The sequence below is a fragment of the Lissotriton helveticus genome, chromosome 4_1 (assembly GCF_964261635.1).
Source record: "Lissotriton helveticus chromosome 4_1, aLisHel1.1, whole genome shotgun sequence".
NCBI lineage: Eukaryota > Metazoa > Chordata > Amphibia > Caudata > Salamandridae > Lissotriton > Lissotriton helveticus.
In genome coordinates, this window is record NC_136063.1 from 1,491,391,155 (window position 1) to 1,491,463,243 (window position 72,089).

A 72,089-nucleotide genomic window follows, 5' to 3' on the forward strand; every position below is an offset into this window, starting at 1 on the left:
CAGAAACGTGTTACTTCAGCAAAACCTATGAGGAAGTGGCAGGATGTTCTCATGGAGAAAAATGTCAGATGTCTGGGAAAAAAAGATGCAAATGCATGAACACACGGCTGAATTCATTCACTTCCAAAAACCGCGCTTCTGGTTGGCAATATTGAAAACAATGCTACGCTTTATTACGAGATGCAGGACATGTAGAAACTGTACTACCACAAATAAAACAGCTTCTAGGCCTACTAGAATCATTAAATGTAGCATGCATATTGAAGCTAATGGGCACTTCAGATTAACAAAAAACTAAATCCACATTTTATTTTTAAATATATCAGTGCACGTTGTGATATACATATGCAGGGGGACTATAATGTTAAAACAATGGGAATACATGATTATTTTTCAACACTAGTTTTCAGAAAAGTCTGCACCTTCCCTGGGGACCAAATAACACATCTGTCCACATCACCAAGTTGGGTCAATTTTCAAGGCAAATACCAGATTGTCTCCACATTTAGGTTTTGAGGCATTTCCTGCTGCGGACGATAGGCCCAGTCACACAAATGAGGTACTATTTTTTATCTTGAGAAGTGTGTAAATCCTGCCTGGTAGAATTTTGTGGACGCTTGCAGATTCCGAAAGTTTACCTTGCATTAATGTGGGGGAAATGTGTGATTTTCACCAGAGTATGATATTTGCAGAGTATTCAGATGAGACAATGTAGTGGTATTAATGCACATCACCTCACCCTGAACTCCCCAGGGTGTCTAGTTTTCAGAAATATCTGGGTTTGGTGGGTTTCCTTGGGTGCAACTGAGCCCGTCCATGAATACCACAGCAACCCACATTGCCGGAACGGGCCAAATTTGAATGTGAAATCTTGTCTTCACTCGCATTCTCGGGCCTTTTTCTGTCACGGGCGACAGGCCAAGCCACATAATTGGAGTACTGTATTTATTGGGTGAAGTTTAGGAACACAGAATAGTAGATTTGCTAATATATACTAAATTGATTTCCATTTTTGGTTTTCAAATATGTCAGTGTGCAAAAAAGAACACATTTTACACTTTTGTAGTAGCTTATACTTGTGTAGTAAGTCCAGCACTACCCATAGAAAACCACTGGTAGAACACTCTCCCATATCAAAGAATGAAGGTAGGGACTTACTACAAAAGGGGAAGTTACTACACAAGTGTAGGTTATTACAAAACAACAGTTTGTTGATACCCAACAGTAGTAAACTTACTCAAAAGTGCTGTTTGTGAATAGCACTTTGTAGTAAGTTTTGTAGTGCTAATGCAGTAGTACAAAATATACTACAAAGTACCGATTGTAAATCAGGCCCACAGTGTTTTTTCAAAATGATACCTCCAATACATGTGCATCCTGCTCCCTAGATCACATTTACCAACAGGATACAATAATTAAAAAGGCATTACAAAGTGTCATTCTGATGTTTTTTTAGAGTTTCTTATTGTATCCAAAAACTACAAAACATCCTTTTTGAGCAGGGCTAAAATAATTAATATCCATTCTCTGGTCCGCTTTTTTTAATTATAGATTTATAGGTTTAACTTAACGAATGTCACTTGCAGCACTCATTCATCCCAAACCTTTTGGCGCTACCTGAACTAACAGAGATAGTGGGGTAGCAAAATGAATTTAGAGCTTTGTGACTTTGTGATTGGTTGAGCGACAAAGGTATGTAAGAATCATGATTCAGAAACTAAAATTAACTCTTTAACCATATCATTGTGGTAGCTGCAGTTTGCATTATTGATGATGATCATTGAGGCGCTGATAGAAAGCATTTCCAATGCTGGTGTGTTGGTTAAAACACATTGACGGTAATAAGCAATTCCTGTTCTAGTAACAATAAGGGCCCCATTAGGATGACGGGCGGACATTGACACCCTATCGTAGAACGGGACCGCCCGCCATAAGGGCGGGGGTCCCGTGGGGGGAATTAGGATGTGCCCGCCACAGTGGACAGGACACAATACTCATTGCAGGCTAGGAGTAGACCTGACTCTCCAATGAGCACCACCATTCACAAACCAAACATAAAACACTTGATATTCACACAATTTACAGTATACAAAACCTACCCCTTGATGGAACTCCTCTGCAAGAATAACCCTCATCCTTTAAACTACCCCTAACTCCCCAGATCAATGTGGTGCGGGCACGGAATTCCACAGTGAAAAACATCTAGTAGATAACTCACAACTGCAGACCATTGTCTGCATGAATCACAAGAAGCTATATGACTGGCGATCAGAATGTTAATCAAAAACTCCATAGCATAACATAACATAACACAACCTAGCATAACATACTCTGGACGGCGGTACAAAAGAGGTGAATCTCAATCTTACTCTGCACACAAAAAAGCAAAGAGGAAACTCTTACAGGGATCTCTTCTGCAAAGAAGTCTTTGAGTTCAAACTTTCTATGATCTTCTTAGCAGTTTTGTAGGCATCAGCCTCAGGACTACCATATGGAGTCTACCTTATCCCATTTAGGTCCCATTTAAGTGTGCTTTGAGATTATTCATTTCTCCCACCAGAGTTATAGGTGGTTGCCTAGTATCTATACACCTCTTCCAGCTGCCTCCGCATGAGAGGTAGGTGCTCCCTCAGTCTGTCCTGAAAAAATGGGAGTAAATATGTGCTTGCAATATGTGCTTGCTTCCATGATGTTCCTCCGCTAAGTCTTAGCTTCCGAATGTTAGTCTGCAGCGCTCTCTGCTTTTTTTGGACTTTGTAAGTGAGAATGTACACCTTGTAAATTGACTGGTCCTGGTGGTGTAACTGTTGGAAAATCTTCCCAGTTTACCTAAGACTGTGCACTCCCTATACCTCACTTCTTTCAGACACAGACAGATATTTGTTGACTCTAATTACATTTTGCATAGTTGCCCAGAAGTGACTAGACCGCTAATCACCCTTCAGCAAGAATAGGAAGGAAATAATTTTCTCTTCTGGGCCATTGGCCCCAAATGTGAGCAAAGAGTTGTAGTGACGACTGTGCTTCAAACCCTGTGCGACTAGTGATCTGTGGCATTTTTCTGTGCTAGAAGCAGTTAGAGCAAGTGAACCATGGGTTCCCCTGCATCCACTCACTTTTCTATAAGGAGCCCCTAATCCACTTCTGTTTACCATCATATAAAACAATAATATAGAAATGTTTTCCTGATTCTAATTTTGCACCCACTTTCCCACAATAGAAATCTGTGACCACACAAACCTCCAACACAATGTCGATGTCGATTTATAACTCTGCTGCATTATCTCGTCATAAAGTGCTAGACCAGGGATCACCAACCAGTAGCTCATGAGCTACTGGTAGCTCTCCAGCTATCTATCAATGGCTCTCCTGTGTGCATCACAGCCTTCAAATGTGAACCTTTTGCTTGGTTAAATTACCATAAATATAACAAAACAGTTTACTCCAAGACGAAAATGTGTGTAATTTCAAAACTCATAAGCTGATGTTTGAAGAAAAATGCCAACATTTTCAAAATATATTTAAAGCTGATTTTTGAGTGATTAATCATGTGGGGATACTTATTACTAATACAATTACTTTTGTGTCAGGGGCACAGCAACTGTGTCTGTCATGTATTACCTACATATAGGTATTCCAAATTGACAAAGCCATTTTTACATCACTACTGGCAACCCTCCTGATGTACTAAGGTGATCACTGCTGGATATGGTGTCCACTAGTGTAATCTCATGAGATGTGGTCACTAGTCCAACACTAATTACATAAGTAGCTTGCAGGGCTTTTATTGAACATAAGTAGCTTGTATTACACAAAATGTTGGAGACCCCTTTGCTAGATACTGCAGTGGACTTGTCTTATGGACGCTGTCAGTATTATACGCATTGTAATACTTCATGCTTTTTAAAATTAATTCATATAAAAATAATAGTTCCATATGTCTACAATTTGAATCAGTCCAATTGAATTCGTGAGAGACAACAAGAACTTCATCAGAAGCCGAAACTTTGGATGTTTTGAGGGCTATCTCTGTGCATCTGACATAATTGATGTCGTTCAATGCCATTTTTTATTAGATTGCTCGCGGATTCTCATCTCTAGACTTCTGGCAAATTTGACTACATCCTGACTATTCACTGAAGAATTGATCAAAACCAATTGTTTGTGAATTTTGCCTTCTGGCCCTAAAGGAAGAAATGTCATATTTTACAATGTAAAAATTAAAGCAGACACTCAAGATAGCATATAGAAATCTTACAGGACCTTACTGCAAAAATAGCCAGCAAACTGTCAAAATAAGAATGGCAGTTGCTTAATAAGTAGACCTCAGCTTTGTCTCAGATCAGTTGATGTATATAATGCTAACCTTTATACATTTTAGTGCTACATAAATACACTTTTTCTCAAGTGAATGAAAGTGGTAACATGTGACAACCAAAAACCTACAGGGAGGTGTTAGTCTCTTCACATGGGAAGGGGATGCATGGTGACTCTACTACTTTCTGAAATCCTCACTTCACTGCGCCAACTTCAGAACAACGCCACATTTACTAGAACAGTTTAGTTAAAATGTGCAGTGTACAACACAGGGTAACTGAATGTAAACGTGTCCAAAATGCATGTGGGGGTTTGATAATGCTAAGGCTTTAGTGGCTTTAAGCATGCACTAAAACAAAAATGCAATTGAGTAATAAAATACATTAGGGCACATAACCGGATTTTATTAAGGAATGTATGTCAATAAATTCACATTCTCATTATGTGTCCACAGCCTCTCCAAACCTTACATGAGCAACCCCTCATGGCAGTCACCTTTATAACTCTGTTGAACTGTACTAGTATGTTAATTCCTTGGTTGTTGGATTAATACACTGGTGATTACTCTTGGTTTGTACTACTCCATCAGGTTTCTGCTCATATGTGGCATCACAGAAGGGGAAAACATTAGGTAAATCAGCTTTGGTCATGACCCAAAACTAGAAAAGTAATTGTTAGCTGCTGGGCCACACACCTCTTTATGGAAATAAAAGCAACCCAAATAGGTTTTTGCCTTGTTGCGCCTCATCAGTGAAGTGCAGTAAAAATTATAAAGAACTGCAAGCTCAGGACCCACAGCTGGGCATTTAGGGTAACTCATGTAAACACCGAAACGTAATGGATGGAAATATTTAAATTCATTTGCACCACTGGTTGGGTGCACTCTTTCATTTTTTTATCTTTTCTATGGAAAAGTGCATGTAAATCAGCCTTAACCCTCCCGCTAAAGGAGCAGTTTATCATGGATGGACAGGTCACGTCATCTCTGAATAGGTACACAAACCAAGCCCTCCCATGTTTCAGCCTTGATGAACCTCATCCGTGTGATGCAGTGTGTGTCCTGGTGGCAATTTGTTCTCACATCCATGTGTGCCAATCCCACTTACTGCCACTCCCTTAAAAAGCCAGAACATAATAAATGACAGTGCTTGGATTAATATGAACTGCTAGTGATGACTATGGGTGCATCCCATTCCATTGTTGTTGCTCTTCGGTATCTCTGTGTCATAAAAGAACAAAGATGAGAATTAATTTGTCATTGGAACAGTCTACATTCCTACACTGCCCAGTCGTTTTCTCTCGAAGAACGAGTGGAATACGCCCTTTATCCTATTCAATTATTAAAGTAGTTTTCGTTTGTATTTTACCATACTCCTTAGCTGATTTTTGTTCAGTTATTGTCGTCATTTATTTAAGTCTTTCTAGGGTGAATTGTACTGGTATTGTGTCTCTGCTTCTTCAGCATTGGCCACTTCACTGGGGTATTCCTTCTAGGTTCTGCCCCTTTATGTTTAGTTGTCTCAGTACACAATATGATGGGGCCCTTTATCATATGGCTACTGCATCCATATTCAATCGCTTACTGCACCACTGGAATGCTAAAAACAAATGAATCTGCACCAACAGATGCAGAGATTATATCAATCGTATTGTTTTTGGTCACGCCTTTGCTCTGAGAAATACTTCACTAATAATATTCACATGACTCTGTAGGTATGCTTCTTTGTATTGAGCCTAAAACTGTTAATCCCAAAAGGGGATCTCTTCTGGACCTGCTGCTCTCTTATTCTCTCTCACACTGGGTTAGTTTGTCCTCACGCGTCGATCAGTGCGTGAGCAAACGTCCCCAAATGCACTCCTGTGAATGTTTTAATCAAAAAACACCTCGTACACAATTTTTTCACTTTGTCAATAAAGTTCTTGTTATTTTGAATATGATTCGGTTTTTTTCCTCATATTTTTTCTTTCGTTTATTATTTCCACTTTTTGGTTTTCGATGTTATATTCACATCTTATTATTTCAAATACACAATGTCATGTGGCCCAATGCATTTCGGGCTGTCTGCCCTTCGTCAGGGGCTTCAAATGGCTGTTTAGAAGAATATACACACATTGTCAAAATAACATTTTTCAATTTCATGTCTGTACTATACATTACCTTTATATACTATTTACTACAATAACATCCTAAACCTTACATCCCAGTGGGTTTGTGTGCAATAATCACTGTCCTGTGATAAATGTAAAACAGTGGATACTCTATCATCTACATCTCGAAACTGGTGATGGTGACCCGACATGCGGTCCCCTGTATTTCCTGATAAAGTGTAAACATGGGCGTACCTGAAAAAAGTGGAATCAACGGAGTAGAACGAATGTATATGTAGTGGACTTATGGTTCACCTTTCTTTCAAACACAGTTCTTCTGTCTAAAGTGTAAGTGAACAAGGTATCGATTTAGGGAGTGATAGTCGGAAGAAACGGTAAAGATACAACAAGTCACGGTACAAAATGGACTTTATAAAAATGATAAAACGCTTACATCAAAAGCGGAACGTTTTATGTTTTCAGTGTATCCGTTATTTGACAGTCGATGCAATCTGTGTACAAGAGAACACTATTATCAGCTTTGAGTTTCGTCTTGTGAGAGATATGCGAAAACGGCGCGCATAGAATATAGACTCACCGGTGGTTTTGTTCCGATTCAGCTTCCTACAGTCATTACTTCCGGGAATGCGTTTCAATACGTGCCTTTGCGGTGAACTACAAGAAGTCGCGTATGTTTATCACGTGTGCTCGTCATGTGGTACCGACCCTCCAATGGGGGACGTTTGAGATAATGCGATTGAAAAACTACAATCGAAATTGAAAAAATACTGGGAGGATGTCGATACTAAAAAGATATTTAGCATCTAAAAAACGTAAAAATATGTAAAGTGCCCGAATGGTACTGCGGGGGGTAGTCGGAGACGTAGATACGAATTAATGGATGAATAAAGATGGGGTGCCCCACTAAGGGAAAATTATGTTTTGTGTTGGTGTAGTGCATGTCAGTGAGGTATAGCAATCGCTTTGCTTTGACCTTGGTCAATAATAAAAAGTGATCTGAATGGTCTAAATACATACAAGGAGCTATTATTCCTATTCATTCAAAGTATATATTATACATTGGTTGTAGAAGTTTTTATCACAAATGTGGTTACATATCTGGGTAGTGATGTTGGTATTATCCTGAAAGGGAAGAGAGAAATCATTTTTACGGGAAACAATTTACAGAAAACAATGAAAGTCAACTCGGTCATTTAATCCTCTTGGATGAACGGTGCAGAGCAGATTGATCCAAAATACTTCTCGTCGAAGTAGGTGTTGTGTGTAATCTCTTCCAGGGAGGATTTTCGGTTGTTCTAACACCAAAAATCGGAGTTGACTGGGTGTATGATTATTCATATTGAAGTGCACTGCCAGTGGTGATTTTGCACTTTTAGTCCTGATATTGCTCTTGTGTTCTGTTAATCGAGTTTTTCTTTTTCTTTCTGTTTTGCCCACATAGGCCAGGCCACATGGGCATTTTATCATGTAAATCAGATTGCGACTATCACATGTTGCTGAAACTCTTAATTTGATGCTAGTCCCCTTACTGGGATGTTGAAATTCTTTTCCCTTTATTATTGCGTTGCAATTTCCGCAATTGTGACATGGCAGAGTACCCTTATGTTCAGTTGTTGTTTTTTCATCTTTTTGGTTCAGTAGCTCCTTGATATTTCTTGTGCGTTGGAATGCAAATCTGGGTGGCAAGGCATATATGCCATTAAAGTCATCTTCCGTAGATAGTAGTGACCAGTGTTTTAAGAATATTCTTTTGATCTGGTGACTCTCTGTGGAGTATTTTGAAATGTAAACCATTCTAGATTCTTCTGCAGGTTTCGTTTTCTGTTGTAATAGCGTTTTTCGATCAAGCTTAAGTGTTTTTAAAACTGCCTCTTCCAGGATGCCCTTTGGATACCCTCGCTCCTCAAATTTGGTTAGTGTTTGTTGCATACTTTCTTTGAAGAATGTATCCGTCGAGGAAATTCTTTTGAGTCTTAGAAATTGTGAGTATGGGAGATTTTTTTTAGGGAATGTTGATGAAAACTTTGAAAGTGTAAGAAGTTGTTTCTATCGGTGCTTTTTGTGTAAACTCTGGTTTCCAGCTTTCCAGTTTTGTTTAGTATCATGACATCCCAAAAATGAATTTGTTCTCTCTGTATGTTATGTGTAAAACCGATGCGATTATTGACTTGATTCAATTTTGATATGACTTCTGTCAAATCTTCTTCTGTGCCTTTCCACAGGATGAAAATATCCTCTATGTATCTTTTATATAGGAGAAGGTTATTGGACCATTCTGGGTTGTTCAGGATGTTCTCCAGCTCAAATTGATACATAAATAAATTAGCATATGCGGGTGCCGCACAATTTCCCATCGATGTTCCCGACAATTGGATAACAAATTCCTTGTTCCAGGTGAAATAACTGTGGTAGAGTGAGAAATGTAGGAGATTCATGATAAATATTTTCAAATTTTCTTCCATGTTTGTTTGCATAAGGTGAGCCGCCACTGCTTCCATTCCTAAGTTGTGCGGAATTGACGTATATAAAGCATTCACGTCGATGGTACACATTATCATATCTTTAGAATACAGTGTAGCGTGGTCTTCCAGAATTGTCAAGACATGTGTAGTATCTTTGATGTAAGTACTCATTGCTTGTACGATTGGCTGTAGATGTTTGTCTATATATCTTCCCACTGGCTCATGGATCGAATTCACTGTGGACACTATTGGTCTACATGGAGGAAGTGTAGGATGTTTGTGTACTTTAGGTACCATATAAATATATGGTATAGCTGGATTCTCTTTGACAAGGTATTCTTTTTCTTTTGTCCCAATTGTTCCTAATGCTGATGCCTGATCAATGATGGAATTCAATATTTTTAGAAATTCTCTTGTGGGATCTTGATCGATCTTAGAGTATGTTTGAATGTCGTGAACGTGTTCCTTTACTCTGTTTGTGCAGAATTCCGTATCTAAGATGATTAATGCTCCTCCTTTATCTGCTTGTCGAATGGTGATTTCTGGGTTATTGGCCAGATTCTTTAAAACTTGTTGTTCTTTCTTTGTAAGATTTGTTGTTTTCGATTTTGGTTGTCTGTATATGCTTTCAATTTCCTTGTGTACTACCTTTTCAAAGGCGTCTAATACTTTGTGGACAGAAAGAAAAATAAAAACTCGATTAACAGAACACAAGAGCAATATCAGGACTAAAAGTGCAAAATCACCATTGGCAGTGCACTTCAATACGAATATTCATACACCCAGTCAACTCCGATTTTTGGTGTTAGAACAACCGAAAATCCTCCCTGGAAGAGATAACACACAACACCTACTTCGACGAGAAGTATTTTGGATCAATCTGCTCTGCACCGTTCATCCAAGAGGATTAAATGACCGAGTTGACTTTAATTGTTTTCTGTAAATTGTTTCCCGTAAAATTGATTTCTCTCTTCCCTTTCAGGATAATAAATAATAATAATAATAAAGGGGCTTGTAAAGCGCACTGGTGACGCCATCCCGGCGTGTCCCCGCGCTGTGGAGAGAGAGACAGAGCAGACCGAACCGATACTACTGAGTGAACAGGTGGGTTTTTAGAAGCTTCCTGAAAACCGTTTCGGTCGTGGCCATCCTAATGTCGATGGGAAGGATATTCCACTGGTTGGCTGCCAGCACACGGAAGGAACGACCACCCATTCTGGCCTTCTTAATGCGTGGTACTTTCAGAAGGCCCATGCCCAAGGAGCGAAGTGCTCTGGTGGGCTGATAAGGGATGGCTAAGTCCTTCAAATAATCCGGGGCTTTTGAGACGGTAATCCTGTAGCAGAATAGCAGTGCCTTGAACAGGATCCTTTTTTTTATAGGAAGCCAATGAAGGGCAGACAGAGCGGGTTTTGACGCCGTTCTTTTGGGGAGTCTGAGAACTAGCCGTGCTGCAGTGTTTTGTAGCACCTGGAGCCGCCTAATGTTTTTCTCAGTAGTCCCCAGAAGCAGTACATTCGCATAGTCCATGCGGGAGGTAACTAATGCTTGGGTCATGGTGCGTCTGGCCTCCAGGGGCAGGAGGTCCAAGGTGCGGTTAAGGGTCTTCATTATTCCAAAGCATTTCCCTGCTACTTTGTTGACGTGGCTCTCAAAGGACAGTTTTGGATCCACCCAAACTCCCAGATTTTTAGCCTCCCTGCCAGGGATCGGCGTAGGGCCAAGGCAAGGGGGCCACCAATCCTGAGTCCAGCTGGCATCCTTTCCCCCTATCACAATCACCTCAGTTTTAGAGCCATTAAGCTTCAGGCAGTGTTGGTCCATCCAGCCTGCAAGCGCCTGCATGCAGGTTTTAAAATTGGCCGCAGCTAAAGTGGGCGACTGTGATAGGGAAATTAGCAGTTGGGTATCATCGGCGTAGGATACTAATTCTACGCCGTATGATTGGACCACCTCTGCCAAAGGAGCCATATACAGGTTGAACAGGGTGGGGCTCAGGGCAGAGCCCTGGGGCACCCCCTGTTCTAAGGCTATGCTGTCAGAGAGAAACGAGCCTCTCTGGACCTGAAAACTGCGGTCAGAGAGGAAGGCCTTAAGCCAGCCCCAAGCCGCCTTGGTGACCCCCGCACTGCTCAGACACTGTAGCAAGATGGAGTGAGCCACAGTGTCGAATGCAGCGCTGAGGTCCAGCATAATGAGAGCCATAGTGTGCCCTTCGTCTGCACCAATCCGCAGAGTTTCGGTCGCACGCAGGAGAGCCGTCTCGGTCGAGTAGTTCTTTCGAAAGCCAGATTGGGAGCTATGAAGTGCCTGGTTAGCCTCAAGATGGTCCATGAGCTGTATGTTAGCTAGCTTTTCGGTCACTTTAGCAAGGAAAGGCAAGAGGGAGATGGGTCTTAAGTTCTCTAGTGTGTCCTGGCTAATGTTTGGTTTCTTTTTTATAGGCAACACTATGGCCTTTTTCCAATCTCCCGGGAGGGAAGCCGAGGAAAACGAGAGTTGGATGATGTGCCTAAAGTAGGGCTCGAGTACTTCCAAACTGGCTATCAGAACTTTAGGGGGGGCAGGGTCACGAGGGGAGCCCGATTTGACACCACGGCACACGTTTACCAGTACCTCCGGCGGAGGAACCAGGAAGCTGTGCAGACAGAGCTTCGTGGGGCTAGCCTCACTATTTGCCACGAGGTCATGAGTGGTGGTAAGGTTGCCAGAGAAGCTAGTATAGATATCCGAGATCTTACCCGAGAAGTATCTCGCAATCCGATTGCAGGTGTCTACAGAGTCACTGGGAGACGTGTTATCAGACGAAAGTACAGAGATCTCTTTGAAGATTTTAAAAAGCTCTTTCGAGGAGTTTTCTGCCTCATTGATGCGATTTTTATAGTGGGCGGCTTTGGAGAAGCGAACTTTTCTGTAGTACTCCCTCTGCATTTTTTTGTATTTTGTTTTCATCAATGGGCAAAAGTTGACACGCCATACACGCTCCAGCTTTTTACAGGCAGATTTAAGTGTTTGGAGTTCAGGAGTGTACCACGAAGAGGTTTTCCTCATATTTTTGGGATTAATGCCATTACGAATGGGGGCGGTTTTATCAAGGGCGCCTAAGATGCGGGATTGTAGGTGGCTGTATGCAGTATCGCAGTCCGTGCCTCCTAACGGACCACCTGTTGTAAGATGTTCATTAAAGGCGGCCTGAGAGAAGGATTTCCACTTCCGCCGCGGATACCGCTGCTCAGATTCTTTCTTAGAGTCAGCCTCAGAGAACAGAAAGGCAAATGGAATGACAAAATGATCGGACCAAGGGACTGGGATCGGTGTAGAGGATAGTACTCTAGAGTGGTTACCGAAGATAGGGTCCAGGAGGTGCCCTTGTCTGTGAGTGGGGCCCTGATTTATGAGATCGAGCTGTAGAGAGTGGAGTGCGGCCCTAATGTCGCTCGCCTCCCTGTCTAAGGGATCATCAAAGTGGACGTTCATATCGCCCAGCACAAGGAAGCTCTTTTTCCTGATCGCATGGTGCGCAGTGACCTCCAGCAAACTGGCGATAAAATCATACATCCTACCCGGAGGTCTGTACACAAGGATGCCAGAGAGGGAGGTTTGCGGTCCCATGTTTATCGTGAATGCCCCAGCTTCACAGTGATCAATATTCAGAGGCATTAGGGTGCATTGCATAGCAGCCCGCGTAGCAATAGCAATACCCCCCCCCCCTGCCTTCCTTCCTATCCAGTCTAGTCAGGGAGTAGCCAGGGGGCAGGGCCTCTATGATGTCAGGATCAGAGAGTTCGCCCAACCACGTCTCGGTAAGAAACAGTATATCAAGGTCCTCGTCCTCGAGTAGATGGTAGATTTGAAGACTGTGCTTACAGAGAGAGCGGCAGTTGATCAGTCCTGCCTTGGATAATACCAACATCACTACCCAGACAAGTAACCACATTTGTGATAAAAACTTCTACAACCAATGTATAATATATACTTTGAATGAATAGGAATAATAGCTCCTTGTATGTATTTAGACCATTCAGATCACTTTTTATTATTGACCAAGGTCAAAGCAAAGCGATTGCTATACCTCACTGACATGGACTACACCAACACAAAACATAATTTTCTCTTAGTGGGGCACCCCATCTTTATTCATCCATTAATTTGTATCTACATCTCCGACTACTCCCCGCAGTACCATTCGGGCACTTTACATATTTTTACGTTTTTTAGATGCTAAATATCTTTTTAGTATCAACATCCTCCCAGTATTTTTTCAATTTCGATTGTAGTTTTTCAATCGCATTATCTCAACCGTCCCCCATTGGAGGGTCGGTACCATATGACGAGCACACGTGATAAACATACGCGACTTCTTGTAGTTCACCGCAAAGGCACGTATTGAAACGCATTCCCGGAAGTAATGACTGTAGGAAGCTGAATCGGAACAAAAGCACCGGTGAGTCTATATTCTATGCGCGCTGTTTTCGCATGTCTCTCACAAGACAAAACTCAAAACTGACCTTGTGTCCATTCGGTACCCCCTGCCTGAGACCCCTTCCGTTCCATCTGTCAGACAGGTCCCTAGGCGGCACTGGAATAAACTCAGGCTGGATGACCTGCATCGTATCCTAGTGGAAGAGCCATTGGGCTCTCTGGATAACGTGGAAACGGGCTACGATCAGTTCTGCAGGTGGATTTCCAGGGCACTGGACTCTCTGATCCCCATCACTTCGAGCAAACTGAGCTCTAGAGAGTCGAGTCCCTGGTATGATAGTGCCTTACGTGCTTTGAAGGGTACTTGTAGACGGGCGGAAAGAGCATGGCGGAGGTCTTATGAGGCCGATAAGAAAGCCGCATATGTTGCCTCCGTCAAGCTCTACCATCGAGCCATCTGTAGAGCTCGCGCGGCGTTCTATGCCTTGGAATTCCGCAACAGTTCGAACCCATCCAAAACTATCTTTAAAGTTGTTAAAGACCTTCTGGCGAAAAGGACTTCTTCTCTGGCAGCCAGTTCCATTTCCCATTGTTAGGCTCTGGCATCCTTTTTCCTGGAGAAGGTCCAGGTTATCTACCAGGCCTTCCCTAGTATTGGGCCAGCCCCGGGAGCCCTAGACTGCGCTCAAGGTGACACCATCCTGCACTCCTTCCCCCCGTTACTACCTGAGGGGTTTAATAAATTGGCCCAGCAAATTAAGTCCGGTTCTCCTTCGGATCCTGTAAGACCAGCTCTTTTTAGAGATCAGTCTTTTCTGGGACGCTCTTCGGTGTGTTCCCTAATTAACCTCTCGCTGACCTCGGGTATGGTTCCCAACTAAATGGAAGCAGGCGGTGGTTTCTCCAATTCTGAAGAAGCCTTCTTTGGATCCTTCAAAACCCGAGAACTACCGCCCTATTTCATTACTCCCTTGGCCGGCGAAAGTCGTGGAGGCCCATGTAAATCTGGCCCTGTCGGACCACCTTACGCGGGCCAATTTCCTGGACCCCATGCAGAACGGCTTCCGTGCTGGTCACAGCACGGAGACGGCCCTTCTCGCCATGGTGGAGCATTTCCGTGTGGTGCTGGATGCTGGTCAGACGGCGGCGCTTGTACTATTAGATCTCAGCGCCGCCTTTGACACCGTCTCCCACAGCATTCTGCTGCACCGTTTGGAGGAGATTGGCATCGGGGGGCCTGCTCTGCAGTGGTTTCGCTCCTTCCTTGACAATCGTTCTTTCTGGGTAGCCATCCCCCCTTACCAGTCCAAATTCCATCCTCTGGCCATGGGAGTTCCGCAGGGATCCTCACTGAGTCCCACGTTATTCAATCTTTACGTGAGACCGCTGGCTGAGGTCGTAAAGCAGTGGGGCTTGACTATGGTTTCATATGCCGACGACACTCAGCTGGCGGTTACTCTCAGTGGGGATGCGGAGCTGGATGCCCCCAGGTTTCAGAATGGACTGAAGGCGGTGGCCAGCTGGATGACGGCGAATTGTCTCCAGCTTAACGCAAGAAAGACAGAAATCATGATTGTCGGTAAGAGAGCGGAGCTCTGGGGGGACAGGTGGTGGCCTTCGGAATTGGGACCATCACCGACTCCGGTCTCGGAATTAAGAAACCTGGGAGTTTGGCTGGACTCTAGCCTTAACTTTGTCGGCCTCAATAAGAAAACCGCGGCCTGCTGCTTTGGTGTTCTTCGGGGCTTAAGACCTGTCCTTAAATTCTTTGATGCCCCGACCAGGCAGCTGGTGATTCAGGCGACGGTAATCTCCCGGCTTGATTACGCCAGCTCTCTCCTGGTGGGGGCTAACCAGGCAGAAATCACCCGCCTGCAGCGTGTTCAAAATGCTGCAGCCAGAGCGATAGTTGGCTTGCCCAGGTTTTGCCCTGTGTCTAACACCCTGCGCTCCCTGCACTGGTTGCCGGTGAGGATGAGAATCCATTTTAAGGTCCTGTGTTTGGCCTTCAAAATCCAGAAGGGCACCGCCCCCCAGATCCTGACCAATTTCTTATCGCTGTATGTCCCGACACGCTCTCTTCGTTCCCTGGGCCAGGCTCTCGCCGTGGTTCCCCGGTTTAAGCTTTGCCGTGCCGGGGGCCGATCTTTTCGAGTGAGAGCTGCGGCTATCTGGAACTCTCTTCCGGTTGAGATCCGTCTGCTGGAGGATCTTTTGCAGTTTCGTAAGGCTATTAAAACCTTCCTGTTTTAATCTTGCCCCGCTGTTGTTCCTTTTTTCTGTTTCTGTGTTAGCAGTGTTGTGTTTTATCTTGTCTTGCGCCAGGACGCTCCTTCGCTGGAGCAGCTGTGCGCACAATAAATGATTGTAACATAACATAACATAAAAGTGATCGCATCGACCGTCAAATAACGGATACACTGAAAACATAAAACGTTCCGCTTTTGATGTAAGTGTTTTATCATTTTTATGAAGTCCATTTTGTACCGTGACTTGTTGTATCTTTACCGTTTCTTCCGACTATCATTCCCTAAATCGATACCTTGTTCACTTACACTTTAGACAGAAGAACTGTGATCGAAAGAAAGGTGAACCATAAGTCCACTACATATACATTCGTTCTACTCCGTTGATTCCACTTTTTTCAGGTACGCCCATGTTTACACTTTATCAGGAAATACAGGGGACCGCATGTCGGGTCACCATCACCAGTTTCGAGATGTAGATGATAGAGCATTCACTGTTTTACATTTATCACAGGACAGTGATTATTGCACACAAACCCACGGGGATGTGAGGTTTAGGATATTATTGTAGTAAATAGAATATAAAGTTAATGTATAGTACAGACATGAAATTGAAAAATGTTATTTTGACAATGTGTGTATATTCTTCTAAACAGCCATTTGAAGCCCCTGACGAAGGGCAGACAGCCCGAAATGCATTGGGCCACATGACAATGGATATTTGAAATAATAAGATGTGAATATAACATCGAAAACCAAAAATTGGAAATAATAAAAAACGAAAGAAAAAATATGAGGAAAAAAAACGAATCATATTCAAAATAAAAAGAACTTTATTGACAAAGTGAAAAAATTGTGTACGAGGTGTTTTTTGATTAAAACATTCACAGGAGTGTATTTGGGGACGTTGCTCACGCACTGATCGACGCTTACAGACTATTTATCCACCTCTACTCAGGAGGTTCACCAAATAGCACCCAAACACGAGAGTTTAACAGTTGACTATCATAACACCAAGGAGTGCGAAGGTTCTACCAAAAATCCATTGTTAGTTTGTCCTCACCCATGGCTTTTTTGATTGTCAGTCTTTGTTCCATTTCCCTACCATCTCCTAAGATTCATGTTTATTTCAGTGACCATAAGCTTATACGACTTAATGACACCACAAGCCCTGACCTTGCCAACATTCTTGCACCGGATTGAAAGGAGGACCTCTTTTTACTTGCAACAACTTTAAGTTGACCAAAAAATTAATAGCCTTTGTGATGCTGCCACTGACGTTTTGGTGTTTAATCTGATCTTCCCCATACATTGTTCCTGCATTTGCATCTTTGTTTGTCTTCAACTGGGCTCTGCTTCCACTTTTATTGAATCCACTAGCACCACTAGTTAAGGTAGCCTCTACGACTATCGCCTTGGACTTATTCTTCTTCTCTTCCTAAACTAGACTAGAGGGTTTCCTTGATTCTTGTTGGTTTCAAGTCTAAGCAAGTTGTCTGTGGCTTGATGTTATCTTAGCAGCTCCAGTCTTTATAGTTCCCTTGACTCCAGAACTTCCTTCCTGGTCTAATCATGTCATTGTATCTTTTCATCAACCATTTTCTGTTTTTATCTCTCACATGCATCGGCCCCCGAACACCATGAGATACACCTGGTCTATGGTCTGAACTTCTACCTCACTACTCTTATTTGTAGGTCTACTGGCCCTCTTAATAACAGACAAGTAGGGCTGTGTGCTGCAGTTCCATGGCTGTTTAATTCCAGTGAGTAACACTGTACCCACCTCCTCCCGGGGACCTTTTTTTTATTTTAGGCAATATTGCTCCCTCAGTAGTCTGGCAGAATCTGCACTGAATCTAAGTGCAAAAACACTTCTGACAGACAAATTACAAAGAAAAGTTCAAAGAGGGGCCTCAGAAAGATCTGAAGGAACATACATCCGCTGTCTGCAATACACATGCTCCATGTTTCGTACTTCCAATGACGAATCTACCCAATAAATTAAACCTTTTCAATCAATGATGAGCGTTCAAATCCATCCTTCTCTAATTCAAAGCTTAGTGTCTCATGACAGCTTTCTAATCTGCTTTCTTTTTCCAAAAAACGACTACATCCACTGAAATCTCTACTTCTTCTTGTTAAAACTGCCAGTTTCACCTACATTTCCCTGGGTGGATACTTTCTTCCTTCAAATTGATTACTGCAGAATCTGTAACTAAGTCCTTGCTTATGCATAAATCTGGGTCTCATCTTGGTCACTTTCCTGCTCCCAACTAAAATAATCTGAGTATAATTATTCATAGCTGCAATGTTTCCCAGGTCCATGTGTGACAATATGCTTCAGTCCAGTTTTTTATTTATTTGAATCCTAGGACATGTAGTCTTGGCTTTATAATGGAATGAACAAGACTACACGTGCCAGAATTCAAAGCAAAACCTTAACTGGAGCAGCTAGTCAAGCATAGACCCGGCACGGCTGATTGTTGCACCTTTCAGTGCTGACTTAACCTGTCACTTCGGTATCTCTCTTTCCCTTTCAATTTCAAACATGCATTGGTTGTCCAAATACCGACTTAATGATTTAGAAATATGCCTAACCCACTGATTGTTGCAGAGACCCATAGCCTGGGAAGATTAGTCAATATTTACATGTCTACATTTTGGGGCATTTATCTACATTGGATCCTTGAGTGGGATTCAACTCAGCTAGGAATACTACTGAATTGGTCCCCATGCCTACCTAAATTGGATGATCTTTTTGCAGTATCCAGACAAATTCTGTGTAGTGGCTCTTATTCCATTAAGTTTGCCTAGCACCTTTGACACAGTACATCATTCTTTTCTCGTTTACAAACTGCAAGGAATTGGGAGTCTTGATCATTCTCTGTGGCGGCTTCCATCCTTTCTGTCGCAACAGTTGCACGTTCTAGCTCTGTTTCATCCAGCATGGTATCCATTTCTTCCTGGTGATGAAATAGAAACTTGAAACTTGACTCTGATCAAACCAAGATATTGATTGTAGGTGGCCCACCATCAGTGGCAATGGTAACCTGCTGACCTTCCCAGGACTATACCAACATTGCAGAGTTTTGTGTTTCTTTTTTCTCAGCTGTTACTTTGGTTCCTCAAGATAATAAAGTAGCCTCCACTTCTTTCTGGCCTCTGAAAGGTTTACAAGAGGTTGTTTCTCGTCTTACCTTCAAATAAAAAAACTATTGTCCAGGCTATTATTTCTTTACATCTGGGTTATAGTAACATCCTGTCACTGGGCATTCCTAAATTTCTTGTGGCAAGGATTATATTTTTTTAGGAAAACACAACCAGTTTGATATGGGGTCTAATTCATCACACTCCCATTTATTTCAATCCAAACATTATTGACTCACATTGTCTTAAAGACTCTTTACATTTGCCACTCAGCTATGCCAGCCATGTGTCCCTAGTCGCACCTTTTGTGGTACTTTTCCAAGGCCCTACATTTTGCTATGTTCATATTTTAGCAGGTCCTTTTCTGTTGTCATCGCAAAACTATGAAACTCCTTGCCTACAGATCTCCTACTTACACCTAATCATATCTTTTTACATAGGCTGTTAAAACTTAGTTGTTCATCTCCTGCATCTACTTTTTATTTCGGACATTTCTCTGGATCTGTTTTTGCTCAGTGCCAGGACACTGTTGGGTATTTACGTACTGGTATCAATGTTTATTCATTAATTCGTGCATTCCCTCTAATCAGCTGTGACCCTGCTATTATAGTTGTTTAGCATGAACCCTGTGCTCTTTGCTAGCAGAAACACTAAGGGGCATATTACCAAGGGCAAGTGCCGAGAAAGCGGCGATACTGCTAGAGCCCTATTAACAAGGGCATTTTAAAGCCTGGCGCAAGCCCACTTTGCCTGTCGGCGATTAACATCGCTAATGACATGCAAAGTGGGCGTTCCCATGTTCAACCACATGTAAAATGTGGTTGGAGGTGGGAACACCCTATTACCTAGGCAGGCGTTGGGAGAGGGAGACCTGCGATAAACTCGTTTATCGCAGGTCTCCCAACGCCTGCTTTGACCAGGTGTTAGGGCATTGATAACATGAGGGAGTGGATCATAAAGCTGAATCCACCCCCCCATATTATCAAGGAACACATTAGCGCGTGAAAACAACGTTTGTTTTCATGCGCTAATGTGCCATATTGCCGACTATCGCCGGATTTCAATTCACCTACGTGATGCGCATTGATAATTGCATGCTGAAAAGGCGATGAAATCCGGCGATATGGGGATGTGCGTTGTGCGTTTACTAACGCACTTCTTGGTAATATGCCCCTAAAACTCTAGTCATGTTTCGTGCTTGTTGTGCCTCACCTGTGCATAGGCACACCATTGAGGTTAACTCAATCAGACAGCACAAAAGCTACAGATAGAAATGGTTAGCTTAATCTGACCCCCTGGTAATTGTTCTGGGTAAACTTAATCAATCAGGATTTGTAGAGCACGACTACTCCACCCGTGAGGGTCTCGAGCGCAATCAGATGATGCTGCTAGTTCTCCTATTGATTGAACATCCAACCAATAGTTTTTAACTTTAATATGTATGATAAGACAGTCCATATGGGCATTTCCCTGGTGGGATTTCAAGCTATGTGTCTCCCTTTAAGTGCTGGATGGGCTACCATTATTCCGCTTTAAAAGTGCTGTGCCATGCATTTGAAGAATGTGGCTGTAATTTGTGCCTCTTGGATCTAATACTTTGAAGTTTTTCTTTGACGTATGACCTTCACCCATACCCACTACAGAGTGTCAGACGCTTATGCTATTCTTACTTGCATGGTGCAGCATTCTTACTTTCATGCTGCAATATGGGACTGGTGTCAACATTTCTATCAGTTGTTTTGGTACCCAGTCCAACCACGGTGAGATCTAAGTATAATTTGCAGACCTGAATCCCAGTATGGTTCTTTCGCATATTCTTCCGAGTGTAATAAAAAATGAGTACAGATTTTGTATGGATGTTAACATTACAATTGTACAGCACACCTGCCCCCTTAGGAAGAACACATAAAATGCTCATACATTTTCAGTTGTTATACTCATATTCCAGCAGCTCTCAGTCTTGGCAGGTAAGAACATTGCTGTACAAGGAGAGATGTTGTTTTGCCCAGGGCCAGACCATTTGGTCATGTGGAAAGCTTCAGTCAAAACACTGATCTCCTGTTTCCACAATCCAAACTCTGACTATAACAACATATGTAAAAAGTGCAAACATACGGCGTAGGCTTTTACCTTGTTTCACGAGCAGCACAAGTCCAGAAAAGTAAATAATTAATGATTACAGGAAGCGTTTTTTTCCCTTTAAAGTGGGTGTCTTTTTTCTGCTTTTTATTTACCTTATCACTGAATTTGCCTCCTACAGAAAATATGAATGCATGGCAAGTAGACCCTAACAAACCAATTTCAAATTTTTTCCCTAACTTCAACAAATATACTGTGTTTTGCAATACACACAATTGGGATCCTACATACCTAGGTGACGTCTATTTTCTGTCTTTTTCACTCTCTGTGCATGGTAGTTTCGCTTTGTACACCGGTGCATGCAAATGACCTACTGGGAACGGTCGGGAAGCAGCAGTTTACTCAGAGTCAAGCTAATTCCAGGCAGCCATCCGGATGAGAAACCTCACCACAGGAAGCACTGTCTACTCCTTCTCTTCAAATCCCTCCTCCTCCCTTTCTACACCAAACAGAAAACATGTTCCATCTATATCATTAACCCTTGTGTAGGACGCTGGCTTGGCCTGCTGCATTTCTGACCGCTCGCTTTTACACCGGCTTTAATGGGATCAGTTAGGACTTATGTATCTTGAATTAAAGAGTGCATATGCTAGTGCTTACATTTGGGAAAAAACATAAGCACAGGGGTTAAGGGAATTCTTAGAAGCTTGCCATTCTCGCTGCCAAAACCAGGGTTTTTAATACCAGGATTCCAAAACAAAACTCTATTTTCCATCGCCCTACACTTCCTCTTGTTAAATATAATTATTGCAGGTTCTTTGTCGTCTCAGATTTCTCCGATTGTCACAGGCCTTGGAGGAGTTTGCGGAGATCCGCCACGCAAAACTGCGTGGAGTGACCATAAACTCTGCCATGCTAAGCGAAGTCTGCAAGCAGTGGAGTGAGTTGGGTCTCATAGCTCGTGCTGATTTTAAGCACCGGGTGTTTTCCAGCACAAACGGCACTTTGTGCAGCGCAAGAGGGCGCGTTTTCTCTTCTGCTCCTTGAGTAGATTTTCTACTCGAGCAACAGCTTCCTCAACACGAACGGAAGGTTTCTCAACGCAAGGGGTAGCGGCCATCCGTGACCACCGTGTTCAGAAATCTCACCAGGTTGTTATCTGGAAAAAGGTTTTCTTAGCTTGCGCTCAACAACATCCCGGCGAAATTTCTCCACGAGAGCACTCATGGATGCCCGCTTCTGCTTGCGTTGAGAAACCTTCAGTTTGTGTTGAGGAAGCTGCCGCTCCATGAGTTTTTCGGACCTTTGCGTACCTATTTTGTCACTGTTGTCCTACCTTTCTCTTTGTTTCTCCCTTTTCTTTCTCTTACTCTGGCTCAAAACGCAATGATGAGAAAAGATCTTGGTCCCCAAAAATAAGTTCTAGTACTCACCGCTTGGAACCACCTGCACACATTTGCATGTTTTCTGGGTTTGGAGAGGGTCTGCTTTCAGATGAAGTAATTGGGGCAGCAATGCCAGTCATCCTGGTAACCCCGATGGGGTTACAATCTCTATTCATTTCTCAAGTTTTGGTGATTGAGCCTGTGAAAAATGTAGACTGCTGAAAGCAGCCAGAATCTGGTTTACAGACAAAATATTGATGTAAAAAATATAGATGTAAAAAATATAGATGAAAAAATATAGAATGCAAAAATATCGACTCCCTATACTTAAACAGGTAAGTACAAAAATATCGAAAATGAAATATCAATGTTAAAAATATAGTTGTACAAAATATCGATTTTTATATATAAAATAAAATAATAAATATTAAATATATTAAATAATATATTAAATAATAAAATTACTTTTTTTTAAATAAAGTAGATTTAATATACATTTTAACAAATATAACAAATGAACGTAACTACAAAAGTTAAACACACACATAATATATATTTATATATACTTTAAAACAATTATTAAACTATTAATTCTTTTAAATTATATACAATTTACACTATATATATATATATATATATATATATATATATATATATATATATATATATATTCACTGAAAAAACCATAGGTTATAGACCATATATAGTTAGGAATTAGCATTTACAAAACCTTGAAAATTCACTGAAAAAACCATAGGTTATACACCATATATAGTTAGGAATTAGCATTTAAAAAACCTTATTTTACTCACACAAAACCATTGAAATTCCATATATAGTTAGTTGCACTAACTATATATCGCGCACCCGCAATCCACTGCTGATCATGTCACATATTACATCATTCATGACATGGTCAGTGACATCACTGATGACATCACTGATGACATCTCAAATGACATCACTGATGAGATCACTGATGACATCTCATTTGACATCAATGACCACATCACTGATGATATCATTCATGTGACAATACAATGCATCTCCTCACGTTTTAATATAACCTCTGTTTCACCCAGTGTTAAATACAGAGTATAATTTTTGAAACCATTGACACACCAATACTAGTTACTACATACGTACTCACTGATTCCTACGTCTACACACACATTCACTCATTCACCCATACAATCATTCATACATACAATCACTCATCTTTACAACACTATCATATGCACTCATACACCTATACAGACACTTACACTCTGCCACTCATCCATGGAGTTACTCACACACCTAGTCAGTCCTGTAAAGAATCAATCACACTTCCATTTTCTTGTCTATACAGTTAAACATAGAGCACCTTACATTTTCAAACATATACTAACACATACTTACTTTCTTATACAATCATTGATACAAGTACACATTGATCTGCACAGAGTCACACACCTCCCAGCCAGCCACACACACACTCAGTCTCCTATACAAATACTTGGACAATCAATCAATAACCCATATAGTTAATCATATAGCTACTGATCAACACATGCAGCAGTTTACAGAACAACAGACATAATGATGCACAAATTAAGACAGTTTAGTCACTAACCCATGCACTCAGTGAGACACATTTAATCACTCACTCATACATTCAGTCATGCACCTACTAAATCCTTCGTCCAGACACTTATACATCTACTCATTCTTCAATATGTAAAACATATTTAAACTTTACAGAAACACACAGTCACTGGATGATGTCATCAGTGATCTCATCAGTGATGTCATTTGAGATGTCATCAGTGATGTCATCAGTGATGTCACTGACCATGTCATGAATGATGTAATATGTGACATGATCAGCAGTGGATTGCGGGTGCGCGATATATAGTTAGTGCAACTAACTATATATGGAATTTCAATGGTTTTGTGTGAGTAAAATAAGGTTTTTTAAATGCTAATTCCTAACTATATATGGTGTATAACCTATGGTTTTTTCAGTGAATTTTCAAGGTTTTGTAAATGCTAATTCCTAACTATATATGGTCTATAACCTATGGTTTTTTCAGTGAATTTCAATGGTTTTTTAATAGCAAATATCATAAGCTGTCGAATGTCAAGTACGTGGTAAGTAAAAACATTTTCGTGTTTATGCACACTGATCTGCTTTGAATGCTGCCCCCCACCCCTCATTTCTATTAGGAGTACTCTCTCTTTGCAGATAGTGAAGGGTAGTTAACGCATTCCTTTGCCCCCTTTGTAATCCGTCGTGCCTGCTTCTCTCTCCATTTGATTGATTGTTCTCTTTGGTTCATTCTCTATTTACAAACAAGCACAGAGTCGCAATACTCTGTTTAGTCTTTGCAGATAGCGAAAAATCGTGTAAAAAAACAAAAGGAATCGAGCAAAATCAGTAGGCCACTAATGGGATCTCTTTTTGACCTCGCTAAAATAGAAACATTAGGAACAACCTGTTGAAAATAGCAATGCGTATGTACATAAGCGGCGTTCATTTGTGTTCACAGTACCCCTTGTTGATTGTTTCAATCGAGCATTGAATTGTTCAAAGTTAATTCTCTTAAGGATCTTCTCTACCTGCAAACGAGGAAGAATAGGAATATTCTCTCTCCCTTTGCAGATAGTGAAGGGTAGGTAACGCAAGCCTTTAACACGTCGTACCTATTTCATTCCTCATTGATTGATTGATTGTCCGAACATTGACTGTTTGGGAATTAGTTCTTTTTGGAGGTATTCCCTGTTTGCAAATAAACGTAGGAAAATCTTTGCAAGTAGTGAAAGGGTACGTAATGCGGACCTTTCTCCCCCGTTGTAATCTGTCATGCCTATCTACTCCCCACTGATTGATGCACCTTTTTCACCCGGACCATTTACTAGAGATACGTCATCTGGCCCGACCAGAGAGCACCCCTAGTGAAAAGGACATATGCAATAATAACGAAGTGATCACTGTATCCTGTTAACAGAAACTTTACCATGAAACAACCTGGAAAGAAAAAAATAGGAAAACGAAAATCAGTAGGCCACTGATGAACATGAACTTTTATTAAACAACGAACAAAGAAACGATAACATAACGTAATGATAAAACCTATTAATGTCCTAGAAACAAGAAAACGTTAAAATATGCCAGTGGTGAGAGACCAGAAAAACAGTAAGAGAAACCAAATCACCCCTCGCTGTCCCACCGCCTGCCACGCCAAAAAAATCGATAGACTAGGGAAAATGCAAGTCAGTAGAACATCCGCCCCCACTCTGGAAACTTCCAAGGTGGGGCAGGGTTCCGGCTACGCCCAGCCGGGAGCAGCCCATATAAGGCAGGTCCTGCTGCCACGCCTCGGCCAGGAGATCCTAACGTAGGGTGTAGCCGGAGGAGAGGCCGAGGCCAGCGGGACCCGGCCAGGGGATTGCCTTTACAACGCTGAACAGTTGCAGGGGGGGGAATGTCTCCTCGACCCTCCCCTATCTCTCCCAGTCCGGCCGCGGTGGCCCTTGAGAGTTGCAGGTAGTCCCGCCACATGCTCTTCCGGTCCGGCCACCAACGGTCGGGGGGCCGAGGCCGACGGGATCCGGCTGCAGCCGATAAACCAAGAAACCCGTTCATGGGGCCAGAGCCAGGGGCGTCCGGCCGACATCCACCGGAAGCCCGGCCCGAAGACGGACGGGACACTTCTTTCTTTTATAATGGCTGCGACAACACTGGGGGGGGATGTCTTGCACATGCCTCCGACCCCCCCCCCCTCGTCCTCATCGCCTGGTCCGGCCATAACAAATCTCAAGCGAGACGCCGTGGGGTGCACTGGGAGGGAGAGACGGTGCGAACAGGCCTCTCCCGCCTCCCCAGGTGGAGGCTTCCCAGCTGCACCCTCAGCGCTCCAGGCGCCCGGAAAAGGGTTCTTCCACTGTGGCCATGCTGCAACGTCTCGCCCGGCAGGGTGGAGCCCGTCCGCTCATGTGACCCCGCGATCGCCGGTAGCTGCCGAACTCTCAAAATGGCGGTCGACCTGGCAAGAGCGGGCCCAGCATAAAGAAATGGCCCGGTCACTGGTTGACTCCACCACCGTAGTCCTCCACGACCTTGAAGATTCTAGAGGAGCCGCGGGAGTCTCCGACCCCCGATGGGGAATGACTGCCATGATCGCCCGTGGAGTGACGAAACTGTATCCGCGGGACGTCGGCGCTCCCATGCTGGCGCCAGCCTCACTTTGAATTACTAGAATCCTGCAGACCTCACTTCCGGTGAAAGCACAGTGTGACCCGGTAGGAAAAATTATTGGACCCCCTCCCCTTTTTGACTGATAGTTCAAATCACCGATCCTTTCCTTTGCCCTTTTAACGGAACTTTGGACTGCCTCCCCCTCTTTTAAATTTTCTAGAGAAAACAAAACATTAACCACTACATTAGCATAGCAGTTGACACCAGAACTGTTTTCAAATTGAAAACCAACAACATCTTCAACAGAATCCTTTTTGTTTCTGCTGTGACCCTGCTACAGCACAGGCATTGTCCCCAGCAGTAATTCTGCAATGCCGGTAAGAATAGCTGTGGTGCCTACTGGACTCACTCACCCCCGCGGCGCCCCACGCCATTTTTTGCTGGGCGGCAACTTACTAGACATCACTTTCGTGCCATCTAGATTTCAGCGCGTTCTGCTGCCTTGGAACTATTCGCACAACAGACCGCTACTGACAAGAATATTTCATTATTGGTGCTGTCAATTTCAATAAATCTATTGGATAATTCAAAAGAAATTGCCACGGTCTCTTCGTTGTTTAAATGTTTTTACTGTTTTTGTTTTCTTGTATATATGTATATGTTATTAAAGTTTTATATTCCTACTACTTTGTTGGAGTGCTATATATTTTTAATGTGACACATAATTGTAAAAACTTTGATGTACAAAGAGTCATTCCTGGAATCTTCCGCTTCAGGCTCGGTCCCCTCCCCAATCACAATACAGGATGGTTTTCAGATAGTAGGAACACGTGTGGTGTGACGGATCTCATCGGGTGTGGGCCTTGATCTACTATAACTCCTTTGAAGAGGGGTGATTCTTTACAGCTGGGGCCATAAACTACATCTGCAGGGCTAGCTGATAGCCTGGACAATCGGACACAGAGAAAGAGGAGTGTCAGAGGGTGCGGTAGTGAATAGGGCGAAAGGGAGGTGTCGGGCGGGCACAGAGTGTGATTCTCAGGGAAGAGCAGCGCAGATGGGGGGAGGTTTATTGCCCATGCATAAGACAGAGAGCGGTGGTGACCAGTGCCTAGGGAAGATGCTTGCGTGGGTGAGGAGCCATGCTACGAATCGACAGCGTGCAGAGAGTGGGTCTGGTCAAGACATCTAAAATGGCTGCCGTGCACGACAAAAGTGTGGCATTTCAAAAAAGGCAAGATGGCGCAGACAATGTTTTTCAACACTTCCTCATTTCCTTCGAATCGAACGTTAACAGACGTTGGGGCATATTACCAAAGTTAAGCGATATTTATCGCTAACGATGCTTACCAACCAATTTTTTACCACTAAGCATCGTCAGAAATTATCGAAGATAAACCTTGCTATTATCAAGGTTTATCGCAAATGCGATAATAAACGGCCGCAATGCATGAATATCGCTAAAAACTCAGTGATATTCATGCATTACCGAGCTAATGCTCTTAGCCATGTTATCCACCTCCCATTGGATAACATCGCTAAGAACTGCTCAGGGCAGGTGTTACTTTTTGGAGATATTCGCGCTTAGCGCGAATATCTCCAAAAGTTGGTAATAGGAGATAGATATCTTGCATGTTGTAATGCAAGTTATTGTGGTATATGGAACTCATACCATAATCTCTCAGGAAAGCAGAAACTGATCCTTTTGGGACCGCCTAAAAAGGCCTAGGGGGTGAGGAGTACTCTACTTTGCCCCCTTTTCACGTTCCGAACTATTTTATTTTACTCTCTTCTGTAATTACACAAAATAGCAGCGATAAGATGCATCGGAGACACACAGTGAGAGAAAGGAGGCCGGAGATGAAGAAGAGATGTCAAATACACATTGGAGATAATATAGTGGCAGAAGGGAAGTAAATATGAGTAAACTTACCATGTAACATAAAAATGTTGCACTCTATACTATAAGTCTCATTTTATACTACAATCACTTCGCTACAACCTCATAAATTAAAAATAAAAATGAATAATGTCTCAAACAATTTTTGATTTCTAAATATAAATTTATTCTTCAGAATTTTCTAAATTTGAAAGAACTAGTAACATGTCCTCATCAGCAATGTCCTCATTAAAAGTCTCCAATGATGATTCTTGTAACTCTATGGTCTCCAAACATTCGATAAATTCGCCATCAAGAGATTGATCAAAAAAATCATTCAAGTCATCTCCTCCTTGTGACAATATTTCATTATTGGTGCTGTCAATTTCAATCAATGTAGTGGAATCATTCAAGTCATCTCCTCGTGACAATATTTCATTATTGGTGCTCTCAATTTCAATCAATGTAGTGGAATCATTCAAGTCATCTCCTCCTTGTGACAATATTTCATTATTGGTGCTGTCCATTTCAATCAATCTAATGGAATCATACAAGTCATCTCCTCCTTGTGACAATATTTCATTATTGGTGCTCTCAATTTCAATCAATGTAGTGGAATCATTCAAGTCATCTCCTTGTGACAATATTTCATTCTTGGTGCTGTCCATTTCAATCAATCTAATGGAATCATACAAGTCATGTCCTCCTTGTGACAATATTTCATTATTGGTGCTCTCAATTTCAATCAATGTAGGGGACAATTCAAAAGAAATTGCCACTGTCTCTTCATTGTGAGCCATTTTATTTTGAAATTGCTTGCTGTAAATTGCAGAAAAAAATAATCACTTTCATTTATCGTTTTTAGTAATACATAATATAAAACTAACTTTATCAAGTATTTAGTACAACAGAAGGACTGCAAATAAATAACAGAAAACATTTTTCAAATTATCTTCAAGTGTACAACATAGTTCCCCTTACAAATTAACAACTCACCTTTTTAAAAGTAGCAGAAGTGTTAGTACTGTGTAAATCAAACACCAGAAATTCACCACCAAAAATTCCTCACAAATGTACCTCAGACAGTAGTATCACAAAATGGCTGTGGTTTCCTCTCATTTGACATATATACATAACCAATTAACTTTCATCACACACAAATACAAAACCAAAGTAACATTTTAATTGGTTCTAAATTTCAACACTTTCAAATGTGTTTTCCCCATGCAATTTTCCATAGGACATTTACATACGTCTACAGCCTGAATGGCTGAACGGAATTACACCAAACTTGACAAAATGGTACATCAAACCTAAGAGGTCAGGAAGGATCTACTATGGCCCCTTATGGTCATTTCCCCCTTCGCTTTGGCCTCCTCTTGTCTCTCAATCCTACCGAGAGACAAGATGGCGGCCGCTACGGACTGTTTGGAATGTTGACAGACGCCGGAGAACCAATCAGCTTCGCAAAGCTCCGTAACGCGAAAAGTACGCGAAGCGGAGCGCTGTTACAGATATATATCTTTTTTTGAACGTTAATTTCTCAAAATCCACTGGAGCACATATATTGAGACCTAGCAAAGGCACATCGGGCTACCAGTCCCTAATATTTTGCCAAGTTTCGTGCAAATCCATTCAGCCGTTCGATTATTATTATTTTGTTTTTTTTTTGCCCCGCGGAGCCCTTTTAAAACCTCCACATCAAACATAGGGGGTCAGCGAGGATCTACTATTCCCCCTAATGGTCATTTGCCCCTTCGCTTTGGCCTCCTCTTGTCTCTCGATCCTACCGAGAGACAAGATGGCGGCCGCTACGGACTGTTTGGAATGTTGACAGACGCCGGAGAACCAATCAGCTTCGCTTCACAAAGCTCCGTTGCGCGAAAAGTACGCGTCCTGGAGCGCTGCCCGGTCCGCTGTTACAGATATATATCTTTTTTTAAACGTTAATTTCTCAAAATCCACTGGAGCACATATATTGAGACCTACAAAAGGCACATCGGGCTACCAGTCCCTACAATTTTGCCAAGTTTCGTGCAAATCCATTCAGCCGTTCGGGCTAAAAGTGAGGCCAACCGCCCTATGGAAAACTCAATGTTAAAAACACGTTTTGGGACCCCCCTTTTTTCTCGGCCCCCCCTTGACGAACCCCCCCCAAATCAGAAACGAAATGTTCCATTTTCCTGAAAATTTCAGCCAATTCCGTCCACAAACGCCAAAGTTATTAGACATAGAATTTTCAAAAATCCCATAAAGAAAAAATCCTAACTATATATACCTACTGGCGACCGCCAGTAGGTAATATATATATATATATATATATATATATATATATAGATGGATAGATGGATATATATATATATATATATATATATATATATATATATATATATATATATATCCAAAAGTCCATCCAACTCCACAAGGAAGAGGCATGTACACGAGGTAGGAAAGATAAGGCTTTTTTATTAAATTCAGGTCTCCCACGACCCTCGCAAAGAAAGAGAGACGCGTTTCACCTGCACAGCAGGCTTTATCAAAGATATATATATGTATACCAATACCATAAAATCTATTTTAAAAAACTATTCTATTATAAATTAAAACATTAAACTATTTAAAAGTCTTTAAACTTAAATTTACCACTACAGTCAGTGCAACAGTAGAGAAAGTGTTGGATAGTGGATGGGGTAAAAATGACTATTCCCACTTCAGTGAGTGCAACAATAGGGAAAGTGTTGGATAGCAGAGGGGGAAAAATTACTATTCCCACTCCAGTGAGTGTAACAATAGAGAAAGTGTTGGATAGCGGACGGGTAAAAATTAATATTCCCTCTCCAATGAGTGCAACAGTAGGGAAAGTGTTGAATAGCGGAGGGGTAAAACTTACTATTTCAACTCCAGTCAGTGCAACAGTAGGGAAAAAGTTGTATAGTTGAAAAATAAAATGTACTATTCCCACTCCAGTGAGTTCAACAGTAGGGAAAGTGTTAGAGAGGTAAAAATTACTATTCAGGTTTCAGGTTTTAAAGTCTTTATTTCGATATCAAAATCATAAAAGACGATATTAAAACACATTTCATTATAATTACATTATTTTCAAAAACACTAACGCCATTGTTTAAAAAAGTTATTAAACATACAGAAATACAAGACAAACCTGACCATAGCATATTAAAATTTATAAAACAAACAAAAAATGCAGGGAACATACCTCAGACTATATACAGTATTACAGAATTAGTTGAGGGTAATGTAAATAATCATTTGTAAGGATTTATAAAGCCCTAATATGTTGTCTACTTCTTGCCCTAATGGTCCAGGCCCACCCTAAGAATTTGGCTACACTCACCACGATCATCTCTGAGGTATTGGTTTTTAAAACCTGAATAGCCTCCGAGGACCTTCTGAAAGGGAGGTGCTGGAACAGAGGTTTTAGCCATTTGGTACGGGGCACTGAATAGATCGGGCAGGCGAACAGGAAATGGCCCTCTGTTTCTTTATAGCTTGTACAACAACTACAAAATTCGGTTGTTCCGTTAGCCCATTTTTTTGTAAAGGAGTTCAAGGGCAGTGATCCTACCCGAAACTGATGGTAAAGCTTCTTGTCCAGCTGTTTCGTAATAATGTCCCAGTAGATCTCACGGGAGGGATCCAACTTAATGGTCAGGAATCTCCCCGTGAGACCAACAGAGCTGGAGGCAGTTATTAATGATAAGCGGACCGAGGCCCAATACAGTGCCTTGAAATCCTGTTTGGATGGAAAAGCGTTAGTGCTAGGGGAAATCCACAAATGTTCTAAACCCATTTCAATCAAGATGGTTTTTACGCTTTTTAGCCAGGGGATTCTCCCCGATCCCCCAATTGACCTAACTTCGGCCAGTTCCCTAGCAAAAAGGATAAGGTCAGGGGATGTCCATAAACGCCTCCAGAAGGCCACCAGTCTAAACCTAGCCATCTCATTGATAGGGTTACATCCCATGTCCAGACACAGGGGTATAGAAGGTGAAGATTGGGGTATCCCAATCAAGCCCCTTAAGAACTTACACTGGGTTCTGAATAGGCTGGAGAGATCAATATGGCCCCAGAGATCAGCACCATATAAAATTGCGGTGTTGATCTTGGTGTCATAAATTTTTAACGCTGGGGAAACCCGTTTGGTAATTGATCTCCTTTGCTCACTCAGAAGGCAACCAGTGAGTCGGGCAAACTTGAGCTGTTGGGCACTGACCTGATCTTTCCAACCCAGACGACGGTCCAGGGTAACCCCCAGGTACGTCATGGTTTCAACTTGTTCCAGGTTAACTCCACTGAGGCTTACGGAGCTCCGGACAAAATGTCTCCTATTGAGGACCATGAACTTGGTTTTACCAACGTTTACCTTAAGATCATTAATGGCACAAAACTCCTCGAAGCGGTCCAGCGCCCGCTGGAGTCCGCTACGTGTTTTCGAGAGGAGCAGAGTGTCATTGGCAAAGATAAGCATTGGAAACTTCAACCCTGCCAACAAAGGGGCGTCAGTGGGGGTATCTGCAAAGAACTTGACCACTTGATCAATAAAAAGCAGAAAAAGTGTTGGGGCCAGGACGCAGCCCTGGCGAACACCACGGGTCACGGGAAAGGATTTTGATACTTGTCCCTGGCCTCCCCATCTCACCCTAGCATAATTATCCTCATGCATTTTAACTATCAGATCAAGAAGTTCCCTTGGCAGACCCAAGTCCCTCAGGACACACCACAGTTTAACCCTCGGCACGAGATCGAAAGCAGACTTCAGATCAATAAAAGCGGCAAAGATGGTACCACCGCCGAGCAAAACCACCTTCCAGTAGATCATACAAAATCTGAACACCTGATCGATGGTGCTCGTTCCAGATCTGAAGCCTGCTTGCATAGGAGATAGAATGTCCTCTAGTTCAATCCAGCCTTGAACCCTACTCAGAACCATACGTGCAATAATTTTTTGGAGGGAGTCGATAAGGCTAATCGGGCGATAATTGCCCGGATTAGACCTATCGCCTTTTTTGTGGATTGGGAGTATCTCCGCTCCCTTCCAAGACCAAGGGATTCTTGCCCCATTAGCTATTGCATTGGCGATCTTTGTTATGTAAGGCACCCAAAGAGCAGGGTTGGCTTTAAACAAGTCTGCAGGAATTAAGTCCATACCAGGTGCTTTTCCCCGCTGGGTCAAGCCGAGTGCTAGCTCTACCTCAGTGTCTGTGAATATGAGTCTCTCCCCGCGAGTGGGTGGCAAAGGTACCTCATCCAAATTGAAAGGAGGTTCGGATGTTTCGGCACAGAATTGGGCCGAATAGTGGCTCACCCAGACTTCAGGGGACACATGATTTGTAGGAGTATGTGAGTCAGAATCCCTACCCCATTTCACTAAATTCCAGAACTTAAGCTGGTTGTTTGAGGTAGAGGCGTCCAGGAGATCAGACCAATACATATCCTCCCACTCCCGTTTGGCTTCCCACTGAGCTTTCTTATATAACACCCTAGCTTCCTTAACCGCACACATATTGCGGGACTTGACCTCTTTAACAAGGTGTCTGTAGGCCTCCCTGCATTTTTTGTTATACCATTTCTGGCGGATTGCATTCTGTTTAACAATGCCCTTCTGACCTGGTAGAGAGAGGAGGGATTTGAGCTCGTTAAAGCAGCGCTCATGAAGGTCAATAACAGTATTTACAGATCCACCCCCCTGCAAATCCTCACCCATAATGACGCCTAACGATTTAGAAACCACAATCTCAACACACTCCTGGAGGGTCTCATCGCCCGCTAGCCTAGACCATTTCAACCTTCTACGGTCATTGGTCAAGAGAACGTCCCCTGTCCGGGTAATGTCAGGTTCTTTTAGTCTCTTCATACCTGGGAGCTTCAATTTGAGTGAAAGGGGGTTGTGGTCACTTTCTGGGCGAGGTACAACTTCCATATCTACCAGCTGCGGCCAGAATTCCAGCTTCAACAGGAAATAATCAGTCCTGCTTTTCCTCAATCCGTTATCAAAGGTGTAGTTAGCACCCAAATCAGATCCTGACCGACCATTTATTGCCCTGAGCCCCCAAGTAAGGCACAGAGCCATCCAATTCAACGCGGCCTCAGTAGCTTTAACAGTTTTATTTACCAGTAGATCTGGGATATTCCAAACTGCGTCTTCTGCAGAGCCCCAGCTGTCGCCGGCTACATATAACGGCTCAAAAGTGCAGTTGAAATCACCTGCCAGGAGGACAAAATCTTCTCTGTCCTGTCCTGCTAGAAGGTGGTCCAATACATCCAACACAGCTGGGCGGCGGCCCCCTGGGAGCCCTCGTGCATAAACATTAATAATATTCATGTCCCGGTGGCCCTCTTTGCTCAATTTAATTACCAGAAGGTCCGGGTTATCTACAAATATCTCAGATGGATGATATCCAAATGACTGTTTCACCCAGATCAAGAGACCCCCAGAAGCACGCCCTTTGGCACCCTTTATAGCTGGTTTAAAAAAAATTACAAAACCTACTCTATGAACTGGATCGGGTGCCCAGGTTTCCTGTAGCAGAATGATATCAAAACTGTCCACAAACTCCAACCAATCTTCTGAATTCAAGCTACCCCTAACCCCTGCAACATTCCATGATAGTATGTTAAATGTATCCAATGGGGGGGACTACTGGGGAGGTCATGCGTACGGGCGTAGCAGGAGACAGTACTATACCACCCCTTGGCCGAACTATTTTGCTGGAGGCCACCCCTGGAGGACTCACTAGAGCTCTAGATGGTAGCACCTCAGATGGACCTGCCTCTTCGGCTTTGATCTCAATATAGCCGAATACAGGTTTCAAATCAGGTGGAGGGCCCTCCAAGGGTGTATCAACAACAGCATGAGTTGCATGTAAATTAGTGGTGGGAAGCTTGATTGCATGTCTTGGAACATAACCTGTTAGTTTGAAGGGGACAACATTTTCTACACAAACTTCTAAACGGGTAGGAGCAGGAAACACAGGCATAGGGGTGGATTTAGGATAATGAGCTGGCGCATTGTCCCTCCAAAGTCAATCGACCTCGTCGAGGCAACCAAACCTGTTTGAGGTGGGGACCCCTTCCCACCAACCATTTTGACCTTGCCAACCTTCCCTTCGTCCACCCCATGTAGTATTGTGGACTGTAGACCAATTCCCCCCTAGGTTTGTGTATAGTCGTGGGGGATAAAAAAAGGTGAGTGGCTTAACAGTAATACCAGAGTTATCACCCCGTGCATCCCAAGAACATAGATGGTGGGCCGTCTTTGGATCTGCAAAGGAAATAACAATGCAATCACCCGGGATAGACTTGAATGAGGGGCCTACCCAAGGAACTCTGCGAACCATTAGGATGTTACTTCTAAGATTGTTCGGTAGTTGTCTATTTACGTTAAGCCAATGGATAGCCTTGTTCTTTAATGAACAATGATCCTCTTGAGACCATGGCTCCAGAACAGGCACACCTGCCAACACCACAACATAAGACCTGGCATCTGGTGGTAAATCAATGTAGCCTCCACGAAAGTTATGTCGATTTCCATCTCTAACTCCCTTGGAGCAAGTGCGTGGATTCACACTCTTATTTATTAGCTGGACACTAGCCTGGTTGGCCCTTTTTATAGGTGCTTTGTCTTGTAAAGGGCTAGAAATTGGGGCAATAGGGTGGGGATTAGAGGCCAAGGGGTTGCAGTCCTTAGTGCGAGGTTTTGGTATGGGTTTAGGATTAGGCGGTGGAGGGGCCGAAGCTGGTGCCGCTGAAGCCTGTGGAATGCTCTCGACACTCAGTAAAGTATTTGCCTCCAACTGCTTTAAGCCAAGACTTGCTAGAGTAACAATTGTCTTGTCCATTTCTAATAGATTATTTTCGATTCGAGAGAGTCGGAGTTCCAGGGGGGATAGAAGCCTTTTCAAAGTGTCCCATACAGTTTTGAGGAAAACTTCATTACCCCCCTGTAGCTTACCAGGGTCACCTAATAGTTCCTCAGGGGCTCCCTCAGCTAAAATCGGGAGTGATTCCCCCGTTGTTGTATCTAGGACTATGCTATCTATATTGGTATCGGTGACCACACCAGTAGGGCAAGTATTGGCCGGCGGGGCACTAGTACCTGCTCTATTTGAGGCCAAGAGACGGCGATTATTAAAGAAATGTGCCCTCGCAATTTTGGCCTTTTTACGAGCATAAGTTGATCTGGCAAGACGTTTTTTTTATATGTGCAGCATCTCTTTTGTCAACACTAGCTGGCAGCTTTAACGTGTCTAATTGTTTGGGGATACCAAGGTTTAGGCTTTGGATTTTTAACATCGAAGACTGGGGGGACTTGGAGGGTATCAGGAAGGGAATGGGTTGTGGCTCTGGTGGAGGGGTTGATGGGGGGGGGATGAATAGCTGCCTGTACTATCAGGGGCCGTGGGCCAGACAGGCGTTCAGGAGTTTTGGCCGAGGAAATATTGCCTAAGGATGATTTTTTGGTGAATGCTAGATCCTGGGATAGTCTTCGCCCTGCCTCGAGCTCCAAAGACACTCTGTGTTGCATTTTAGTGATTTCATTGTCAATGGCTAAGTTAGTCTTGACGATGAAATCGTCGAGTGTCCCATTTGATTTTAACCCTCCTTTAGCAGTTTTGCTGCGAGTACCCCGTGAACACATGGTGATATAAATACGAATAAAAAAGTAATTAAAACCTGTACATGTGAACACAATAAGTCCAGTGGGGTTGCCCAGTCCAGTCCTTTCCGTCCTCGAACGGCCTCAAACGGCCTGCTCTTTGCCCGGTCTTCGCCCCGAGCTGCGTCCCGCGCGCGTCCCACGAGCGCGGGTAAATACTGCGTTTATATACAGGTGTGCTGTGGGCGTGCCTTGCAGGGAGAGCGGGCCAGGTGATGGTGATTGGCCTCGCAGGGACTCCTGGGAGTTGGAGTCCCCTGCGTCACGCTCGCAGCCCTGCACGCCTCGCACACAACACACAACAAGTGCCCAGGTGAAGCGGGACCCGCGGAGCGGGTCCGGCGAACAGTAGCCCCTCTCAGGCAGGCAGCAAGGGATCCAGGAAAGCACCCTCCTGTGAGAAAACGATAAGCAGGAGTCTCAGCACGCCAAGGGGAGAACGGGCTTTTCAGATGTCCAGAGTGCTGTGGGCGTGCCTTGCAGGGAGAGCGGGCCAGGTGATGGTGATTGGCCTCGCAGGGACTCCTGGGAGTTGGAGTCCCCTGCGTCACGCTCGCAGCCCTGCACGCCTCGCACACAACACACAACAAGTGCCCAGGTGAAGCGGGACCCGCGGAGCGGGTCCGGCGAACAGTAGCCCCTCTCAGGCAGGCAGCAAGGGATCCAGGAAAGCACCCTCCGGTGAGAAAACGATAAGCAGGAGTCTCAAAATTACTATTCACACTCCAGTGAGTGCAACAGTATGGAAAGTGTTAGATAGCAGAGGGGTAAAAGTTACTATTCCCAATCCAGTGAGTGCAACAATAGGAAAGGTGTTGGATAGCAGGGAGGTAAAAATTACTATTCTCATTCCAGTGAGTGCAACAGTAGGGAAAGTGTTGGATAGCGGAGAGATAAAAATTACTATTCCCACTCCAATGAGTGCAACAGTAGGGAAAGTGTTGGATAGCGGAAGGGTAAAAATTACTATTCCCACTCCAGTGAGTGCAACAGTAGAGAAACTCCCCACACTTTACCCTTATAACCTTAAAAAACCACTGCTAAAATTAAACTATAAAAAAATTCATTACAAAATTAAAACTTATTTTCAATTGAAAAGCTAATAGTATTTAACTAGTAATTATAATGTAAGTAAAATGAATGTACTCCCACCCTTTACCCCTATATAAGTAAAACCCACACACAAAAAAATCAACAATTACCCTAATTAAATATCAATTAATTAATTAATATTAATGATCAATGAATTATTGATTAAAAACATAAATTACTTCCCACCCTTTACCCCTATAAACCCCACAACCCTCACCTAAAATTAATAACACTATTTCCATTATTAATTTACAATTATTTAATATTTATTAACAACAAATCATTAATTATTTAACCATAAATTACTTAGCACCCTTTACCCCTATAAACGCCACAATGTGCACCTAAAATTAATTACAGAATTTCCATAATTAGTTTTCAATAGATTAATATCAATTAACAACTAAAAATTAATTACTCAAAAAGAAATTACTTCCCACCCATTACCCATATAAACCCTACAACCCACACCTACAATCAATTACACAATTTCCATATTTAATTTTCAATTAATTAAATAATACTAATTAACAACTTATTATTAATTAATTAAAATTAACTACTTCCCATCCTTTACCCCTATAAACCCCACAACCGGCACCTAAAATATTTTGACAATTGCCATAATTAACTAGCAATTAAATAATTAATATTAACAACCAATTAATAATTAACTCATAATAAATTACTTCCGACAATTAACACTATAAAATCTCAATTAAATATATATTAATACATAAAAAATAATCATTCATGTATTATAATTAAATTACTTCCCACCTTATTCCCCTATAAACCCACAACCCACTACGGAACTAAAAAAAGCAACATTTTATTACAATAAAATTGATAACTACATAAATCTAACACATTTATTAAAAAACATAAACAATTCTTATACAAAAAAATAAATTACATACATTTAAAATATATACTAAAATACATAACATCAATTAAAAATTCGACATTTTAAACAACTATATTTTTGAAAATGATATTAATGACTTCTATATTTTTAAAAACAATGTTTCCTACCTTAAAATCGATATTCTTGACCACGTTATACTGTCGATATTTCTGACTCACGATATTTAGGACTTGATATTTCTGTAGGTCGCCATTTCCAAGTCGATATTCTGGCTGCACACCCCTGAATCTATATGTGATGCCCCAGGGAACAGCAGAAATACTGGTTCATATTTATTATCCCCCAAAAATGTTAATACCCATTATTTGTGGCCTAACGGCCAAAGCGTCTGACTTTGAAGCTGGAGAACCAGGTTAGAGTCTGGCAAAAGGCTCAAACATCGTGTGATTCTGGGCAAATCACTTAATCTCCCCCATGCCTAAAAATAAAAATCAATACGTCCATCTGTAATGCAATTGATCCTTATGTAAAGCGGTATGATACCTTCGGGTCGATTTCGCGCTATATAAAACTGCAAACAAAAAAAATATCCGACACTAGAATTTCCATGAACCCTGGTAATGGCAATTCATTGGACAGTAACATAATGGGCATTATTCTGGAAAACTCGTGATGAGACCCTGGGTTCAAAATAAAAGTTGCTTATGGTTGACAATGGGCGTGATAAATTCCAGAAAAAGGGTAAATTACTTTGAAGTGCAATCTCAGGTACAATTTGATATTCCCAAGGAAATAAATACCCTATTTGGAATGAAAAATACTTTTTTCCATCCCAGCTTCATGGTAAAATGCAAATCCGCATTGCAGAGCTGCAGTAGGAGAGAGAGGTCCATTGTAAATCCAGACGGTCAAGACGGATGCTACAATTACGGGATTGGCTGTCTGTCAGAATATCAACCACAGAAATACCATGCTAAATGAACGGCAAAGCAAAAATATCGACAACCAAAATATTGTGGAGATAATTGTATACAGGCGAGTATAGATTTTCCACTTGAATCTCCAAATGTATATAAGATAATACCGCTCCGATGCCTTGGGCACTGCCTAGTACAATGCTAAATGCAATCTACCCTCACGAGTGTCTCGATTCAAAATCTTTGAGGCTGCTGAGAAAAAAAATACACTTTAACGAGATGTATGCAAATGGACTCATTCCTAACCAAAACATGAAGTCTGACTCATTGAAGTGCCAGAGAGCTATGAACTTCAGTTTGGAATAGAAATGTTGCAGCAAAACAAAGAGTGCATTGTCTGCACCCTCAGCTGCTAATCTAGATGCCGACTGAATGCATGACCGCCATCGGCCAATCTACATTCAGAACAGGTCTTCCCTGCTAGAGGCACAGAGCAAAAACCAAATGTGCAGGAAACTAGGCACAATTAGTTTTAAACTATTCATTGTGTCATAGGGGAGTATCTTGTTCCTCATTAGTTAAAGTCACTTGTGGTGGTTAAGATGCCATTTTTCGTACTCAATTGGAGCATCAATAAAGTGAGCTGCCACCCCAATTTGATGTAAAAGGCTCCACTGGATTCTACTCATCATCCTTTTCAGGACCCAATATACTTGTTTTCTATGCTGTAACAATAACTTTGAAATCTAACTTGTTCCTACTTGGTGAGTTTGTGGTTTCTTGGCACAACCTCACAGGTTACATACTTCTCAAAGACTACCTTGCTACAGCAACAAATAAGTTGCACTGTAAAAGCATATATCATAATGTGTATTTGTAAGGTGCATGTTCATCGCTCGGATTTATTAGTACTGAAATAACAGACCTAATTTTTACCCAGCTCCATAGTACTCATTTTATTAACCTCAGCAGGATGAAAGGCAGAGTGGACATGCAGTGCTTTGAACCTGTGATGGTAGGATCAAACACAGATCTCTGGAAAGAATGCATTAATCCAAGGAGTCACAAGACCCACATATACACATATACAAATTGTACATTTATTACGGATAAACAAACTCCAAGATCCAGAATGCAAAAGAAAATATAGAGCGTGATGAGTGATATGGGGCAGCTTGCCACCTCTGAGTGTTTTTGCTCCTTTAAAATGTGCTGCTAACACACTCTGATAGTGCAGTTAGTGTGAGGATATGTATTCAATTTCATAAGTGAGGCATGCAATAATGATCTGTTCAGAAATTGGTGGTAAAAGCTATAATGAATATTAGCTTGTCGAAAATGAACTTAAAAAAACATGAAAAGGAGGGTACTAACCTTCCACCCCACCACAGGAATGTTTTTTTTCTGTGCACCATGTGTCTCTTTCATCTCCAGTACGCTTTCCTGTTGTTTGGCTTCTCACATTTCTGTTAGTCTCTCTACAGTTTTTCTGCCACACTTCTCTGCCATGTCTCGTTCCTCTTCCATTTCTGTCCTCTCTTCTATGGTGTTTCTTTACTCACCCCCTTATTTCTCTCCTCTATCTCACCACTGGCTCCCCAGGACAAATCTCCCCTTTCTCAGTCACATTATTCACATGTCACTCAAAAGGCTGCCACTTCTATCTCTCTCCCGACCCTCTCTTAGCTGCTACCGGTCTTACTCCTCCTCCTATCTCAGTCTGTCCCTTTCATGTCTCTTACTTTAATGGCACTCCCTGCTCCCTCTCTACCTAAAGCATGAGTAGGGGGAAGTTGTTCAGAAGGTGGGCGAATGGATGCAGTTATCTCACTGTTAGTAGGAGCGCTTTATGCCTGAAAGCGGTATGGAAAGCTATCTGTAATATAACATAACGTGTTCAGTAGATATATAAAGCAACAGCGGCTACTCAACACAGCAGATTGCAATGACATATTAGATAACATAACAACATCTCCATAACACAGCATACACATGCTACATAACATAAAAACAGTAGCTGGATCCTACACAAAACATATTCAACAGCTGTAAAACAAAAATTTCTATATCTTTTATTATTTATTTCAATAGGGCCTCTTTCTTTTTTTAATAAATTTGTAGTAATTTTTCAGAAGTTGTTGTTATGTGTATCAATGGCATTGATGTCAGTTTACATTAGTGGGGAGTCTGGCGTGGTGGCCCACATTACACCCCGAGCGCAGTAAACAATACAGCCCCCTTTCTATATTCACGACAGAGACTCCCTACGGAGTAGTCCTCTGTTTGTGTTTAGCGGTCTCGCAGTTGATTTTAGCGTCATGTGATAGGCATTTGGATCCGAAACTATCCGGTGACGGAGCGCGAAAGGATACCAAATTTGAAGGTGGTCTCTTGGAGAGAACGAGTGAGTAGCGCCATTAGGTTTAGAAAATATCTACATGTGGAACAAGTATTTAGAGTAGCTGACACACGCGCCAATCTTGGTTTTGTTTGGTTTTTAACAGCGGTCCCTGAGAACCTTAAGTATCGAGCAGCCAGCATAAGACGGATGGCTACGCTTAAGTTGGAAGTAGCGACATGGACTTGCTCAATAGGTGAGCGTTTTATAAGAGTTGTGGCTAATGGAGAAATATAGTGATCAGATGACGAATAGTGAATCTTTATGAAAAATTGTGGTTGCAAGAAGCCATACATATCTGTAAAAACAGAATGTCACGGTAATTAAGAATGTATATGAATGACTGGAAGTATTTCAAGGTGGCGTTTTTCTTGTGTTTTTCTTGTGGCTTACTATACAGACACAACACAGGGTGTTCCCTTCTTCCTTTCACTCTGATGATACACTTAAGAAGTTTTTTTAGACGGTAAAATACACTGATTTTAGACACTGTTTATAGTAATTACACTAGGGGTGTGATGTTACATCTAGTCTGACCACTCCAAGGTAGCGTAACATTGGATGTGTATATATGCAATTTATAAATATAGAACCCTGATCTCTGAATGTAGTTGTAGTTGTTTTTGGATGTATATAGTTATATATGATTTTTTGATCCTCTAGATAGAAGTTGTCATTAGCCCGAGTCCTGATGAGGCCTGTACTGTAAAGGCTGAAACGCGTCGACACTTGGTTGAAAGAAGACTCCAGCCAAAATGCTTTGATTTGAAAAAATATATTTTTGTACAAGGAGTAAAAGATAGAATATAGGTCAAAAAGAGAGAGAGACCTGTTACACTTCTTGACTTAGGTCTGGATGATCTTACTTGACAGGAATGCTGAGTTTGTACACATAGCAAGCATCCTTGTGAAAGAAATTGGGCTACTATATTTGACAAAGAAATAAGAATGGATTAATGTTGGTATAGATGTTTTTATATAGTTGTCTGTATATATATATGTAAAAAGTGATATATATATTTTTTGTTTTGTCTTAAGTCCGATATCGGCTCACCAACTAAATGAGCCTTTATCTAATCTTTTTTCAATTAAATTGAAGAACAAACAAACAAGGAGAGCGATATAGTGTGTTGTCTGTGTGGAGGTGGGAAGCTTCATAATTACAAATAGTGTAATCAACATTTTTGCTCTAGATAATATACTTATCATAGGAGGAGATAATTAAGCTATCTCACTCATTACTAGAAGTGTGTTACTTATGTCCTAGGCATCATTTGTTTTATATGTGATGTAAAACAAAAACACAGCATAAACAGCATCCACATAATCGACAGCAGTTGCATGGAGCATAACACACAGAAGCTACATAACATAGCATACACACTCTACATAACATAGCTGCATAACAACATGGACAGCAGCTACACCATACATGGACAGTAGCTACATCTTTCATAACATAATATAGACAGCAGTTACATAACATAGCATACCCGTGACTCATTACAGACAACAGCTGCATATTACACAGCATACTCCATTCAGCAGCAATGTAACAGCGTAAATAGCCATATAACACAGCAGTTACATATTACATAACAGACAGCAGCTACGTAACATATCATATACCTGCTACTTATCATAGAGAATACCTACATAACATAGATAAGAGCTGCTGCATATCACAAACCACAAGATAGCATAATCAGTAGCTTGATAATGTAATAAGCAGCAAATACATGTCAAACAGCATAGATACCAGCCACAGTTTATATAACACAGCATAACATAGATAGCAGCCAAGCATGACATAAAATGGAGAGCAAGTAATAGAAAGGTGGACAATAGCAGAACCCACCCACCTTGCTGGTGTGTGATGCTGCAGTGCTCTCATCCCTCTGGATAAGAATGAATGGACAGTGCTGCAGATTTCTGTGCACCTTTATCCCAGTCCTTGCCTCCATAACCTCCATCTCTTCCCTCCAATTCCAGGTGCGCCATTGGGAATTTTGTCAAATGCATAATTCCTGCAGCTGTGAATGTGTGGAAGGTAGAGGCGGGAATTTTACACCCTCTTTAAGTTTCCTGCTGTGCCAAGTGCTCTGCAAAAGGCCGTATGTATTTTGCCTGCAGAGTTTCTTGAGGGAACATCTAATTGCCCTGTTGAGGCCTCACAATGTTCAAACTGTCAATTTTCAAACTGACACATTTCAAACTGTCCAGACCTGAGACAGTGACGATCGAGTTGGTAATTGAAAATTCAAAGGTCCCCTGCATTGACACTGACTTCTAGGGGTTGGCAACCGCCTGAATTAAGAATGCTGGCCTCCAAAGCCCGAAGCATGAGGGTTAGATTGGAATCAAAGATAACCCCCCTTCCAAGAAGCACTGTCAATGTAATTACGGATGTGGTTTAAAACATGTGCACTAAATTCCTGTGCCTGACCAGTATTTGGGTAGTTTTCTGCGAGTTACTCAGAGAGGGGGATTTACTGACGATCCTTTTAATCCTTCTAACGCAGTATCAAACTCCCAGCAGAAAAATGATGCACCCCAAAAATCTCAGAATATCCATCGCCTGCACATAGGACTTGGGGCTTGTGACTATAATTAACATTATTATAACCATGGCAGTAGGGAGGACTGAACAGTACCTGTGACCTTTTGATTATAAACATAATCATGCAGTAAGCACATTAACCTACTGGGCTGTCAGACTAGCTGTAAAGATTTCTCAAGAATATGTTGACACGTAACTTTTTCTTATCTTCACTGAGATTAAAAAAAAACACACAAACATTGCCAGCACTAATCCTTCTGCACAGATTAGTTCAAATATTGTACCACGCCTGAATATCAGTGAAGAGATACTGCAGCACGATACATTCATAGTGTTTTAGTCCAGGGGAGAGAACTTCCTACTCTTGTGGCATCCAGGGTCACAAAACCTTGAATGCAGAGGTGAAACTTGGACTGTATGACCTTCTCACGCATGGAAAGGGTGAACATGCTCAGGTAATCTCCTCCTGCCTACCGCCAACTCAGTGGGGGAAGGGGTCAGTCAAAGGGCACTGACGGCCCCCGTGGGGGAGATATTGTCCTTTCTGACCTAGAATGCATTGAGGCCACTCCTGCTCACGTCCCTTTCCCCTGCTCAATCTGCACATATAGGTGGGCCCAGAGCGTCTGTGTCTTGTTTTCGTCTGTCAGATTCCTTCTGACAGTGGTGAGTTTTTGGATACTGAGGCAGTAGCCTCATTACTCCACATTCATTTCGAATTTTTTAGTCGCTGTTTAGGTTGTCTTATTGATGTGTGACGGTTTGTCACAGTTGAGGTTGTATCACATGGTCAGTTCAATGATGGGTGGGCCCAGAGCTGCCCAAGTCAGCTTCTTATACTAATGGGCCGGCCCAGCGGGGAACTGGGAATGACGCCACCTTTCCCCCTAGGGGGGAAAGGGAGTAACAAAGAACCACATGCCCCCAGCTACAGGCCTCCTGGAAGGCCGCTCAGGCCCCACTGGGCCACTGGCGGCAGCTGAGCAGCACAGACAGATCCCAAATCTCTCACCATGCAGCCGACAAAGTAGACCATAGCTGTAACTCAGGGACTGGCCCATTGCCTGACAGTCTGCCTTACCAATGTGACTCTACCGGGCATAATACTCAAAGATGACTGCATATAAAGTCATCCGCATTCATTTGATGTATGGGTCACATATATATCAGAAGTGATCTCTTATGCTACTGTTCCTTCTTTTCCGGGTTCCATGAGTAGATTTTTATTTAAGTTGTAGCCATCAAGCAAATTCACCCAAAATATTTTCGAAACCCCTTTTTGCAAAAACAGTTTTCAGATTTATACCCTCGCTATTCAATGCAAGTTGGGCATATCACGTTATTAGTTTGTTTCACATTAGTTTACCATTACAGCACTTTTTAAAAGGTGTATCCACAACACCTTACACAAAACCACCTGACCATGGCTCAATCCATGCATCTACTATTTATGATCAAAAATTGAAGAATGAGATGGGCAAGCTGATTGTAAAATAATTAACACAGCCCTCCCCTTCGGGTTAGCGACCCAATGGGTCATGTAGGATGTGGGACAATGCATTGAGGTGCACAGAGATGTGCAGTCCTCGACAGCGGGGATACCACAGCTCCTTCTTGGGTTTGTCTGGGGATAGTAACATTGAGCTCTGGGTCTGTGAGTCTAGTAAATAGTTACTGTTGTGGTAAAAATGCACTAATATATAATTTTACATAGTATGTCAAGGGGAATCCTGTATAGACTAAAGCAACATTGTGTTGCAATCTAAGGAACACCTTCACTTGTAAGGGATGCATTGTTTGTTAATCAGTCATGCCAAAAATCAATACGTTAATGCTGGTGTTTTTTAGAGTATTAACCCAATGTTGGTTTTCACAGCCTATAAAAACAACATTGTGTTAAAACTCTAAGAAACACCACCAACAGGGTTGCATTGTCTATTGGTCAGAAATTCTAATTGATAATGCATTCATTTTTGTGTTTCTTCGAGTCTTAACACAATTTTGATATTCACATCCAGAGTTCCTTAATATGAGTGAGGGATTGGACCCGGATTATGTTGGGTTCGAGGTTCCATGAGGATCCCAAGATGAGGCAGAACCAGGCATCGGGCCAAAATAATCTCCCACGCCGATGATACCCAGGCTGTTTTGTTTTTGTTTTTGTTAAGGAGTAGCCAATTGAACAAGATGCTATTAAACCCTGCCTCTCTGCTTTCTTTAGCAGTATGAGTTTCTACCAACTGAAGTGCAATACCGAAAAGACTGAGGTGCTCCGTGTGGGATATAATTGTGACCTCCATCTGGTAGCTCATTGGCAAGATAGGGTTTCCCCACCCAATACTTGAGGAAACAGTAAAAATCCTGCAGGTGAAATTTGACAAAAAATGTCCTTTCATAATCAATTCAGTGGTAGGCAAGTGCTTAGGCATCTTGTGGATGGCAAAGACATTCCTGCACTTCCTTTTGGTTCCAGTAAGGATTACTGTGGTCTTGGCCTTGATCACGTCCAGGCTGGACTTTGCCAATGCTTCAAACGCTGGCCTGCTGCAATATCTAGTGAGACAATTACAAATGGTACAGAATACTGCAGCTATGCTTGCTTGTAGTCTGCCTAGAAGGGAGCAGATTTGCTGCATCTGGTAGATTTGCATGGACTTCCTTTGAACAAACGTATCTTATTTAAGACTTCTCTTCTGATACATAGAGCGCTTTAACACTCTGGGCCGAACTACCTTTCCTCCAGGATTTCCTACTACAACCCTTTCAGAAACTTGTGCTCTTCCAATAACTATCTGCCCACGATTCCTAGGGTTCACCTTGCTAAAGCCAGCGGATGATCTTTTTCCCTTTAGGGGCCAGTGGATTGAAATTATCTTCCTTTAGAACTGTGACTCACAGAGGATGAATAATTGCTTAGGAAAAAGCTCAAAACCTGACTTTTTGTTCAGTGGCTTATTTTTAGGTTTTGGCCCCACAGCACTTGTACTGTGCTTATGAAATCTCTTGTATTTTATTATATCTTAAAAGGTGCTTTTATCAGTTCCCGTGGCTCAAGTACTGTCTTATTGCACTTTCGTGTAAAACCTTTTTTGGGGGTTTACTTTCCCTGGCTGCACGCATTGAAACCATGTTTACATTTTGTTATCTTTCCCTGGCTGCACACATGGTGCTTCTTCACACCATTTATTTTTTCCTGACAGCACACTTTTTTTAGAGCTCGGGCCTAGCGTACACTGCGCAGCAGTGTCGCGCATCCCAGAGTCCTATTCCCGGCGTGTTGAAAATGGACCTTGAAATTCCACACGCTCGTGCGTGTGGATTTCCAAGGTCCAATTTCATTGGCCTTCGGGTGCGTGCTGTTTGTAAACAGAACACGCAATAGGCCATAGGCGGTCGCGTAGCTCCGCCTATGGCCTATTGGTGACTGTTACGCGCACCAGAGGCCATATGTTTTGAATTATAATTCAAAACATATGCTGGCAGTGGCGCGCGCGCGCACCACTCGCTGTTTTTTTTTTTTTACAAAAGCGATCGTTTTCAGTCCCGCTCCTTACAGCCCCTTTAACGTGATTCTCCCCTTGCTGTAAGTGCAGTCCTGTTGAGTAAATGACAATCTCTTTCTCTTCTCTACTCGTTGCTAACCTGAACTCTTTAAATAGGTTTTGGTGAAAAGAGACACACAGTAAGCTCAACTTTTAATGTATTTGGGAAAACCATGGCTTCAGTAATATCTCGTTTCAGATTGTGGGAGGGAAAAAAGTTTTGCAACATTTTTTATTGAAAATATCAGGTGTCACCGAGACAGCACAAAACGTCACTCCCTTTGCCAATCTTAAAGGAATGAAATTGAAATGTTGAGCGGTTCCAACCATGACTGAAACTTGTGACATTCGCACTGTGTACAAATCTCTGTGGCAGGTTCCTTATCTCACTGAGCTGTCTTACCAACTCTAAGGTAAAGGCAGTGTTTCCTAATGTTCGAAAAGTAGTCCAAGTGTAGATGAATAGGTAAACCACCCAAACCAGTCACTATTCTGCCATTTTATACTGACGTGACTTCTTTAAACCTGCCGTCTCCTTTGCTTAATAGGGAATTTGATTTCTCAGCTCAGAAGAGGCAGATGAGTCGAGCGTGCGTGCAGCGTGGTGCAGTCCGGCCTCAGCTTGTCAGAGTTTGATGGCTTACATTTTTCAACATCTTTCAGGAGGTCGGGCGGGCAAATTTTTTGTTTTCAGAAAAACAGTCTTCCCTGACCGACCGGTGGAGCTGGTTTCCTGGAGACGAGGGTCAGACAGAGTCAGCACTATTGCCTTCCCCCGTCGCATGAGGATTTCATGTTCACACCCTGACAAAGGCGCGCACTCCACACCAACCAAGACTAGCAGGCGCCAAGAACAACTGCTCTGGGGTTCAGGGAGCGGTATGTGTGGCATGCAAGGTAGGAAACATGCTGCTTCCTGTCCTGGTGCCCATGGTGGCCTACAAGGCAATCGAGAAATGTCTGATGGGCTGGACGGAAGGGTAGTGTGTGACTCACTTACGTGACTGGTTGTGGACCTGTTTTACCGTCTGCTGGGCTGGTTTTCCCCGTTAATTTCCCTGATACTAAACCGAGCATTGCCTGCAGCGAGCACACATCCATGCTGCCTTCCATAACTTGTTTTTTGAAGAGTCCGGCTGAAGACCAGATAACACAGAGAATTTTTGATGTGATGGGGGAATTATTCCAGAGTTTGGGGAAACGCAAGCGAACCGGGTGTACAGCTTTTAATGTGCAGGTGTGAGGGTGTGAACCACGATAAGGCGCTATAGCGCAGACTTTGTAGTGAGACATTCCACGTACAAATGGTGATTTTCCCAGTCTAGTGGAGCTCTTTATGCAAAGGCAGGGTCCGGAAGCGGATTCTCCAGCAGACGCTGTGCAACTATGTGCTTGAGCCAGTCACACTTTCTTAGTTTATAAAATGTTGAATTCTCTGAAGTGTCCTTAGCGAAGAGTCGAATAACCCTTAAAATAGGATGTTCAAATGAATCCTTCCTCGAAACCACGCGAACAGGGACCACTTGGGAGCTTTCTTTAATAATCTTATAAAAAACAACCGGATGAAAGCTCTTTAAAAGGAAGGTGGTGCCCCAGCCCTACCAGCGTGTCCGAGGTACAGGTACGGGAAGACATCACAGCGCTGTGTGTTGGGAGAGCGGTGTCCTTGAGAGAGAGGCCTGGTGTGTGCTGATTCGTATATATTGTGGGTCTCCAGCAGGGAAACGTCAGATAGTGATTGCAATATTAGCTTTTGTTATTTAATCTGGCCGGTGCCAGGCGTGGGGCGTGGCCGCCTGCTCACACTGCTGCACACCAAACACTGCTGCACGCCTCACACTGCTGCACGCCACACACTGCTGCCCGCCACACACTGCTGCATGCCACACACTGCTGCACGCCTCACACTGCTGCATACCACACACTGCTGCACGCCACACACTGCTGCACGCCTCACACTGCTGCACGCCACACACTGCTGCACACCACACACACTGCTGCACGCCACACACACTGCTGCACGCCACACACTGCTGCACGCTGCACACTGCTGCATTACTCACACTGCTGCACTACTCACACTGCTGCACTACTCACAATGCTGCACGCCTCACACTGCTGCACGCCACATACTGCTGCACGCCTCACACAGCTGCACCCCTCATGCTGCTGCACGCCACACGCTCACACACTGCTTCACGCCTCACACCTCTGCACGCCAAACACTGCTGCATGCCACACCCTGCTGCACGCCACACCCTGCTGCACGCCACACCCTGCTGCATGCCTCATGCTGCTGCATGCCTCACGCTGCTGCACGCCACACGCTCACACACTGCTGCACGCCTCACACAGCTGCATGCCACACAGTGCTGCACGCCACACGCTGCTGCACACCACACGCTGCTGCACGCCACACGCTGCTGCATGCCACACGCTGCTGCACGCCTCACACTGCTGCACGCCTCACACTGCTGCACGCCACACACTGCTGCATGCCACACACTGCTGCACGCTGCACACCACACACTGCTGCACACCTCACACTGCTGCACGTTGCACGCCACACACTGCTCACCCTGCATACTCAAACACTGCTCACCCTGCATACTCACACTCTGCTCACCCTGCACACTCACACACTGCTGGCCCTGGACACCCACATACTGATCACCCTGCATACTCACACACTGATCACCCTGCATACGCACACTGCTCACCCTGCATACTCACATACTGATCACCCTGCATACCCACACACTGCTCACCCTGTACACTCACCCACTGAACACCCTGCATATTCACATACTGATTAAATTGCATACTCACACACTGCTCACCCTGTACACTCACACACTGATTACCCTGCATACTCACATACTGATCACCGTGCATACTCACACACTGCTCACCCTGTACACTCACACACTGATCACCCTGCATACTCACATAATGATCACCCTGCATACTCATGCAGCATGATTGACAGCAGAGTGAGAGTGATTGCAGAGAAAGAGTGACTGCAGAGTGAGAGTGACTCAGAGTGAGAGTGACTGCAGAGTGAGAGTGATTGTAGAGCAAGAGTGACCGCAGAGTGAGAGTGACCGCAGAGTGAGAGTGACCGCAGAGTGAGAGTGACCGCAGAGTGAGAGTGACCGCAGAGTGAGAGTGACAGCAGAGTGAGAGTGACAGCAGAGTGAGAGTGACAGCAGAGTAAGACTGATAGCAGAGTGAGAGTGACTGCAGAGTCGGAGTTATTGCAGAGTGAGTGACTGCAGAGTGAGTGACTGCAGAGTGAGTGACTGCAGAGTGAGTGACTGCAGAGTGAGTGATTGCAGAGTGAGAGTGACAGCATGAGTGACTGCAGAGTGATTGCAGAGTGAGAGTGACTACAGAGTGAGAGTGATTGCAGAGTGAGAGTGATTGCAGAGTGAGAGTGATTGCAGAGTGAGAGTGGCTGCAGAGTGACAGCAGTGAGAGTGACAGCAGTGAGAGTGACAGCAGTGAGAGTGACAGCAGAGCGAGAGTGACTGCAGAGCGAGAGTGACTGCAGAGCGAGAGTGATTGCAGAGTGAGAGTGACAGCATGAGTGACAGCAGAGTGAGAGTGATTGCAGAGTGAGAGTGGCTGCAGAGTGAGAGTGGCTGCAGAGTGAGAGTGATTGCAGACTAAGAGTGACTGCAGACTAAGAGTGACTGCAGACTGAGAGTGACTGCAGACTGAGAGTGACTGCAGAGTGAGAGTGACTGCAGGGTGAGAGTGACAGCAGTGTGAGAGTGACAACATAGTAAGAGTGACTGCAGAGTGAGAGTGACTGCAGAGTGAGAGTGACTGCAGAGTGAGAGTGACAGCATGAGTGACAGCAGAGTGAGAGTGACTACAGAGTGAGAGTGATTGCAGAGTGAGAGTGATTGCAGAGTGAGAGTGGCTGCAGAGTGAGAGGGGCTGCAGAGTGACAGCAGTGAGAGTGACAGCAGAGCGAGAGTGACTGCAGAGCGAGAGTGACTGCAGAGCGAGAGTGATTGCAGAGTGAGAGTGACAGCATGAGTGACAGCAGAGTGAGAGTGATTGCAGAGTGAGAGTGGCTGCAGAGTGAGAGTGGCTGCAGAGTGAGAGTGATTGCAGACTAAGAGTGACTGCAGACTAAGAGTGACTGCAGACTAAGAGTGACTGCAGACTGAGAGTGACAGCAGACTGAGAGTGACTGCAGAGTGAGAGTGACTGCAGGGTGAGAGTGACAGCAGTGTGAGAGTGACAACATAGTAAGAGTGACTGCAGAGTGAGAGTGACTGCAGAGTGAGAGTGACTGCAGAGTGAGAGTGACTGCAGAGTGAGAGTGACAGCATGAGTGACTGCAGAGTGAGAGTGACTGCAGAGTGAGAGTGACAGCATGATTGACTGCAGAGTGAGAGTGACTGCAGAGTGAGAGTGACTGCAAAGTGACTGCAGAGTGAGAGTGAGAGTGACTGCAGAGTGAGAGTGACTGCAGCGTGAGAGTGACTGCAGAGTGAGAGTGATTGCAGAGTGAGAGTGACAGCATGAATGACAGCAAAATAAGAGTGACTGCAGAGTGAGAGTGACTGCAGAGTGAGAGTGACTGCAGAGTGAGAGTGACTGCAGAGTGAGAGTGACAGCATGAGTGACTGCAGAGTGAGAGTGACTGCAGAGTGAGAGTGACAGCATGAGTGACTGCAGAGTGAGAGTGACTGCAGAGTGAGAGGGACTACAAAGTGAGAGTGACTGCAGAGTGACTGCAGAGTGAGAGTGACTGCAGAGTGAGAGTGACAGCATGAGTGACTGCAGAGTGAGAGTGACTGCAGAGTGAGAGTGACTGCAGAGTGAGAGTGACTGCAGAGTGAGAGTGACTGCAGAGTGAGAGTGACTGCAGAGTGAGAGTGACTGCAGAGTGAGAGTGACTGCAGAGTGAGAGTGACTGCAGAGTGAGAGTGACTGCAGAGTGAGAGTGACTGCAGAGTGAGAGTGACTGCAGAGTGAGAGTGACTGCAGAGTGAGAGTGACTGCAGAGTGAGAGTGACTGCAGAGTGAGAGTGACTGCAGAGTGAGAGTGACTGCAGAGTGAGAGTGACTGCAGAGTGAGAGTGACTGCAGAGTGAGAGTGACTGCAGAGTGAGAGTGACTGCAGAGTGAGAGTGACTGCAGAGTGAGAGTGACTGCAGAGTGAGAGTGACTGCAGAGTGAGAGTGACTGCAGAGTGAGAGTGACTGCAGAGTGAGAGTGACTGCAGAGTGAGAGTGACTGCAGAGTGAGAGTGACTGCAGAGTGAGAGTGACTGCAGAGTGAGAGTGACTGCAGAGTGAGAGTGACTGCAGAGTGAGAGTGACTGCAGAGTGAGAGTGACTGCAGAGTGAGAGTGACTGCAGAGTGAGAGTGACTGCAGAGTGAGAGTGACTGCAGAGTTAGAGTGACTGCAGAGTTAGAGTGACAGCAGAGGGAGAGTGACTGCAGAGTGAGAGTGACTGCAGAGTGACTGCAGAGTGAGAGTGACTGCAGAGTGAGAGTGACTGCAGAGTGAAAGTGACAGCATGAGTGACTGCAGAGTGAGAGTGACTGCAGAGTGAGAGTGACTGCAGAGTGAGAGTGACTGCAGAGTGAGAGTGACTGCAGAGTGAGAGTGACTGCATGAGTGACTGCAGAGTGACTGCAGAGTGAGAGTGACTGCAGAGTGAGAGTGACTGCAGAGTGAGAGTGACTGCAGAGTGAGAGTGACTGCAGAGTGAGAGTGACTGCAGAGTGAGAGTGACTGCAGAGTGAGAGTGACAGCATGAGTGACTGCAGAGTGAGAGTGACTGCAGAGTGAGAGTGACTGCAGAGTGAGAGTGACTGCAGAGTGAGAGTGACTGCAGAGTGAGAGTGACTGCATGAGTGACTGCAGAGTGAGAGTGACAGCAGAGGGAGAGTGACTGCAGAGTGAGAGTGACTGCAGAGTGACTGCAGAGTGAGAGTGACTGCAGAGTGAGAGTGACTGCAGAGTGAAAGTGACAGCATGAGTGACTGCAGAGTGAGAGTGACTGCAGAGTGAGAGTGACTGCAGAGTGAGAGTGACTGCAGAGTGAGAGTGACTGCAGAGTGAGAGTGACTGCATGAGTGACTGCAGAGTGACTGCAGAGTGAGAGTGACTGCAGAGTGAGAGTGACTGCAGAGTGAGAGTGACTGCAGAGTTAGAGTGACTGCAGAGTGAGAGTGACTGCAGAGTGAGAGTGACAGCATGAGTGACTGCAGAGTGAGAGTGACTGCAGAGTGAGAGTGACTGCAGAGTGAGAGTGACTGCAGAGTGAGAGTGACTGCAGAGTGAGAGTGACTGCATGAGTGACTGCAGAGTGAGAGTGACAGCAGAGTGAGAGTGACAGCATGAGTGACTGCAGAGTGAGAGTGACTGCAGAGTGAGAGTGACTGCAGAGTGAGAGTGACTGCAGAGTGAGAGTGACTGCAGAGTGAGAGTGACTGCATGAGTGACTGCAGAGTGAGAGTGACTGCAGAGTGAGAGTGACAGCAGAGTGAGAGTGACAGCAGAGTGAGAGTGACTGCAGAGTGAGAGTGACTGCAAAGTGACTGCAGAGTGAGAGTGAGAGTGACTGCAGCGTGAGAGTGACTGCAGCGTGAGAGTGACTGCAGAGTGAGAGTGATTGCAGAGTGAGAGTGACAGCATGAGTGACAGCAGAGTGAGAGTGACTACAGAGTGAGAGTGACTGCAGAGTGACTGCAGAGTGAGAGTGACTGCAGAGTGAGAGTGACAGCATGAGTGACTGCAGAGTGAGAGTGACTGCAGAGTGACTGCAGAGTGAGAGTGACTGCAGAGTGAGAGTGACAGCATGAGTGACTGCAGAGTGAGAGTGACTGCAGAGTGAGAGTGACTGCAGAGTGAGAGTGACTGCAGAGTGAGAGTGACAGCATGAGTGACTGCAGAGTGAGAGTGACTGCAGAGTGAGAGTGACAGCATGATTGACTGCAGAGTGAGAGTGACAGCAGAGTGAGAGTGACAGCAGAGTGAGAGTGACTGCAGAGTGAGAGTGACTGCAAAGTGACTGCAGAGTGAGAGTGAGAGTGACTGCAGAGTGAGAGTGACTGCAGCGTGAGAGTGACTGCAGAGTGAGAGTGATTGCAGAGTGAGAGTGACAGCATGAATGACAGCAAAATAAGAGTGACTGCAGAGTGAGAGTGACTGCAGAGTGAGAGTGACTGCAGAGTGAGAGTGACTGCAGAGTGAGAGTGACAGCATGAGTGACTGCAGAGTGAGAGTGACTGCAGAGTGAGAGTGACTGCAGAGTGAGAGTGACAGCATGAGTGACTGCAGAGTGAGAGTGACTGCAGAGTGAGAGTGACTACAGAGTGAGAGTGACTGCAGAGTGACTGCAGAGTGAGAGTGACTGCAGAGTGAGAGTGACAGCATGAGTGACTGCAGAGTGAGAGTGACTGCAGAGTGAGAGTGACTGCAGAGTGAGAGTGACTGCAGAGTGAGAGTGACTGCAGAGTGAGAGTGACTGCAGAGTGAGAGTGACTGCAGAGTGAGAGTGACTGCAGAGTGAGAGTGACTGCAGAGTGAGAGTGACTGCAGAGTGAGAGTGACTGCAGAGTGAGAGTGACTGCAGAGTGAGAGTGACTGCAGAGTGAGAGTGACTGCAGAGTGAGAGTGACTGCAGAGTGAGAGTGACTGCAGAGTGAGAGTGACTGCAGAGTGAGAGTGACTGCAGAGTGAGAGTGACTGCAGAGTGAGAGTGACTGCAGAGTGAGAGTGACTGCAGAGTGAGAGTGACTGCAGAGTTAGAGTGACTGCAGAGTTAGAGTGACTGCAGAGTGAGGGTGACAGCAGAGTGAGGGTGACTGCAGAGTGAGGGTGACTGCAGAGTGAGGGTGACTGCAGAGTGAGGGTGACTGCAGAGTGAGGGTGACTGCAGAGTGAGAGTGACTGCAGAGTGAGAGTGACTGCAGAGTGAGAGTGACTGCAGAGTGAGAGTGACTACAGAGTGAGAGTGACTGCAGAGTGACTGCAGAGTGAGAGTGACTGCAGAGTGAGAGTGACAGCATGAGTGACTGCAGAGTGAGAGTGACTGCAGAGTGGGAGTGACTGCAGAGTGGGAGTGACTGCAGAGTGAGAGTGACTGCAGAGTGAGAGTGACTGCAGAGTGAGAGTGACTGCAGAGTGAGAGTGACTGCAGAGTGAGAGTGACTGCAGAGTGAGAGTGACTGCAGAGTGAGAGTGACTGCAGAGTGAGAGTGACTACAGAGTGAGAGTGACTGCAGAGTGACTGCAGACTGAGAGTGACTGCAGACTGAGAGTGACTGCAGACTGAGAGTGACTGCAGAGTGAGAGTGACTACAGGGTGAGAGTGACAGCAGTGTGAGAGTGACAACATAGTAAGAGTGACTGCAGAGTGAGAGTGACTGCAGAGTGAGAGTGACTGCAGAGTGAGAGTGACTGCAGAGTGAGAGTGACTGCAGAGTGAGAGTGACTGCAGAGTGAGAGTGACAGCATGAGTGACTGCAGAGTGAGAGTGACTGCAGAGTGAGAGTGACTACAGAGTGAGAGTGACTGCAGAGTGACTGCAGAGTGAGAGTGACTGCAGAGTGAGAGTGACAGCATGAGTGACTGCAGAGTGAGAGTGACTGCAGAGTGAGAGTGACTGCAGAGTGAGAGTGACTGCAGAGTGAGAGTGACTGCAGAGTGAGAGTGACTGCAGAGTGAGAGTGACTGCAGAGTGAGAGTGACTGCAGAGTTAGAGTGACTGCAGAGTTAGAGTGACAGCAGAGTGAGGGTGACTGCAGAGTGAGGGTGACTGCAGAGTGAGGGTGACTGCAGAGTGAGGGTGACTGCAGAGTGAGAGTGACTGCAGAGTGAGAGTGACTGCAGAGTGAGAGTGACTGCAGAGTGAGAGTGACTGCAGAGTGACTGCAGAGTGAGAGTGACTGCAGAGTGAGAGTGACAGCATGAGTGACTGCAGAGTGAGAGTGACTGCAGAGTGAGAGTGACTGCAGAGTGAGAGTGACTGCAGAGTGAGAGTGACTGCATGAGTGACTGCAGAGTGAGAGTGACTGCAGAGTGAGAGTGACTGCAGAGTGAGAGTGACAGCATTATTGACTGCAGAGTGAGAGTGACAGCAGAGTGAGAGTGACAGCAGAGTGAGAGTGACTGCAGAGTGAGAGTGACTGCAAAGTGACTGCAGAGTGAGAGTGAGAGTGACTGCAGAGTGAGAGTGACTGCAGCGTGAGAGTGACTGCAGCGTGAGAGTGACTGCAGAGTGAGAGTGATTGCAGAGTGAGAGTGACAGCATGAGTGACAGCAGAGTGAGAGTGACTACAGAGTGAGAGTGACTTCAGAGTGACTGCAGAGTGAGAGTGACTGCAGAGTGAGAGTGACAGCATGAGTGACTGCAGAGTGAGAGTGACTGCAGAGTGAGAGTGATTGCAGAGTGAGAGTGACTGCAGAGTGAGAGTGACTGCAGAGTGAGAGTGACTGCAGAGTGAGAGTGACTGCAGAGTGAGAGTGACTGCAGAGTGAGAGTGACTGCAGAGTGAGAGTGACTGCAGAGTGAGAGTGACTGCAGAGTGACTGCAGAGTGAGAGTGACTGCAGAGTGAGAGTGACTGCAGAGTGAGAGTGACAGCATGAGTGACTGCAGAGTGAGAGTGACTGCAGAGTGACTGCAGAGTGAGAGTGACTGCAGAGTGAGAGTGACAGCATGAGTGACTGCAGAGTGAGGGTGACTGCAGAGTGAGGGTGACTGCAGAGTGAGGGTGACTGCAGAGTGAGGGTGACTGCAGAGTGAGGGTGACTGCAGAGTGAGAGTGACTGCAGAGTGAGAGTGACTGCAGAGTTAGAGTGACTGCAGAGTTAGAGTGACAGCAGAGTTAGAGTGACAGCAGAGTGAGGGTGACTGCAGAGTGAGGGTGACTGCAGAGTGAGGGTGACTGCAGAGTGAGGGTGACTGCAGAGTGAGAGTGACTGCAGAGTGAGAGTGACTGCAGAGTGAGAGTGACTGCAGAGTGAGAGTGACTGCAGAGTGAGAGTGACTGCAGAGTGAGAGTGACTGCAGAGTGAGAGTGACTACAGAGTGAGAGTGACTGCAGAGTGAGAGTGACAGCAGAGTGAGAGTGACAGCAGAGTGAGAGTGACAGCAGAGTGAGAGTGACTGCAGAGTGAGAGTGACTGCAGAGTGAGAGTGACTGCAGAGTGAGAGTGACTGCAGAGTGAGAGTGACAGCAGAGTGAGAGTGACAGCAGAGTGAGAGTGACAGCAGAGTGAGAGTGACTGCAGAGTGAGAGTGACTGCAAAGTGACTGCAGAGTGAGAGTGAGAGTGACTGCAGAGTGAGAGTGACTGCAGCGTGAGAGTGACTGCAGAGTGAGAGTGATTGCAGAGTGAGAGTGACAGCATGAATGACAGCAAAATAAGAGTGACTGCAGAGTGAGAGTGACTGCAGAGTGAGAGTGACTGCAGAGTGAGAGTGACTGCAGAGTGAGAGTGACAGCATGAGTGACTGCAGAGTGAGAGTGACTGCAGAGTGAGAGTGACAGCATGAGTGACTGCAGAGTGAGAGTGACTGCAGAGTGAGAGGGACTACAAAGTGAGAGTGACTGCAGAGTGACTGCAGAGTGAGAGTGACTGCAGAGTGAGAGTGACAGCATGAGTGACTGCAGAGTGAGAGTGACTGCAGAGTGAGAGTGACTGCAGAGTGAGAGTGACTGCAGAGTGAGAGTGACTGCAGAGTGAGAGTGACTGCAGAGTGAGAGTGACTGCAGAGTGAGAGTGACTGCAGAGTGAGAGTGACTGCAGAGTGAGAGTGACTGCAGAGTGAGAGTGACTGCAGAGTGAGAGTGACTGCAGAGTGAGAGTGACTGCAGAGTGACTGCAGAGTGAGAGTGACTGCAGAGTGAGAGTGACAGCATGAGTGACTGCAGAGTGAGAGTGACTGCAGAGTGAGAGTGACTGCAGAGTGAGAGTGACTGCAGAGTGAGAGTGACTGCAGAGTGAGAGTGACAGCATGAGTGACTGCAGAGTGAGAGTGACTGCAGAGTGAGAGTGACAGCATGAGTGACTGCAGAGTGAGAGTGACAGCATGAGTGACTGCAGAGTGAGAGTGACAGCATGAGTGACTGCAGAGTGAGAGTGACAGCAGAGTGAGAGTGACAGCAGAGTGAGAGTGACTGCAGAGTGAGAGTGACTGCAAAGTGACTGCAGAGTGAGAGTGAGAGTGACTGCAGAGTGAGAGTGACTGCAGCGTGAGAGTGACTGCAGCGTGAGAGTGACTGCAGAGTGAGAGTGATTGCAGAGTGAGAGTGACAGCATGAATGACAGCAAAATAAGAGTGACTGCAGAGTGAGAGTGACTGCAGAGTGAGAGTGACTGCAGAGTGAGAGTGACTGCAGAGTGAGAGTGACTGCAGAGTGAGAGTGACAGCATGAGTGACTGCAGAGTGAGAGTGACTGCAGAGTGAGAGTGACAGCATGAGTGACTGCAGAGTGAGAGTGACTGCAGAGTGAGAGTGACTACAGAGTGAGAGTGACTACAGAGTGAGAGTGACTACAGAGTGAGAGTGACTACAGAGTGAGAGTGACTGCAGAGTGAGAGTGACTGCAGAGTGAGAGTGACTGCAGAGTGAGAGTGACTGCAGAGTGAGAGTGACAGCATGAGTGACTGCAGAGTGAGAGTGACTGCAGAGTGAGAGTGACTGCAGAGTGAGAGTAACTGCAGAGTGAGAGTGACTGCAGAGTGAGAGTGACTGCAGAGTGAGAGTGACTGCAGAGTGAGAGTGACTGCAGAGTGAGAGTGACTGCAGAGTGAGAGTGACTGCAGAGTGAGAGTGACTGCAGAGTGAGAGTGACTGCAGAGTGAGAGTGACTGCAGAGTGAGGGTGACTGCAGAGTGAGGGTGACTGCAGAGTGAGGGTGACTGCAGAGTGAGGGTGACTGCAGAGTGAGGGTGACTGCAGAGTGAGGGTGACTGCAGAGTGAGGGTGACTGCAGAGTGAGGGTGACTGCAGAGTGAGGGTGACTGCAGAGTGAGGGTGACTGCAGAGTGAGAGTGACTGCAGAGTGAGAGTGACAGCAGAGTGAGAGTGACTACAGAGTGAGAGTGACTGCAGAGTGACTGCAGAGTGAGAGTGACTGCAGAGTGAGAGTGACAGCATGAGTGACTGCAGAGTGAGAGTGACTGCAGAGTGGGAGTGACTGCAGAGTGGGAGTGACTGCAGAGTGGGAGTGACTGCAGAGTGAGAGTGACTGCAGAGTGAGAGTGACTGCAGAGTGAGAGTGACTGCAGAGTGAGAGTGACTGCAGAGTGAGAGTGACTGCAGAGTGAGAGTGACTGCAGAGTGAGAGTGACTGCAGAGTGAGAGTGACTGCAGAGTGAGAGTGACTGCAGAGTGAGAGTGACTGCAGAGTGAGAGTGACTACAGAGTGAGAGTGACTGCAGAGTGACTGCAGAGTGAGAGTGACTGCAGAGTGAGAGTGACTGCAGACTGAGAGTGACTGCAGACTGAGAGTGACTGCAGAGTGAGAGTGACTACAGGGTGAGAGTGACAGCAGTGTGAGAGTGACAACATAGTAAGAGTGACTGCAGAGTGAGAGTGACTGCAGAGTGAGAGTGACTGCAGAGTGAGAGTGACTGCAGAGTGAGAGTGACTGCAGAGTGAGAGTGACTGCAGAGTGAGAGTGACTGCAGAGTGAGAGTGACAGCATGAGTGACTGCAGAGTGAGAGTGACTGCAGAGTGAGAGTGACTGCAGAGTGAGAGTGACTACAGAGTGAGAGTGACTGCAGAGTGACTGCAGAGTGAGAGTGACTGCAGAGTGAGAGTGACAGCATGAGTGACTGCAGAGTGAGAGTGACTGCAGAGTGAGAGTGACTGCAGAGTGAGAGTGACTGCAGAGTGAGAGTGACTGCAGAGTGAGAGTGACTGCAGAGTGAGAGTGACTGCAGAGTTAGAGTGACTGCAGAGTGAGAGTGACTGCAGAGTGAGAGTGACTGCAGAGTGAGAGTGACTGCAGAGTGACTGCAGAGTGAGAGTGACTGCAGAGTGAGAGTGACAGCATGAGTGACTGCAGAGTGAGAGTGACTGCAGAGTGAGAGTGACTGCAGAGTGAGAGTGACTGCAGAGTGAGAGTGACTGCATGAGTGACTGCAGAGTGAGAGTGACTGCAGAGTGAGAGTGACTGCAGAGTGAGAGTGACTGCAGAGTGAGAGTGACAGCATTATTGACTGCAGAGTGAGAGTGACAGCAGAGTGAGAGTGACAGCAGAGTGAGAGTGACTGCAGAGTGAGAGTGACTGCAAAGTGACTGCAGAGTGAGAGTGAGAGTGACTGCAGAGTGAGAGTGACTGCAGCGTGAGAGTGACTGCAGCGTGAGAGTGACTGCAGAGTGAGAGTGATTGCAGAGTGAGAGTGACAGCATGAGTGACAGCAGAGTGAGAGTGACTACAGAGTGAGAGTGACTTCAGAGTGACTGCAGAGTGAGAGTGACTGCAGAGTGAGAGTGACAGCATGAGTGACTGCAGAGTGAGAGTGACTGCAGAGTGACTGCAGAGTGAGAGTGACTGCAGAGTGAGAGTGACTGCAGAGTGAGAGTGACTGCAGAGTGAGAGTGACAGCATGAGTGACTGCAGAGTGAGAGTGACTGCAGAGTGAGAGTGACAGCATGATTGACTGCAGAGTGAGAGTGACAGCAGAGAGTGACAGCAGAGTGAGAGTGACTGTAGAGTGAGAGTGACTGCAAAGTGACTGCAGAGTGAGAGTGAGAGTGACTGCAGCGTGAGAGTGACTGCAGAGTGAGAGTGATTGCAGAGTGAGAGTGACAGCATGAATGACAGCAAAATAAGAGTGACTGCAGAGTGAGAGTGACTGCAGAGTGAGAGTGACTGCAGAGTGAGAGTGACTGCAGAGTGAGAGTGACTACAGAGTGAGAGTGACTGCAGAGTGAGAGTGACAGCATGAGTGACTGCAGAGTGAGAGTGACTGCAGAGTGAGAGTGACTGCAGAGTGAGAGTGACTGCAGAGTGAGAGTGACTGCAGAGTGAGAGTGACTGCAGAGTGAGAGTGACTGCAGAGTGAGAGTGACTGCAGAGTGAGGGTGACTGCAGAGTGAGGGTGACTGCAGAGTGAGGGTGACTGCAGAGTGAGGGTGACTGCAGAGTGAGGGTGACTGCAGAGTGAGGGTGACTGCAGAGTGAGGGTGACTGCAGAGTGAGGGTGACTGCAGAGTGAGGGTGACTGCAGAGTGAGGGTGACTGCAGAGTGAGGGTGACTGCAGAGTGAGGGTGACTGCAGAGTGAGGGTGACTGCAGAGTGAGGGTGACTGCAGAGTGAGGGTGACTGCAGAGTGAGGGTGACTGCAGAGTGAGGGTGACTGCAGAGTGAGGGTGACTGCAGAGTGAGGGTGACTGCAGAGTGAGGGTGACTGCAGAGTGAGGGTGACTGCAGAGTGAGGGTGACTGCAGAGTGAGGGTGACTGCAGAGTGAGAGTGACAGCAGTGTGAGAGTGACTACAGAGTGAGAGTGACTGCAGAGTGACTGCAGAGTGAGAGTGACAGCATGAGTGACTGCAGAGTGAGAGTGACTGCAGAGTGAGAGTGACTGCAGAGTGAGAGTGACTGCAGAGTGAGAGTGACTGCAGAGTGAGAGTGACTGCAGAGTGAGAGTGACTGCAGAGTGAGAGTGACTGCAGAGTGAGAGTGACAGCAGAGTGAGAGTGACAGCAGAGTGAGAGTGACTGCAGAGTGAGAGTGACAGCATGAGTGACTGCAGAGTGAGAGTGACTGCAGAGTGAGAGTGACAGCATGATTGGCTGCAGAGTGAGAGTGACTGCAGAGTGAGAGTGACAGCATGATTGACTGCAGAGTGAGAGTGACAGCAGAGTGAGAGTGACTACAGAGTGAGAGTGACTGCAGAGTGAGAGTGACTGCAGAGTGAGAGTGACTGCAGAGTGAGAGTGACTGCAGAGTGAGAGTGACTGCAGAGTGAGAGTGACAGCAGAGTGAGAGTGACTGCAGAGTGACTGCAGAGTGAGAGTGACTGCAGAGTGACTGCAGAGTGAGAGTGACTGCAGAGTGAGAGTGACAGCATGAGTGACTGCAGAGTGAGAGTGACTGCAGAGTGAGAGTGACTGCAGAGTGAGAGTGACTGCAGAGTGAGAGTGGCTGCAGAGTGAGAGTGGCTGCAGAGTGAGAGTGACTGCAGAGTGAGAGTGACTGCATGAGTGACTGCAGAGTGAGAGTGACTGCAGAGTGAGAGTGACTGCAGAGTGAGAGTGACAGCATTATTGACTGCAGAGTGAGAGTGACAGCATTATTGACTGCAGAGTGAGAGTGACAGCAGAGTGAGAGTGACAGCAGAGTGAGAGTGACTGCAGAGTGAGAGTGACTGCAAAGTGACTGCAGAGTGAGAGTGACTGCAGCGTGAGAGTGACTGCAGAGTGAGAGTGATTGCAGAGTGAGAGTGACAGCATGAGTGACAGCAGAGTGAGAGTGACTACAGAGTGAGAGTGACTTCAGAGTGACTGCAGAGTGAGAGTGACTGCAGAGTGAGAGTGACAGCATGAGTGACTGCAGAGTGAGAGTGACTGCAGAGTGACTGCAGAGTGAGAGTGACTGCAGAGTGAGGGTGACAGCATGAGTGACTGCAGAGTGAGAGTGACTGCAGAGTGAGAGTGACTGCAGAGTGAGAGTGACTGCAGAGTGAGAGTGACTGCAGAGTGAGAGTGACTGCAGAGTGAGAGTGACTGCAGAGTGAGAGTGACTGCAGAGTGAGAGTGACTGCAGAGTGAGAGTGACTGCAGAGTGAGAGTGACTGCAGAGTGAGAGTGACAGCATGAGTGACTGCAGAGTGAGAGTGACTGCAGAGTGAGAGTGACTGCAGAGTGAGAGTGACTGCAGAGTGAGAGTGACAGCATGATTGACTGCAGAGTGAGAGTGACAGCATGATTGACTGCAGAGTGAGAGTGACAGCAGAGTGAGAGTGACTGCAGAGTGAGAGTGACTGCAAAGTGACTGCAGAGTGAGAGTGAGAGTGACTGCAGCGTGAGAGTGACTGCAGAGTGAGAGTGATTGCAGAGTGAGAGTGACAGCATGAATGACAGCAAAATAAGAGTGACTGCAGAGTGAGAGTGACTGCAGAGTGAGAGTGACTGCAGAGTGAGAGTGACTACAGAGTGAGAGTGACTGCAGAGTGAGAGTGACAGCATGAGTGACTGCAGAGTGAGAGTGACTGCAGAGTGAGAGTGACTGCAGAGTGAGAGTGACTGCAGAGTGAGAGTGACTGCAGAGTGAGAGTGACTGCAGAGTGAGGGTGACTGCAGAGTGAGGGTGACTGCAGAGTGAGGGTGACTGCAGAGTGAGGGTGACTGCAGAGTGAGGGTGACTGCAGAGTGAGGGTGACTGCAGAGTGAGGGTGACTGCAGAGTGAGGGTGACTGCAGAGTGAGGGTGACTGCAGAGTGAGAGTGACTGCAGAGTGAGAGTGACTGCAGAGTGAGAGTGACTACAGAGTGAGAGTGACTGCAGAGTGAGAGTGACAGCATGAGTGACTGCAGAGTGAGAGTGACTGCAGAGTGAGAGTGACTGCAGAGTGAGAGTGACTGCAGAGTGAGAGTGACTGCAGAGTGAGGGTGACTGCAGAGTGAGGGTGACTGCAGAGTGAGGGTGACTGCAGAGTGAGGGTGACTGCAGAGTGAGGGTGACTGCAGAGTGAGGGTGACTGCAGAGTGAGGGTGACTGCAGAGTGAGGGTGACTGCAGAGTGAGGGTGACTACAGAGTGAGAGTGACTGCAGAGTGAGAGTGACAGCAGAGTGAGAGTGACTACAGAGTGAGAGTGACTGCAGAGTGACTGCAGAGTGAGAGTGACTGCAGAGTGAGAGTGACAGCATGAGTGACTGCAGAGTGAGAGTGACTGCAGAGTGAGAGTGACTGCAGAGTGAGAGTGACTGCAGAGTGAGAGTGACTGCAGAGTGAGAGTGACTGCAGAGTGAGAGTGACAGCAGAGTGAGAGTGACTGCAGAGTGAGAGTGACAGCATGAGTGACTGCAGAGTGAGAGTGACTGCAGAGTGAGAGTGACAGCATGATTGGCTGCAGAGTGAGAGTGACTGCAGAGTGAGAGTGACAGCATGATTGACTGCAGAGTGAGAGTGACAGCAGAGTGAGAGTGACTACAGAGTGAGAGTGACTGCAGAGTGAGAGTGACTGCAGAGTGAGAGTGACAGCATGAGTGACTGCAGAATGAAAGTGACTGCAGAATGAAAGTGACTGCAGAGTGAGAGTGACTGCAGAGTGAGAGTGACTGCAGAGTGAGAGTGACTGCAGAGTGAGAGTGACTGCAGAGTGAGAGTGACTGCAGAGTGAGAGTGACTGCAGAGTGAGAGTGACTGCAGAGTGAGAGTGACTGCAGAGTGAGAGTGACTGCAGAGTGAGAGTGACTGCAGAGTGAGAGTGACTGCAGAGTGAGAGTGACTGCAGAGTGAGAGTGACAGCAGAGTGAGAGTGACTACAGAGTGAGAGTGACTGCAGAGTGACTGCAGAGTGAGAGTGACTGCAGAGTGAGAGTGACTGCAGAGTGAGAGTGACAGCATGAGTGACTGCAGAGTGAGAGTGACTGCAGAGTGAGAGTGACTGCAGAGTGAGAGTGACTGCAGAGTGAGAGTGACTGCAGAGTGAGAGTGACTGCAGAGTGAGAGTGACAGCAGAGTGAGAGTGACTACAGAGTGAGAGTGACTGCAGAGTGACTGCAGAGTGAGAGTGACTGCAGAGTGAGAGTGACTGCAGAGTGAGAGTGACAGCATGAGTGACTGCAGAGTGAGAGTGACTGCAGAGTGAGAGTGACTGCAGAGTGAGAGTGACTGCAGAGTGAGAGTGACTGCAGAGTGAGAGTGACTGCAGAGTGAGAGTGACTGCAGAGTGAGAGTGACTGCAGAGTGAGAGTGACAGCAGAGTGAGAGTGACTGCAGAGTGAGGGTGACTGCAGAGTGACTGCAGAGTGAGAGTGACAGCAGAGTGAGAGTGACTGCAGAGTGAGAGTGACTGCATGAGTGACTGCAGAGTGAGAGTGACTGCAGAGTGAGATTGACTGCAGAGTCAGAGTGACAGCAGAGTTAGTGACAGCAGAGTGAGGGTGACTGCAGAGTGAGGGTGACTGCAGAGTGACAGCAGAGTGAGAGTGACAGCAGAGTGAGAGTGACTGCAGAGTGAGAGTGACTGCATGAGTGACTGCAGAGTGAGAGTGACTGCAGAGTGAGAGTGACAGCATGATTGACTGCAGAGTGAGAGTGACAGCAGAGTGAGAGTGACAGCAGAGTGAGAGTGACTGCAGAGTGAGAGTGACTGGAAAGTGACTGCAGAGTGAGAGTGACTGCAGAGTGAGAGTGACTGCAGCGTGAGAGTGACTGCAGAGTGAGAGTGATTGCAGAGTGAGAGTGACAGCATGAATGACAGCAAAATAAGAGTGACTGCAGAGTGAGAGTGACTGCAGAGTGAGAGTGACTGCAGAGTGAGAGTGACAGCATGAGAGACTGCAGAGTGAGAGTGACTGCAGAGTGAGAGTGACAGCATGAGTGACTGCAGAGTGAGAGTGACTGCAGAGTGAGAGTGACTGCAGAGTGAGAGTGACTGCAGAGTGAGAGTGACTGCAGAGTGAGAGTGACAGCTTGAGTGACTGCAGAGTGAGAGTGACTGCAGAGTGAGAGTGACTACAGAGTGAGAGTGATTGCAGAGTGAGAGTGACTGCAGAGTGAGAGTGACAGCATGAGTGACTGCAGAGTGAGAGTGACTGCAGAGTGAGAGTGACTGCAGAGTGAGAGTGACTGCAGAGTGAGAGTGACTGCAGAGTGAGAGTGACCTCAGAGTGAGAGTGGCTGCAGAGTCACAGCAGTGAGAGTCACAGCAGAGCGAGAGTGACTGCAGAGCGAGAGTGATTGCAGAGTGAGAGTGACAGCATGAGTGACAGCAGAGTGAGAGTGACTGCAGAGTGAGAGTGGCTGCAGAGTGAGAGTGGCTGCAGAGTGAGAGTGATTGCAGAGTGAGAGTGACAGCATGAGTGACAGCAAAGTGAGAATGACTGCAGAGTGAGAGTGACTGCAGAGTGAGAGTGACTGCAGAGTGAGAGTGACTGCAGAGTGAGAGTGACTGCAGAGTGAGAGTGACTGCAGAGTGAGAGTGACTGCAGAGTGAGAGTGACTGCAGAGTGAGAGTGACTGCAGAGTGAGAGTGACTGCAGAGTGAGAGTGATTGCAGAGTGAGAGTGACCTCAGAGTGAGAGTGGCTGCAGAGTGACAGCAGTGAGAGTCACAGCAGAGTGAGAGTGACTGCAGAGCGAGAGTGATTGCAGAGTGAGAGTGACAGCATGAGTGACAGCAGAGTGAGAGTGACTGCAGAGTGAGAGTGGCTGCAGAGTGAGAGTGATTGCAGAGTGAGAGTGACAGCATGAGTGACAGCAAAGTGAGAATGACTGCAGAGTGAGAGGGACTGCAGAGTGAGTGACTGCAGAGTGAGAGTGACTGCAGGATGAGAGTGACAGCAGTGTGAGAGTGACAGCATAGTAAGAGTGACTGCAGAGTGAGAGTGACTGCAGAGTGAGAGTGACTGCAGAGTGAGAGTGACTGCAGAGTGAGAGTGACTGCAGAGTGAGAGTGACTGCAGAGTGAGAGTGACTGCAGAGTGAGAGTGACTACAGAGTGAGAGTGACTACAGAGTGAGAGTGACTACAGAGTGAGAGTGACTACAGAGTGAGAGTGATTGCAGAGTGAGAGTGATTGCAGAGTGAGAGTGATTTCAGAGTGAGAGTGACAGCATGAGTGACAGCAGAGTGAGAGTGACTGCAGAGTGAGAGTGACTGCAGAGTGAGAGTGACTGCAGAGTGAGAGTGACTGCAGAGTGAGAGTGACTGCAGAGTGAGAGTGACTGCAGAGTGAGAGTGACTGCAGAGTGAGAGTGACTGCAGAGTGAGAGTGACTGCAGAGTGAGAGTGACTGCAGAGTGAGAGTGACTGCAGAGTGAGAGTGACCTCAGAGTGAGAGTGGCTTTAGAGTGACAGCAGTGAGAGTCACAGCAGAGTGAGAGTGACTGCAGAGCGAGAGTGATTGCAGAGTGAGAGTGACAGCATGAGTGACAGCAGAGTGAGAGTGGCTGCAGAGTGAGAGTGGCTGCAGAGTGAGAGTGGCTGCAGAGTGAGAGTGATTGCAGAGTGAGAGTGACAGCATGAGTGACAGCAAAGTGAGAATGACTGCAGAGTGAGAGGGACTGCAGAGTGAGTGACTGCAGAGTGAGAGTGACTGCAGGATGAGAGTGACAGCAGTGTGAGAGTGACAGCAGTGTGAGAGTGACAGCATAGTGAGAGTGACAGCATAGTGAGAGTGACTGCAGAGTGAGAGTGACTGCAGAGTGAGAGTGACTGCAGAGTGAGAGTGACTGCAGAGTGAGAGTGACTGCAGAGTGAGAGTGACAGCATGAGTGACTGCAGAGTGAGAGTGACTGCAGAGTGAGAGTGACAGCTATTTTGACTGCAGAGTGAGAGTGACTGCAGAGTGAGAGTGACTGCAGAGTGAGAGTGACTGCAGAGTGAGAGTGACTGCAGAGTGAGAGTGACTGCAGAGTGAGAGTGACTGCAGAGTGAGAGTGACCTCAGAGTGAGAGTGGCTTTAGAGTGACAGCAGTGAGAGTCACAGCAGAGTGAGAGTGACTGCAGAGCGAGAGTGATTGCAGAGTGAGAGTGACAGCATGAGTGACAGCAGAGTGAGAGTGGCTGCAGAGTGAGAGTGGCTGCAGAGTGAGAGTGGCTGCAGAGTGAGAGTGATTGCAGAGTGAGAGTGACAGCATGAGTGACAGCAAAGTGAGAATGACTGCAGAGTGAGAGGGACTGCAGAGTGAGTGACTGCAGAGTGAGAGTGACTGCAGGATGAGAGTGACAGCAGTGTGAGAGTGACAGCAGTGTGAGAGTGACAGCATAGTGAGAGTGACAGCATAGTGAGAGTGACTGCAGAGTGAGAGTGACTGCAGAGTGAGAGTGACTGCAGAGTGAGAGTGACTGCAGAGTGAGAGTGACAGCATGAGTGACTGCAGAGTGAGAGTGACTGCAGAGTGAGAGTGACAGCTATTTTGACTGCAGAGTGAGAGTGACTGCAGAGTGAGAGTGACTGCAGAGTGAGAGTGACTGCAGAGTGAGAGTGACTGCAGAGTGAGAGTGACTGCAGAGAGAGAGTGACTGCAGAGTGAGAGTGGCTGCAGAGTGAGAGTGATTGCAGAGTGAGAGTGACAGCATGAGTGACAGCAAAGTGAGAATGACTGCAGAGTGAGAGGGACTGCAGAGTGAGTGACTGCAGAGTGAGAGTGACTGCAGGATGAGAGTGACAGCAGTGTGAGAGTGACAGCATAGTAAGAGTGACTGCAGAGTGAGAGTGACTGCAGAGTGAGAGTGACTGCAGAGTGAGAGTGACTGCAGAGTGAGAGTGACTGCAGAGTGAGAGTGACTGCAGAGTGAGAGTGACTGCAGAGTGAGAGTCACTGCAGAGTGAGAGTGACTGCAGAGTGAGAGTGACAGCATGAGTGAGAGTGACTGCAGAGTGAGAGTGACTGCAGAGTGAGAGTGACTGCAGAGTGAGAGTGACTGCAGAGTGAGAGTGACTGCAGAGTGAGAGTGACTGCAGAGTGAGAGTGACTGCAGAGTGAGAGTGACTGCAGAGTGAGAGTGACTGCAGAGTGAGAGTGACTGCAGAGTGAGAGTGACTGCAGAGTGAGAGTGACTGCAGAGTGAGAGTGACTGCAGAGTGAGAGTGACTGCAGAGTGAGAGTGACTGCAGAGTGAGAGTGACTGCAGAGTGAGAGTGACTGCAGAGTGAGAGTGACTGCAGAGTGAGGGTGACTGCAGAGTGACTGCAGAGTGAGAGTGACAGCAGAGTGAGAGTGACTGCAGAGTGAGAGTGACTGCATGAGTGACTGCAGAGTGAGAGTGACTGCAGAGTGAGATTGACTGCAGAGTCAGAGTGACAGCAGAGTTAGTGACAGCAGAGTGAGGGTGACTGCAGAGTGAGGGTGACTGCAGAGTGACAGCAGAGTGAGAGTGACAGCAGAGTGACAGTGACTGCAGAGTGAGAGTGACTGCATGAGTGACTGCAGAGTGAGAGTGACTGCAGAGTGAGAGTGACAGCATGATTGACTGCAGAGTGAGAGTGACAGCAGAGTGAGAGTGACAGCAGAGTGAGAGTGACTGCAGAGTGAGAGTGACTGGAAAGTGACTGCAGAGTGAGAGTGACAGCAGAGTGAGAGTGACAGCAGAGTGAGAGTGACTGCAGAGTGAGAGTGACTGGAAAGTGACTGCAGAGTGAGAGTGAGAGTGACTGCAGAGTGAGAGTGACTGCAGCGTGAGAGTGACTGCAGAGTGAGAGTGATTGCAGAGTGAGAGTGACAGCATGAATGACAGCAAAATAAGAGTGACTGCAGAGTGAGAGTGACTGCAGAGTGAGAGTGACTGCAGAGTGAGAGTGACTGCAGAGTGAGAGTGACAGCATGAGTGACTGCAGAGTGAGAGTGACTGCAGAGTGAGAGTGACTGCAGAGTGAGAGTGACTGCAGAGTGAGAGTGACAGCTTGAGTGACTGCAGAGTGAGAGTGACTGCAGAGTGAGAGTGACTGCAGAGTGAGAGTGACTGCAGAGTGAGAGTGACTACAGAGTGAGAGTGATTGCAGAGTGAGAGTGACTGCAGAGTGAGAGTGACAGCATGAGTGACTGCAGAGTGAGAGTGACTGCAGAGTGAGAGTGACTGCAGAGTGAGAGTGACTGCAGAGTGAGAGTGACTGCAGAGTGAGAGTGACTGCAGAGTGAGAGTGACTGCAGAGTGAGAGTGACCTCAGAGTGAGAGTGGCTGCAGAGTCACAGCAGTGAGAGTCACAGCAGAGTGAGAGTGACTGCAGAGCGAGAGTGATTGCAGAGTGAGAGTGACAGCATGAGTGACAGCAGAGTGAGAGTGACTGCAGAGTGAGAGTGGCTGCAGAGTGAGAGTGGCTGCAGAGTGAGTGATTGCAGAGTGAGAGTGACAGCATGAGTGACAGCAAAGTGAGAATGACTGCAGAGTGAGAGTGACTGCAGAGTGAGAGTGACTGCAGAGTGAGAGTGACTGCAGAGTGAGAGTGACTGCAGAGTGAGAGTGACTGCAGAGTGAGAGTGACTGCAGAGTGAGAGTGACTGCAGAGTGAGAGTGACTGCAGAGTGAGAGTGATTGCAGAGTGAGAGTGACCTCAGAGTGAGAGTGGCTGCAGAGTGACAGCAGTGAGAGTCACAGCAGAGTGAGAGTGACTGCAGAGCGAGAGTGATTGCAGAGTGAGAGTGACAGCATGAGTGACAGCAGAGTGAGAGTGACTGCAGAGTGAGAGTGGCTGCAGAGTGAGAGTGATTGCAGAGTGAGAGTGACAGCATGAGTGACAGCAAAGTGAGAATGACTGCAGAGTGAGAGGGACTGCAGAGTGAGTGACTGCAGAGTGAGAGTGACTGCAGGATGAGAGTGACAGCAGTGTGAGAGTGACAGCATAGTAAGAGTGACTGCAGAGTGAGAGTGACTGCAGAGTGAGAGTGACTGCAGAGTGAGAGTGACAGCATGAGTGACTGCAGAGTGAGAGTGACTGCAGAGTGAGAGTGACTACAGAGTGAGAGTGACTACAGAGTGAGAGTGACTACAGAGTGAGAGTGACTACAGAGTGAGAGTGACTACAGAGTGAGAGTGATTGCAGAGTGAGAGTGATTTCAGAGTGAGAGTGATTTCAGAGTGAGAGTGACAGCAGAGTGAGAGTGACAGCAGAGTGAGAGTGACTGCAGAGTGAGAGTGACTGCAGAG